Source organism: Orbicella franksi, chromosome 7 (genome assembly GCF_964199315.1).
Source record: "Orbicella franksi chromosome 7, jaOrbFran1.1, whole genome shotgun sequence".
Classification (NCBI taxonomy): Eukaryota; Metazoa; Cnidaria; class Anthozoa; order Scleractinia; family Merulinidae; genus Orbicella; species Orbicella franksi.
In genome coordinates this window covers 13,410,002-13,481,022 of record NC_138151.1, presented here as the reverse complement: position 1 = coordinate 13,481,022, position 71,021 = coordinate 13,410,002, and the positions used below count along the sequence as shown (strand labels likewise).

Here is a 71,021-nt window from a genome sequence, read left to right as displayed (position 1 = left end):
TACCTTCACCTGGTGAGTGCGGTGCCCTGCCCTCTGACGATGTTTGGGGTACAACGCACCTTGCATTACTCAGATGTCCTAGCAAACAATAGAAAAAAAGAAAAAGATATATTATTAGTGTAAATCTATTAGCGTTCTATCCCGAATACCGTTCTCTGATTCGCTCTCGATTTCTATGCGTAATAGTTGACTTGGGCTGCGCCCTCGTCAACTAATCTCTAGTTCATAATCTAATTGTTTAGTAGTCACGTAAAAAAGTCGCAGAGGTCAAATTTTAATCTTCTTGACAAGATGGGCCATTTACACCGAGGGACCTGTCCCCGAAACTTGTTGCACCTTGCACTGCTAGTAACAACTTGTCTCCCTCGTTTGTAACAAACACCATTTTGTACTTTTGGTTGTAACACGACTCGCCCGAGATTCTTGAATTTGCTTGAAGGAGAGAGGGCCAGAACAGGACCACGTGACAACCCCAAGACTGTTCGGAAGAAAGAAACCATGCACCGAGTTACAGGCTCGATTTTCGGCTGGTTGTCGAGCCAAATTGATTTAGTCACTGGGCGTTCCGAGTGATAAACACGATTTTGAATAAAAGCGTTTAAGCGTTAAGACGGCGCTTTGTACATATTGTACCTAGCGAGGTATCGCACATAGAGAATTTTGAGGGACAGGGACAATGAGTGCGTCATTATCGACATTTTAATTCAAAAAAATATATATATATACAACAACGAAATGAAACAAAACAAAACAAATCATACCTGGTTCGCAGAGACCCACCAACAGACTATTTGAGACGTCATTCTGTGAATGTTCAACTCCATTCAAGCACTCCGTAATATTATAACCTTGCGTCATGCAAACTGAAATCGAAACATAGCGAAACCGATTTATTTAAAACAGCATGATGTCACCAATTGTTCCACTTTCTCGTTACCACGGTTACTCAGTTATAACCTGACAAAAAAAACATACTCTTTCACTTTTGAGAAAACCTTTTTAACAGCTTGTTGCTATAGCTAATTATGTTCAAAACGATCGAAGGCTTTCCAAGCCGAGTGTGATCCGATGTAATCCAGAGAGTGAAATTAAGATTTATCTCAAGATTTCACTTAAAGTTACCTTGTCAAAATAGTTATTCGGCCTTACTGATTTGAATAAACATTACGTCAAATCTATGTGGGTTGCACTAATTATAGCTAAGAAATGTCGCAACATTCGCACTCTTTAGTGTAATATGTTTACCTGTTTGAGAATTATTGACAGAACTTTGGCGCAAAATACTATCCCTTTGATAACGCCACATCGGCTGGTTTTCCATAACAGCAGCAGCTTGCCTCCGAGGTAAATTTGCCTGTGAGTTTAGCTGTTGATGTGGCATTTCTTGATGTTCAGATTTATCTAGCAGAAAGTTCATTATCTGCGAAAGGGTCCACAGATATACAAACGTTATTACTGTAAAAGCAGGCTAATAAATCATGTCTCGCAAATTTATCAGGATTAATGTTTCAGATTTTTGTTAAAAGTCGTTTGCATGAAGTCAGTTAAGTCAGAATGTTTTTAAAAGTCAGTTAGCGCTAATAAATTTCGCCAGATAGAACTGTAAGTGACGAAAATCTAACTCTTGAATCACGACATCGGCAGGTTGAGATGATCCAAAATATGCGTAAAAAAATTCATTTGTGATACAGTGCATTCAGTTACTTGCGTTTCGGTTAATTGCAAACAAATATACTACAAATAAACTCACCCTTGTAAACTGGACATTAGATCCATCCATAATTTCATTTGTAAGCTAAAATCGGATGCATGCGAACGTAATTTATCAGCAGCGAACAAGCTAAAGTCTTTCGTTCATTTACTGAAACCAGCATCGCGTGATGTTATTTAATGGAGGCCCTTGAAGTGACGTCAAAACATCTATGACGTAAGAAAAAAATCAACTGTCACGGCATTCCACAACGTGCACTCGCCCAAACTACTTCAAAACCACCTGAGACGCGGGTAAACCGCAAAGAATACAACACGGCAACAAGGTGAATCAATTTTATTTGCAGGACATTTCATTTTATACCTTTTGAAACAAAACCTTTTAGTTCCCGTACAAACCCTTGCAATGGCGTCTTTGTACCACAACAACGCTCGTATAATTACTCCGGCCCAGGCCCTCAGGGCCAGGGCAGGAGTTGAAAATTCGGCTTGATCTGTAGTCGTCGCCAGAATTCTGCATTCTTGCGCAATAGTGTGACGTAGTCCCAGGGCGCTTTGCTGGCGAGCTTTTCCACGGACCTATCACGTGCTCAACGTGACAGGCCACGCTCGTAGAAAAACTTGTGGAAAAGTACTGGCGGAAAAGATCGGTGGAATACTGTTTACGGGCGAGCGAACACTTTTGTAGAGGTAAGCTCAAGTGTTGTGTTTTCTTTGTTATGATTTTGAGTTGTGCTGTAGCTTTTCTCAAACACTGCAACATTCTAGCCCTCATATCGGCCGAATACAAATAAAAGTTGAATGCCAGTGAGATACCTTGAATGCCACACTTATGAAAGTACACTGAATGCCTGCGCAAAAATCGATTGCACTAAAATGTACCACTCAGAACCTGAATGCCAGAATTCCTATGTAAACAAGTTAGAAGTGAATAATGACCGTAATTATTCTTGCTCAGAACTTGGCAAAGACAAGTCTATTTCAATAAAGGACTGTAGATCTCGATATGCTGAGTTTATTTATTATCATCGTGTTAAGGCTAGCTGCCATATAGTTCGATGTGATCGTGAACCAAGCAGAATTTCAGTGAAACGGCTTACTCGTGTTCTACAAAAAAGCAGGAAAGTAAGGAGGTTAATTAAAAAACACATTATCAGGAATGTACCACGGTCATCTCGAATTCATCTTTATACTACATTTAGAAGTGCTCGTTCAACTGTTGATTACAGTTATAACACCGTTCAATGCAGATCTTGTCATAAGGTTAAAGTAAGAAAAAAGCGAGTTTTCTCCGTGGGAATGAAATCTCATCTTGCTGTAGCATCACGCAGAGGAAATCGTAAGACTGCTAACCTGAAGTTTAAGCTGAAAGGAAACGGTAGATTTCCAAATGCATCAAGTAAAGATATTTCAACAGAATCACGGGTTTATAAGAATTTGAATCACAGAGTCAACTATTGCCAATCAAGCCTTTGTACGGATATAGAAAAAAATCCAGGGCCAGTTTCAGTTGTTCCTTCTCAAACACTCCATGCACCATATTGTCAAGGTAATGTTGCAGTGTTTGGTCAAAATGCTGGACAGCAATGTGTAGCCATGTCTTTATGTAGTCTAATGTAGTCTGATATTGTTATTCCAATAAGTACCCCCTTCCAAGATGATTTATTACCATACACTGACTGTCACCAGATTATGATATATAACAAGAACCATTTCAGTTCATTTCTCAATCCCAACATTTTATTAATTTTCAGGTCATTCAGCATCTCTTTAATTGGCAAACTCCCAAAATAAAGCCCACAGAGCAAGATGTCATCAACCTTCTCAATACAAAGTACATCTTATGACTGGATCTGGACAGAAAAGTAATTGAACATGCTACACCAGCTAAAGAAACACAAGGTGATTCCCAAGAACAAGAGTCACCATCAAAGAAAGTAAAAACACAGTAAAAGACTTGGAGTGACAAGACACTTAGTGGCCTCATAAACTCTTTATTGTTGTCTTAAGTGATACAACCTTCACAAAAATGACAAAATCACTTTGAAAAATTGTTGCAAAAACAAAGTACTACCGTGTTCTAGTTAATGTTTTACCATGTTTTAGTTCTTGCTGTGTCAGAAATTTTAAACTCTGATGGTGGAACCTTCACACAGTCACAAGATCACTTTGAAAAGTACCACCATGTTGTAGTTAATGTTTAGCATGCTTTAGATAATATTGGACCACACATTATGACATTTACAATACTGGTCTTAATAATTGTTGTTCCAAATACACAGTCACAAAATCATTTTCAAACATTGCCAAAACACAGTACTACCATGTACTAGTTAGTGTTTTAATATTAATATTTTGGTGAATGCTTGACTACGTTTTATCATGTTTTAGTTAATGTTGTACAAGAGATTTACAGTGGAAAATAAGCCCATTTTATTTTCACCATACAAGAACAATATTAGCCTTCCTAATATTATTCTTATTATACCGTTCTTAGTTTTCGTAGAATCTGTTTCGTTGTTGTTCCCGGACAATTTTACATAGTTTCCTGCCTTCTACTTATCACCATGTTAACTTATTTTCTATAGGGAAAATAAAACTGTTAGTTAATAATAAGAAAACATTTGTATTTTATTAGGGGAATGCAGGGAAAGAAACACTAACAATTATGCAGCTTTTGTAATTACCTTCACAACCTAAACCTAAAACAGAGTGGTTCATGGTTCAGCGCATGTGCACCCTCATTAGATTTATGGATTGAAAAACCCCTAGTCAGATGTACTTCAGTAATCACATATTATAATTAGTCCAAACCAAACATTTCCTTTACCATATTGAAAACTCAAAATGCAATTATACGTGTATCATAAAGCCAGCACTTTGCTCAGCTATCTGTACCACACCAGTTCATCACAGGTAAACCCCCGCCCCACCCACCCATTTATAATCCAGAACAGGAAGAGCCAAATATAAGAGCCCAACAAGAAAAAAAAAGTTATCTTCCAATTCCAACCCAAATCCTAAAATAGCCCAACTGAATGCCCAACAGCCCATTGTTTATTCTAAAGCATACATACATATCATTTTGGCATAAATCAACCCCCCAACATCGATCTCAAACGCGAAACCTACATACCCCTAAAATGGCCGGAGTGTACGCCCAACAGGCGTCTTGTTGAAGTTACGTTCGGGTTTACTTCGAATTCGTGTCGTGGGCTTAGGCCACCTAAATGAGCACGATGGTCTACATCCAACAATCGTAACGATTACTGGAGAGTAATTTCCATGTGATTGCAACAATCGTTGAACATTTTTACAGCCATCGTAGCCATTACAAAAACACAAAAGCGAGAGGACGTGACTCAACATCCACGTGCACGTCTGCATGTACGCCGCAAACTCGCTGACGTCAGTGAGACTTCATCATAATTTGGGGGCCATCTTGATAGGTAGGCAATAACGTCAGAAATTAGTGTGTGTGTGGCAATCCGATGGCAGATAATTTTCTTAAAAATCAAATTCTGAACAATTTATGAATAGCAAAGTAAAGATAAAAAAGTGTACACGAAAATCATGTACCGAGTGGTTAGGGCGCCGGACTTGAAATCCGGAGTTCGCGGGTTCAAGTCCCGCTCTGACCACTTAGCTACATGGAGTTGTTTCTCGGTAGACCCTAGTTCAGCTCCTCGGATATGCTTGTATATAGCAAACTGGTCTGCCTCCCTCCGGTTGGGATTTTTAAGTCTGTTACGTTTAGTTGATATATTTGTTTCCTTCATTTCAAGTGGCATGCCTGTGAACTAGAAGAATACAAAAGCAAAAACCGACACAACGTAGAATGATTTTTTGAAGGTGTACTATATTTCGGCTGGCCAAACCAGCTTTCTTCAGGTACCCGAAGAAGGCTGGTTTGGCCAGCCGAAATATAGTACACCTTCAAAAAATCATTCTACGTTGTGTCGGTTTTTGCTTTTGTATTCTTCATTTTATATGTAAAGCCGATTAGATCACTATTGATCCAACGTATACCAGCAGGATCATCGTTCCGGTTGCTTGCTTAAACATTTTATAGTCACTGTGAACTAGCTAGGTGTAGCTAAGCGCATTGACCACTATAAACAACATTTGACATTTTTGACATTGACATTTGACAATCAAAGAAGGATGACATCCACCCGCTTCCCCGCCTTGTAACCCCCCCCCCCCCCCCCCCCCGCGTGATTAATTTGTTTGTTTAAATTTTTTTCTGGTTTTTTTTTTTTTTTTTTTGATTGATCTGAATGTGGCTCTAGACCGGTCTTAGCGCTCATACTCTGAGGCACCCCTTCTTCTCCGTTTGGCTGATTAACCTGACGACTGAATTCCGGGACCTGGACTAATCATGCCTGCAAATGTGAAATTAAAGTTTATAAATCGAAATCGTAAATCGAAGTTTATTTGTGTATCATAAAGAATAATAATATTATTGATATCTATACTAACTGCCTGACTGTTTTCTTTTTTCTTTGTTGTTTACAAGGGACTGATCATAATCTCGTAGTTTTAACATGTTGGGTAATCCACTTCAGTTAGCTCAGTTCACGTCTAAGCTTCCACCAAGTCGATGTTATGATTTTTACGATAACGAAAGAAAGATTTTCATTGCGCTCTATTCATAATACACACTTTGATTGGATCGCATGGGAATCCCGGTTAATACGCTTGCGAAGCGCGAATCCTGAAATGGCCCCATCTTCATGAATTGTTTGCGTGTGTGATAGCCGTTTCTACGTACGCGACATTGTCGAAAGGTATTAGGGGGACTGAAATATTCTCTGTTCTAGCTTGATCCTAGCTCATGGTCAGCTAAGTGTAATCGGAGGCCAATGTATCGCGATCAATGGCTTCTGCGTCGATCTAGACTACGAGTAGGCTCTCTTTCGCTTAGTCCGTCGTGCGTGACGGGAAAGAAAACTGTGGGAAAGAAATGGCCGCGCGAAGTCCTCACCCCCAGGATTTCGCGCAGCCATTTCTTTCTCGTGGTTTTCTTTCGCGTCACGCACGACGGACTGAGCGAAAGAGGGACTACTCGTAGCCTAGCGTCGATACGCTGTGTTCAAATGCTATGACCTTTGATCAGGCAATAGTGAACTACAGCTATCTATAATACATGCATTTCGATACTGTCGCGTAAGAGTTTACGTTTCGGTATTAGGGACTTTAAGCAGCGGGAACGCGGACGGCGACGGGGACGCCAAAACCTGTGAGAAGGCTGGGGAGAGAACGCCGTTGTCGCGGGAATTCACAAACAGGCGGTTTCCGCACTGAAAGCTTATTGACATTATCGATATTCGTCCTCTGTTTATCAGGATGAACTAGGATCACTTTATTGAAAGAAGTTCGCAATCAACTCTTGATAATCCACGATGAAGGTGTGTTAAACGATCACGAACTTCTACTCTTGTACGATTTAAACCGGTCGAATGATCTCGACCAACCTTATGATTCCTTTCCTGATTTTAACTTCGATGGTTTGAAGACGACGAGTGCCGGTCTGAATTTCGCTTCCACAAACGCAACTTGCCCCTTCTCGGTGAGTTGTACAATGAAGTAAACGAACTTGTTATCAGCAGATGTTTAATCAGACTGGCGCGACAAAACAGTGTGCTGACTGATAAAGATCTAAGTAAACCACTGATCTTACGACTGAAAATGGCAACAGCTACGCAAGTTTTAATGGTGTCTACCCTTTTAAATGTGTTAGAATTTCACCATCATGAGCCATTTGACATTTGAATACTTCTCGAAAGGAAAAATTTCGATTGAAATTCATGTAAGTTGTCTTTATTTACATTAGCTTTCAAAAAGATATTTCACGGTACTCACATGTTCGCCGACTGGCTTGAGTTCGCTTCAGATTTCCCGACGTTTCTTTAAAATGAAATATCTCACATAACAAGAGAAAACAAGCATTAAAGTTCCTCGAAATTAGTAACACGGGTTATTTAGCGTTGACACAGCAGAAGAAACGAAAGCGAAAACTCACGTTTTCAGACAACGCGAAATGAGCTTCACTCACGTCGGGCCCGAACGCAGAACGTCAACTTGTTTCCCGCCAGTCATGCGCAGTGGACCTTTTGGCTTTTCCCTGATCTTATGGCGTTCCCGTCGGCGTCCGCGTTGTCTTTGCTTAAAGTCCCTATTATTAGTGGACAACTTTGTCGGAAACAGACGTAACAGAAATGACCAGTATCAGTTTTGGGTATTCTATGGTATAGTTTCCTCAACAGAGGCAAAATCCTGAACAGTACCACTCTAGCACAGACACTCAAGAAACCCTTTGCAGCATTCGTCTTACGACCATATTTAATCATTAATAAAACTTGATTACTACATATTTACATCAAATTATTGTGCAGTAAAATACTGATAAATCTAGCTTTCTCCTGAAATCTTTTAAAGCCGGTCTGCAGAAGTAATGGATTTCTTTTGTTCCACAACCAAGTTTGCAAGACTTCCAATTCACAAGTCTCTGAAGTAAAGATTAGGAAGAGAGCAGACAGTCCATTCTTCCACTGGATGTGCTTGTAGAAAACGACCGAATTGACAGGCTTCCTGTTTTAGTTTTAACGCGGCCAGGTCTGTTTCACAGTCAGAACTCTGCCTGTGAAGGCTTATCTCATTGTTTTGAAGAAGTCTGTAAAGGAACAAAGACGAAAAAGGATTAGGCTAGCATATTTTGACTGAACAGGTTTGCGTTGCTGGGGAATAAGGTTACGAACAGACTGCGTGGTCGTCATCTTCTAGCCCAATTTTCTCTCTTCTTCGTTTGTCAATCATAGCACTGCTTCAGCAGGGATGGATGTTTTTGGAGGGGAGGGGGGTAAATTTGGTGGCTAACCACCCACCCCCTTAGTAAAGCAAAAAATGAAAAAGATTGTGAATATTTCGGAAAAAAATAGAGGCAAAACTCAGGACAGGCTCCTCATTACAATTTCTAGTTTGTGTCATTGCTAGTACTTCTGGTAAGAGATTTTTAAATTAGGTTTCAATAGGCGATTTTCATGATGGAGTCATTTGACTACAACTATCCTTCACTTTTTCGTTTTTCGTATCTTATGTTAATTAGGGCAACTATTATTTAAACCTCACTGGGAATTCAAAATTTAAATAATAAAGAATAAAACGAAAAGAATAGGGTAGCGCTATTTCCGAGTTACCTTGTGCCTTTGTTTCATTCAGAACGAGTCCGCGTGCAAAACCTTTCATATGACAATGTGTTTGATTTGCATGAAAATGGACCTCAGGTGGAGCACATTGTCATATGAATGGCTTCGCACGAAGACTCAAGCAAAAGGCAACTCGAAAATAGCCTCTTCCGGTAGTCGTAGTCAAATAACGACAACGCGCAAATCTGCTATTCTCAAATTGCAACGTTTTGGAGTCATGCTCCATTGATTCTGCAACCCAAAAGTACTAGTCACTCCCCCCACCCTCTAAATATCCTGGATACGCCCTGTTCAGTCTTTTAATGTATTAATTAATGGATCAAAGGGTAGGGATTCAGAATATCACGTGACCCAGAATATATAACCCATCACATCAGCTCGGAGCCGTCAATTCACTAAGAGCTATATAGAGTTTTACCTGAAGTTCCTATCTAGAAAATCACAGCGCTCGTCTGTAACATTAATTGCAATTTTCTCAAGGAAAAGCTTTCGCTCTAATGCTTGAACCTCCTCCTCCATTTCAGCCACCGCGCAATCTGCATCATGGGCTGTTACAGTATCCGGCATTGATCCGGTGAGGTGGCAGCTTTGATTGAGTAACCTACAGAAACGTGAAAAAAGAGAACCTCCATTGAATTTCTTAGCCATACAACTGTCATTCACACTTCTAAGAGAAAGGATTATTGCTTCAATTTCAGGCGCCCAGTTGCCGGCAAAATCATTTATCTGAGTTAAGGTGATCATTGTCTAAATCCATTACACTCTTTATTTTTTATAAGAATATGTTTTATTTAACAAATTGACGTCAGTTTTTTATGCGTCTGTCCTCTTATTGATGATAAATTGCGTCACAACATTGTCAAAGTGGCTATGGAACCACGAGCCGCAGGCGAGTGGTTTCGCAGTAAACTTTGACAATGTTATGACGAAATTTATCACCAATAAGAGGAAAGACGCATAAAAAACTGACGTTAATTTGTTTTTTACAATTACAAGACCTCAAAATGGTCAAATGCCGGGAATAAATGAGGGGAAAAGACGCCATAAACTTGCGTGAAGTGTATGTTATTCAAAATGACGCGGGCATTGTCAATAGCTTTTCTCACTTTTTGATTGGCTACTTAAAAAAGTCCATAAAATCTCATTGGTTAAAAAGTTGACAGCTTGACAGTTGAAAGTTGACCTTGAAAGCTTACATAAATTAAATTTTATCCGTCTGTACTCTTATTGATGATAAAAATGAGCCAATCAGCGCGTCCGACAAATTAGACAGTTATTGTAAAAAAGAATATCGAGGCTTAAATTTGCGAAATTTTAAAATGATACTTTTAGAATAAACCCGAGGCTGAGATTCTGAAAAGAATATTAATTGTGTTAAAAATTTGTAAATACAACACAATTATATACCTTTTTAACTAAACCGTATAAAATTCTTCCTTTCTCTAAATGGCAAAACTAGCCAAAAAGTGACAAAAACAGCGCTTTAACTCTACAAGAAGTTATCAGTGTGCGTGATACTTCCTGCAGGCTGGTTCCAAAATTACTTCAACATCAACCAGACACCAAATACATTCGAAAACAATTTTGTCATAGGGTATAACCTAAGGATATTCACAAGAATATTTTCAGCCTATAATCGACGGAAAAATAAGAATATTCAGCCTCGACCGGAAAAACAATATTCTTATAAAAAATAAAGAGTGTAAAAGCTAAAATACAGTGAAGAGCTTTCACTTCATTACTCTTTCCATTGTTGTGTAGCACATCCAAGCATCGGTGGCCGGTCCCATCATTGGCTGGGACTAGGCACTAGTACTTATGCTTTCTCAGCTAACAAACTATTTATTCTCGTAATAGAAACATGAAAGGAAAAACAAAAATATGTCCTTCATTTTAAGGTTAAAATTGTAGCGCTGTAGAGTTCATATGGTGACACACGTTTAGAAAACTCACCCATTTTCGAGCTGCAGTTGTTCCTGGAGACGAGCAATACATTCATCTGCTTCTTTTAATTCCTTTTTTAGCTTCCTGATCGATAGCAAACCAAGAGGTACTCTATTCAGGGTTGAAATCTTAAAAAAATTTCTATCTAATAAAATAGTTCTATGCCTACAAAGGGGTAAAAAAAATTAAAATAAGCAAAGCGAAAAAAGAAACCCGCTTAAAGAGATTTAATTAACTTTTTTTGTAATCCGATCTATGATTTTTCTTTACTGAATTTTCGGTGGCCTCAGTCCATCTTCATCAGAGTTGTAAAAGTTCGTTATTGCCACCAAAAACTTCAGTCGGTAAAGAAAAATAATAGATTCGATTACAAAGAGAGAGAGAGAGAGAGAGAGAGAGAGAGAGAGAGAGAGAGAGAGAGAGAGGGTGTCTATTACAGATGGCAATACTGGAAGCAGTATTTTCAGTGAAAAACAGATATGATAGCTAATTCAGTGTGAACGATTCGTTTACTTATTTTCCAAACTCTGCATGTGTTGTTATAACCGAAGTCAATTGTGCTACCAGTAAACATTGAATTCCAGGTCTAATCAAGTTTGAAGGAAAACTGACCAAGAAATTTGTATGGGCGTAATAGAGTTTCCCTTAAATTGAGGCTTTATGCGCCCCATGCATGCCGCACAAGGATTGATAATAAATAGAATTTCACTTACCTTTCATAATCTTTTTTCTCTTTTCTCTTCAACTTATAAGAGCTCCAGGTTAGACCCATCTCAACTGTTTACGTCGTTGTATGTCGTTGTTTTATAACAAGATTTAAGAGTTTCAAAAGGCACGGCTAATCAGGCGCTTGTCTCTTTGTGAACGAACTGTTTTGCTTTGTGACATAACCGAAGGAGAGTAAACGCGCGCGCTGTTTTAAACCAATCAGATTCAGTTTCATCGAGAGACCATTTAAAGACCATGACCTAGATGTCTATTAGTGTGCAAACACTCCTTTAATACTAAAATTGCAGTCAGGGATGGGAATCACTACCATACTTTTGACCGCTGTGTTTGCAGACAGCACACTAATCCGTTACTAGCTACTTTAGCTGACTGTAGCTACAGCACAAAAGCTGCGCGTGATCCTTGATACTAAAAGCAGCGCGCGCTACAGGAACAACCTTACACGCGCAAAATATCGTGCATGTTTATCACATGGTGATTTTAGCTGATTTATGCTCAATTACTATAGTCAGTGTAGTCTTAAGAGTACTATTTTAGTTGTTGGAAGTCTCAGAAAATTCAAAGCCTCAGAACATTCTCTTGCGAATAAAATTAAACGTTGTTATGTAATGTTATGGTATTTTTTTTTTCAGGCCTTCCTGTTTACTCGCGATCTATCCACTTTGCGCTTAATAGGCCACTTCCGAGTTGTCTTTTGTGTGTCTCAAAACGAATCTCTGAGTGAACCATTCATATCAGGGAAATATGTGCTTCAATTTCAAGCAAATCAAACTCATCTTCATAAGAAAGGTTTTGCACGAAGACTCCTTTTGAAACAGAGGCACATGGTAACTTGGAAATGGTCTATTTGTCGTTGTAGGTGCCTTGGTTTATTAAATGGCATAGTGGGGGCGGAGGTGGGGTTGGGAGATTTCAAAGTTTAAGCCGCCAACTCACCGGATTGCAATTTTTTACAACAATGACTAATCCGAAAGAAAAGACGGGGCGATTTGAAAACGCTGTTCGGAGTCAGTAATTTAAGAACACCGTTTTGCTGTTGCTGTGGGAAACAGATTCCTTTCGACAAGGTTTTTTTTTTTTTTTAAAGTATTCAAACTCAGCGCATGCTCGTCCGACGTTACGCGTTTTCAGGTGGTGTTTAGCGTTATAGTGTGGAATGGCTATGTTATTGCTAATACATTGTACGGGTCCCCTGTGGTGTGGACAAGAATATGTGGAGAAATTGCCAGAGATGCTTTTTAGTGCGAAACTCCGAGGGACGGAGAACTCTTAGAATATTGAGCGCGGTAGTTCAAGTAAGCTAAATGTTAACGTTAGCTGTATAGTTCCTTGTCTAAAACACGCGCATCAAATGTCAACTTGTCATCTGTTGGACAAAATATGAAGATGGCTGTAAAGGAAAAATGATAAGGTGGTCCGATAGACTAAACAACGACGACGTTCAGGAAAAATGCCCTTTTTTTTAAAAAAAATATATAAGATTTAAAGCCCTTGAACACTTGTAAAAAGCATTTTGAAACGATCTTGCAGAATTTGCTTCTAGATGAGTGTGAAATTCAAGGAAAGTACACAGTGGTATAATTACGTAGCAACGGCCATAGCGACGGTTGTTTACAGTCAGAAAGTCACCACAGATATAGATCAGTGTTCAACAAAAATGAACAACAGTTTATAGAAACGCTATTAAGACATGTACAACTCGATGATTGTAATTACCTGCATGTGAAAAGCGGTGCCTGAATCACCATCACAGGCTCATTCATTTCCCTTATAAAAAGTGATATTTCCTACAACTGCGGTAACTTTTTACAAAATGCAACAACCATTACACTCCCCCCGATATGCAGCCTGCAACCCTCCCCAATCCATCGTGTAAGAAACTTTAAGTGCATTTTCCCCAAACGTCTACTTTTGTACTAACTGTCTTCACGCCAACATTTCTACTTTGGAAAGTATTTAAGAGGAATTCTTGAAACTTGGGGTACTCAAAGTCTAATAGTGTCGTGATGCAATCAACAAAAAAATCGAAACATTTTAGCATCTGTCACGTGACACTAGATAATTTGTTCGCTGGGCTTGGTGCAAAACAAGGTTATTTCGAAATAAAGCTTGTAAAAAGCACTGAAAACAGCTTTGGTTGATTGCACAGAACGAAACAGAAACTTACAAGATGTGCTTGTTTGAAAGTCAGATCAAATGCTTATAAATTAAAAGAGCAGGAACTGTTGGCGTCAATGCTATAAATTAAAACCTCAAAAGGGTGTGGTGGTTGCCATAGCAACCATTTTAAGTAAGACCTTCAAAATTTATTTTCTTGAAGAAGCCACATCGACAGGGGGCCTGAGAACGACTTTCTACAAAACAAAGATGGAGCCAGTTTTGGTTTCCAATTTGAACCATCCATCTTCGGACATGAATTGTTTAGTTTGCAATCAGAGATTGGTTTGGCCATATATGGAATTGAAAATCCGGATTTGGCTTGGTTGAAAGGAACGCTACCTGAGCCTGAATTGCCTCTGTCCTTCTCTCCGGTGTTACAAGGGCTCTATCGTGTTTGTAATTTGCATATTCGACGGGGTACGTATTTGGATCGCAGCGTCTCAAAACAAAGATGGCGTCGTATGCCACGGTTTCATGACGGTAAATTTCCGTACTAACTTCCAAGTAGAAGCGCGAAGGCAATTTTAATGAGTTCGAAATATGGAAAGGAATAAACGTAAAGAAGACTCGACCGATGAGAAGGAGGGTAAATAAATAATATAGAAGCAATGATATCCGTCCTCTTCCGGGTTTATTACACAGCGTTTCAGTCGCAAGAAACTTTTAAAGTCTGAAATCAAAGGTCTCCCTGAAAAAACCACCGTACTACTGATCATCATGGACAACCAGTATTAAATGTACTTTCACGTTTATAGTATGGATATACCGCTGTTTCAGCCAAATTTATCGCTTATTAAATTAAAATTCTGGTCTAGAGGCATTGTTTTGGTGCAACTTTTGCGATTTCAAACTTGGATAGCACAATTGAATATAAGCTTATTTTGGGAGTAGGCTTATTGAATAGGTATGTGACAATTTTTCATGGAAACGATATCTGATATGTTGGTAACCCAGTTACTTTATTACCCTTATCGAGCAGTGTATAACTGAAGCTTGATAATTTCACGCTTTTCCCGTTCGGAACCGCTCCGTTCTTTCGATACCGGAAGATTTCATTTTACATGTTAACGAAAAACATATAAGGTGAAGAGTGGACAGCGGCTGAGATGAGGGGATATGCAACTGAACTAAAACGTGTACATAGATTTGTCTGTGTTTCGATAAAATTCGACTTTGTTTCGAGCTGAAAATGATTAAGCTGCATCACGTTTTGAGGAAAATAATAAATTTTAAAAATAGCCAAAAAAAAAAAAAAAAAAAAAAAAAAAATGGCAAAACGATATATATATATATATTGATGACGCCACTACTGCTCGTTAACGTTGAAATACAGTATAGCGCTCTACAGTAAGATGAGTCACGATTTTTGACAGTCGATTCGGATATAAAATTACCGTCGTTGAAGTGCTTTCATGATTCCACCTGTGTGTCGATATCATTTGTCAAGACCCACGCCAAGGCAAAACATTGTTTACATTAGCCCTCCGCACTCATGTGACTGCGTGGATTTGTCTGGGAAGGAGAGGGGAGGCCAAGTGCAGGGTCAGGAGTGTCTCTGCAATCTGTTCATGATTAATTTTCGTTTCAGTTTCACAAGATAAAACGGGGGAATTGTGATAAGTATACTCTGGAATAAAATAATGTATTCGGAGCTCTGAATTATTTTTTCTGAGTTACATTCGGGTCTGTCTAATTCTCAAAACATAAGAACCTACAAGCCGCCTAGAATAATTACTACCCTCTCTTGCCCCCCACCCCCCCCCCCCCAACAAAATGACGCTCACGGACATTGAAACAGACACCAGGTGAACGAAAAATGTTGGTCTGATGCCGAGTGCGAGAGACATATCAAAGTAATTACGGTCAGTGTTTATAAATACAATCCAGGTTGTTTATCATTCACATCACGTACGCAGCATTCTTGGAAGAGGAAGTTGTTTGCCCTGCATTAATATTTAAATACGTTTTCGGTTTCGCCTTTCTGTGAAGCACCGGGCTATTTTTAGCCATTCTGAGAACACTAAAAAATATTACCGCGAAAAAGTTGGAATTCTTAGAGAGTCCATCTGACCAGTTCGTTGTTTTTGGTAATTTTCATCGCCGGCTTCAACGGGCATTATAATTTGTCTGAGCCGGGACACAACAGCAAAATGTTCCTGAATTTGGAGGACAAGATTTACAATGCTAAAACTTTGAAATAAAGACTGTCGTGTGACGTTCATGACAGGGCTGTATAGCTTTCGTACTGAGCGATATAAAATTAGTCTTGACCCTTTTCCAACAGATAACTCTCAAATTGTATTAATTTTAGAGTGGTTTATGTGGCATGACTGATATAATTTTCGTGCGCAAAAGTTTCACGCTTTTGTTTTGCCCGTTCTATTTTCTGAGAAAAGGGCACAAAGGGCTTCATCCATCGTTCTTAGAACTGTCAATCATTGTTGGAAAGCGAAAGCATGCGTAGTGGGTCATTATACCGAGAATTGTCTGACCGAGAGGACTTTGCATTTACGTGCTCCAAGCCGAAATTATCTCCTAGAGACTGCTCCTGATTGGTCAATGAGACAATGCTATTTCCCCCGCGCCCATTCTTACGTCAATGATCTCTGACCTGCATTACGTATTTGAAGAACTAACCAATCAACAACCAGGATCGACATTATTTTTAGCAAAGGGAAAGTCCCTGTCAAAACGATTGAAAAATGCTCAAAACGCCCTCGCAAAGCACAAACTCATCCAGTTTACATCGTGTTGTTGAATAAGTAGGAAAGTCCTTGTTGTACCCCAGAGACGAGCAAATTTTGACCTGAGAACGTTTTCACACGGTTAAATTTTCATCACTTCGAATTGCAAGGTAAATGGAGTTTCTTGCAGAGAAATCTTATGCGAATTCGTTGTGCTTTAGCCGTTGTTTTGCAGCCATCAGTTCGAAGTAATCTTCCAACTTCCTCTTTCGAAAACGTGCTTCGGCAAGCACCCACCTCTGTCGTTTTCAAAGGTTTTGATCGATTTTAAAGGTTTAGATCGTCGAAAAACGTTTATTAATGATGACGTTGGCTTCTTTCCTTCTAGATACTTTTGATAAAAGATGGCAAACATGGTTGGAAGCACGCCGCTACTCGATCAGTTGGAGGTAAGTGTTAATCTTGTGTTTGTCGCTTCAGCGCGATAAGATTTTTTTCACCCAGGGTGTCTAAATGAACTCGTTTTCGTACTAGAGTACAGTTTCTACAGTGTACATCGAAATTTAACAAATTCTGATTGCTTTGAATCGAAAACAAGACCTCAGACTTTAGGCCTACGTGTCGATTGCGATCGCGTGCCCCAACATTTCACATCACACCCACGTTCGCGGAAACGTTTCAGGCAGGGAACCTTATCTTCATGGCGTCGTTTTGTTTTTGGTTTCTTTCAGGTATTCCAGTATCTTAGAACGTTCCAACTGAATCACTTGACGCAGATGAACCAGTGGAACATTCTGCACGCCAATCAGCCAAGCGTACCAGAAGCCACGCCAGCTCCAGGATTTGAACGACTCGTGCCTGCTCAACGAGCAGACCAGCTTGTTCCCTCATCGACTGCTCAAGGTAAAGGACGTAAACCCGTCATAAATTTGTAGAAACGTACAAGGTTTCAATTGCGGCACACCCGAAGTTGTTGACGATCGTTATCGAAAGCGGAAAAAATGCCATGTCTTCTTAGAAATCTTATCTCGTTTCATTTTGTCTTTCAGCAGTGGACGGCGTTCCTCACATGTCTTACATGGAACACTTGACGAACGAAGAGGACGAATTTGATAACATTTTCAATGGTGCGCCAAACCTTCCAGACTACGCTGTTTTCAATTTCGATTTGGAAAACGGTGAGCGCCGGATTTCTTGTCTATTTTTCCCGTTTTGATAAGCACTCTTTAGACACCCCACCGTTCTAAAGTGAAACCACTCATTATGCAGATTCGGTTTCGAAACCCATCTTGTGACTTACATAATTGACACCTGTCAACCACTGGCTATTGTTCACTTAAATGGGTTTTGTGTGGGAGGTAAGAGTATATTCACCCCTCTGGGCAAAAAAAAAAAAAAAAAAAAAAAAGATGTGAAATATTGTGCATTTAATTTGTGTGTCTTATTCCTGCAGATATTGATCAGCCGCCTGACCTGTCAGTTTTTGACAAGTTCCAGGACCAGGATGAAGTAGCCAATGAAGTACCAAGGGAACAATATCCACTCACAGTGATACCCACAGTGCTCCCAGTGCAGATGAAGATAGAGGCAAGATCTCCGAGTTGCTGTAATTCAGAGTGTAGTTATCCATCTGCCAGCCCACCCCACAGCCCGTCCTTCAGTGAAGCTGGTTCAAATGCATACAGCACTGACGAGGGTATTGTGGAAGACATGAGCGACCTTAGCGACCTTGAAGGTGAGTCAGAAATTGCAAGGAACATAATTTTGATGAGAATCTTTACTAATGTGGCTTCCAGACTTCTTTTTAGGTGTTTCACACATGCTCAATTGTTTATTTTCCTTTTTCTTTACAGAAATCTTGAGCAATTTAGGTTCCCCACATTCAGTACACGAAGATGCTGAAAAACAGCCCCAAGCTGATGTTAAAGAAGGTAAGAACTATCTTGCTGCTTGAATGTAGCTCAGCTGTCTGGCAAATTTGTGGAAGAACTGCTGTTGTTGGTGTTTAATCTCGGGTTTTAATTATCTTTGTTATTTCCCTCAGAACCAGCTGTGCCTGTCACTCCACCAAAGGGAAGAAGAAAGCGTGGACCCAAACCACCAGTCAAATATCGAGGTGAATAAATAATACAATGTACAGTGTTATGCTGTTTTGTTTTCAATTGGATGTGAAGCCCATGTGTGGTGTCTAGATTTCTGGTTTATATATTTATTATTCTTTTAACCTGTATCTCAGGTGATGGTCCCATCCAGCTCTGGCAGTTTCTTCTTGAGCTTCTTATCAACATTGAATGCACGAATTTGATCAAGTGGACCCAGGAAGAGGATTATGAGTTCAAAATCCTTCAGCCTGCGACAGTGGCAAAGATGTGGGGTAAGAAAAAGAACAAGCCTACCATGAACTATGAGAAGCTGAGCCGTGGCCTTCGCTACTATTATGGCAAGAATGTCATTGAAAAGGTCCATGGCAAAAGATATGTCTACCAGTTCATGTGCAATATCCCCAAGATCCTTGGCTACGATCCCATGGTTAACAAGTGTGAAGATTTCGTGGAGGACTCGGTCTGTGGAGAACCAGTGATGTCACCTGAAGTTGAAGATCTACTTGTTTCCTCTTCAGTTGAAGAGGGCAAACTTGCAGGATCTCTCGACTTTAGTCTTCTGTTCTAGTTTTCCCTTTTTTGTTGTTGATAACCCAAACGTGTTTTACTTCGGTAATAGCTTTTGTAGCTTGTATCAAGCACTAAATAGGCAGTTAGCCTCTTTTTTATGAATCGTATCGATTCGTCCCCCAACCAAAATTCTGAACAGCAAATTGTATAACTGAGCTTAAAGTTGTATCTAGTGAAACAGATATTTATAGGGTCATATAATTTGCTTGTCACAATTTTCATATTATGCATACTGTGTATGCTCAGATTCTCCATGTTAAGAAAGAAGAAATAAATACCAAAAAAAAAAAGATTTAGTAGGTTCCCGTAAGATGTCCTAGTTCATAATGGTCCAAGAAAGCTTTAAGTTGTTTATAAAACCACAGTTGTGAGGTTGTTTTAAGAATTTTGCAGTTATTAACGTAGGTGTTTCCAATGTTAAAAACAAAGTGGCCAAAAAAGGCCAAAAAAGTTTGCAGTTAATTATAGTTAACAAGTTTCTCAGGTTGGAAGTGATAGGTGTTGCTTCTGCTAATGAGGAATCTTTCATAAAAGGAATCAATGAATTTGTTAAAAGGAAGTATTTTCCAGTTTATTCCATGAGTGTTGATATTTTAAAAGTAAGTTGTGTACATTTGCTCTAAAAGATACAAAACAATTATTAAAAACAGTAGTTGTAAGTTCTCATATGTATACATGTTATGTTATGCATGCAAAAGAGATTTTTAATTCAAGTTGTATTTTTACCTGTTTTCCCCTCTCTTATTGCTACTGGGTAGCTTGTATATGTCAGTAAAAATACAGTAAAATTAAGGTCAAGTTAAGGATGTAAAATAAAAACATATATAAAGTAAATAATTTGTGTTGACTTTTCAATCCAATTAGAAGCTTCTTAAATCTTGCATGGGGGTTGCCACGCTCTTACAGTTTTCAGAGAGTTTGAAAAAAAAAAAAAAAAGATATTGAATAGCCCTTGCCGGGTGGGGGTTTCCCCCATAAGGGACTGGACAGGTCGCTTCGCCCACGAGTTAAAGTACAGAAAAAAGCACGGGGAAGGGCTTTTCCAAATGTATCTTACAAGTATGAGGGGTTGCAGAGGCCTATTTGGGGGTTTGCAATTACAGATTTCAGAATTTTTTAAAGAATAAAGTTTTTTGTTGAGTGAAACGATTTCTGCGGGACTTACTTTCAGGGCCGGTTAAAGCGTATTGGAATGGATATGTGGGAAAGCTTTTCTGTCAAAAATGGAAGGAGTTATGGTTCTCAGGGCGGGGCGAGCATCCCATAAGCACCCCCCTCTCCCCGCCACAGGAAGCCAATTAACACCAAGAGGTGAGAAAAAGACACCCGGTTCATTTGAAAACAGAGATACAGAAACAATGTAAAATCGAAAAAGGTATATATGGAAAATAAATAAATGGCTTTACTCACATGATCACACAAAAATTCGCTCCGGTATTCGAGCCTCCTAGTTCCCCTCCCCGACTCGAAATTAATATTGCACAGGCCCGAGTTGTTATTGGGCATCCACTAGGCATCAGTTTTCCGCTATTAAAAAAGGATATTTTTAGGCATGAAAATTTTTATGACTGCGGGGTACTGGGGGAGAGTCAGTCTGACGTGAAACCAGCCTCGTTCCCAGAGATCTCTTTGGGAACGAGGCTGATGTGAATGAGGAAGTTGGTGTGACGTCACATCCAGTTTAGGGCCAGGTGTAGCACCTTGCTCTTCAAACTTTTTACGTGGGAAGGAAATCTTCAGAAAAGTGACCGACTAGTTTGTTGTTGTATATGAAATCACGCGTTAGTCATATGAGCAGTTCATTCTGTGCAGTCTGGTTCGAAGAGAAGGGTCGATTTCAAGGAGAATTTGAGGCAGCAGAAGTGTTTCCGGCGGAAGACTCGATGAGTCAGGTAAGATCGCGAGGCAAAGCGTCTCATTTTGTCGAGCGGAAATCGCCTTCTTCGCCGATTTCTGTTCTGTTTTTGACACTGAAACGCCAATCCAGCGAACAGAGGTACAACGAGGCATTGTCTTGCTTCGTCTGTGATGGTTTGTTGTGCTTTTGCAGCGGTTTTGAAGCCATATTATTGTAGAGAACATGACACAGTGAGCCATAGTCCAAGGAAATAATCACATCTTTGTAAAAAAAGTCAATGGGAATGTCGCTCTCTCCCCTCCTTCCCAGTTTATTCTTGAATCGAAGCCTTGTCACTCTCTACCCTCCCCTCCCTCCCAGTCTAGTCTTTAATCACGAGAGTTATAATAAGGCCCTGTTGGCTCTAAGACAAAACTTATCATTTGGCGACAAATGTGTCAATTACGATGGCCTGAGGAAGGATGAATGTCAAGAAACAAATGAAGGACTTTCTTGCCTGTTAAAAAAAATCACTGCCTCCAAAGCTAGTCAATGACATCTTTGAAGTTTGGTGGCACTTGTAAAAAAATTTGTGGGTGAAAAAATAGTTTGCACAAACACTCTTTAAAATAGCCTCCCACCCCCAGAGGGGGCAGGGGTACTTTGGGAATTTCTGGGTGGGGATGTGTCGCTGGGACCCTGAAACCCTTAGCCTATACCAGAACTAGTTCAGCTGAATTTTGCTACCCTATACTAGAGTAGACTCCCCAAATCCCCCCATCTATCGACACTGTTGAGGCTGATTTGCGTAAATTTAAACTTGCCGATTTAATTTTTTTATATTTTGAGTGGTAATTCCTGGTTTCCTTAGCCTAGATAAAATCTTCAACCAACTAGTCAGTTGCGTGAAAAATGATACCCTATTCTAGGCCCAAATGCTCTGATTTGTATACCCATCCTAGAGTAAACTGCTTGAAAAACATACCCTTCACAGCGGCACATACCTACATAGCCCATATATGGCAGTGCCCCCCCTGGGCTCCCGCCCCTTCCCCACTCAATATTTGATGTAAAAATCTAAGATCTGATTATGTTGTTAACAAGTACTATCCAGTCTTCTTCAAAATATTTGCAAATGTACATATAGCTTATATAAGCGGCATGTAAAGAAAGTCATTTCTGATAGTCCTGGGCTACATGTAGTTGATTCTGTATTGTCTCTAAATCCTCCTCTAATACTTCAGGTAAGAAGACACATAGTCAATCTGGAAATGACCTCCAGCCACTGTTGGCTCAGTGAAAGTGTGCGATGTGTGATGGCTAAACCAATCAGATTGCAGCATTTGCATTATTATAATATTTTATTACATGTACTGTATGCTTAGCCCAGAGGAATTGACTACTACATAATGTACATTATACATGTAATATACATGTACATGTACAATGTACTTAAACTTAATGGGCATCCACTGACATCCACTTGTTTTGTTTAATAGTTCAGACATGAATTCAAAGTTATTATATTCTTCAAAATGATGCATCTTGTCTTTTGATTTTGTCAAGGTTTATTCTTCTGACTTATGGCAGCATCTAGTGATGATATGGCATCTGAGGGTGGTACCCAGGGGAATGTCACTCTGCAATTGCAGTGTAGTGCTTCAAGCTCTGCTGAAGATGTTAGAAAGCTATTGGAAGAGAAACTAGACCGGCAGCTTACTGGTTATGTGGTTGTGTTTAATGGCATTGAGGTAACAAAATCAGATTTTAAACCAATATTTTACAGTTTGTTACAGTGTAAGGTGTTAAGAGTGCCCTGGAAACCAACAAAAGCATACATGTACAGTACTTAATCAAGTACATGTAAATTTATTCACTGTGTTATGAATTTACAAAATGTCCTACTGTACAATGGGGGAATGATCAAGACTTCTGATAGGTTGTGGAAGAAAGACAAATTTCGCGGGACTTTTTGACTCAAATTTTGCAGAAAAAACTGCCAATTTCATGAGAATTTTGTGGGAATTTTCTGGGCGAATCTTGCCTGAAAAATATTTTTAACGAAAAAAAGATGGCAATTTTACTATTTTTGGGGGAAAGTGATGGGCCTTTGCAATAACAACTGCAGCAACGGAAACACTGACTCATACTTGTAAATGTTGCCTTTCTAGAATGGGTGTTTTTGCAGGAAAATTTGAGTAACTTGTCTTATGTGTTTGCTATTAGTTTGGCCACAAGGTTCTTTTTTAAGGCTACTGTATACCTTCAGATCGGCAATTTTCTTTAAATTTGGATTTTTGGGTCAAAGTAATGGTCGAAGAGTAATCTCTAATTTCTGAAAAAAAAAAATTGAAAAAAAACCACTAAATATTGGCAGAGAAATGGAGGGTTTAGGTTTTGACTGGAAATAAAAGTTCCCGCTTGATTGACAGCCCTTTAACGTGTATGCAATCAACTGAGATGACTTTCGCAGAAATATTACCCAGTTGATCAGCTTTGCTATCCAAGCATTTTTCGTATTAGATGTAATTCTGTTATTATAAGTTATAAGTAAACATGGTCCACAGAAAACTTTGTGGACCAGTTTGAAAAAGCAAAAACAGTGAAGAATGAATGAAAATACATCTCGGGGTGAAGAAGCCAAAGTTGGCCTCATGGCTGAAGCTATAGCTATCGTATCAAGCGGGCAAAAAGATCGAGTCAAGAGAAGAAAAAGGTTCTGTAAAAATTTGGGAACTTAACAGCGATAACAGCAATGTTTACAGTGACTCTTCTGTTGAGTACAATACTGATGAATCATTGTACTCATTGAGACCCATTGGAATATTATCCCTGCACAGTTGCTCCACCGTGCTTTCTATTGTTTGTTTTCTTTACCCTGCCACTCTAGCGTTCATATCCTTTTTCGTCTTCCCCATTTTGCCAGACCAGCTTCAAGAAAAACCGAGCTACAGAAAAATGATCTCTCCGGCTTGAGCGCATTGCAAAACACAGGGGTATTTGAGAGATTTACGTGTAAATTTCACTGCGAGGGTAATGGTAGTGAAATTTCCAAGGGCTGATTGGCTCGGTGATCTGAGAACCCAGTTGAACGCATTTGTGGGCAGAGTTTGTTTGTGGAGCAAGAACATTTTGTTTGTGCTATTTTCTCGAATAAATTTTTTCCCCTTGAAGCAGACACTTAAAAGAGTTACAACTCAAAGGGAATTTCTTTGGTTACCCTCAAATTTGGACAGTAGCTAGATTAACATATCAAAAACAAAAACATGTCTGCTAATTGTTTATTTCAAAATATTTTTTTCTCCGAGAGTGATTTTTGTACGATCACTTCACATTTTATAAATCCTATTTCGAAAATGTTCTGTAACTTTTTACTGCAATTGAATATGGCAAAGCAAAGACACGCTTTTTTGACGCTTTTTGTTCTGAAACCGAGGAAAAAAAATAAATTGGGAAAAAAACAAAATTTGCTTTGACTTGTAGCTTCCAAAAGGTGATTAGGGCACTTGCATTTAGTGTTCATGGAAAAATCGGCAATTCATTTTATTTCAAAATTCGTGGTATAGTTTGATACATGTTGCCAGTTCTATAAGCTTCAATTTGATATAGGGGTTTAGGTATCTACAGCTTAACCCAGACGCGCTTCATCGCTTGGATGCAAGACACCCCTGAAGGTATATGGTAACCCTTAAAGAGATGTTCATTTGCTGTTTCAACAACAGTGCACTTGAGAAATGCACCAATGGCAAAGCTTTTTGCATGATGGCCACTGCTCAGTTTTGGGATGTTGTTTGGGATGGTGAAGTTTTGGGATAAATTTGCAAGTTTACGGCAAGTAAACCGCCCCAGCAGCTACATGTATCAACCCTTGAAATAACGGCCAGATTTACTCAAAAAGTGCTGTTTTTTTGCCATTAACTTGGGTTTTTGGCTGCCATGACCCTGAATTGGTCTCAACTTTGTTGAAAAAGTGATTTAATATTATCAAGGGGGAAGATTTCCCCGAGATTTGGTACCAAAATGTACAATTGATGAATTAATTTTACTTTGGAGCATGCACATAAGCCAAAAAATTGGACTTTTTTCGCTGGCCTGATCCAATTTTTTTTCTTGGCCTTTGCCTTTCCTTTTTCTTGCCCATTTTACACTTGCTAACTTTTGCTCTTCATATCCTTTCTGCCAGCCGTAAAAAGTTTGTTGTTGAACCTTGATTGATTTTAAGTGTAATGGGCCATTTTACAACCAATTTTGCAGCAAAAAATGCTCACAGTTTGTTTTTCAGTTAGCTACGTGTATGTCGCAATGCAGCTGATATCCAAAACGGACAGCTGTGCAGATAGATCTATCCTACTGTAGCTCTATTAGCTGCTAATCAAGAATATCTGTTGACGCCTAAATTAATGACGTCACAAGTGGTACAAAGTGCATGACCCCGCAGCGTATGAAAATGTATGATTGGCCCTTAAAGGCTTAAAGATAACTTTCGTATATGTTGTGCCGACATATCTTTGGTAAGATTTCTAGTGAATTTTACAGTATTTTGTGTGTGTTTGAGAATTTTGCGGATTTACTTGAAATTCGCAGCCATGTGACCACGCAGAATTTCAGAAGTCCAGTGTTTAATGTGTACATGCACCTGCACTGTGCATCCTGTAGCATCATACTTGTAAAAAAGGAAATTAATACAGTAGAACCCCGGTAACTCAAACTCGGATAACTTGAACTCCCCCGCTAACTTGAACTGAGTCTCAATTCCCTCGGATTTGACCCAACTTTTCAGTCATTCTACTCACTCAGTTAACTCAAACTCGAATAACTCGAAATTCCCGCAAACTTGAACTGAATTTCATTTCCCTTGATCAAAATTTACCCTGATAACTCAAATTTCTGGTTCTCATAACTCTCCACGGGTGCCCATTGGGATATCCCATTAGCTTTTCTTATCGTGTGATCAAATTCTAACACTAGAACAAAGACTGGAGCAATTTGATTTTAATCAGTGCAACGATCAGATCACTGCAAGCGAAGTCAGATCCGCAATTGATGCTGGTGAACAAGGATGCAGAGGAAATCAGAAGCCATGTACAGCAAATAGAGGCATTAGCAGAAAGAATCTTCAGGAGCTCCCTACGACAGCAGACGCTGCATTCATTTTTTGTGCCTAAGCAATAAGAACTTTACGGATATGATAGGACAACCCCAACGCAAAAGGGAACATATATTGAGTGTATTAAATAAACTAAGTTACATTCACAGTATTGCATTGTCATAAGAATGTATAATTGTCACAGTTATCACAAATGTATTAGTTTCTTGTGAAATAACTTTAATTTACACTGCATTGTATATATACCAAAGTGCTGAAAATCAATAAACTATTAATTATTTAGAAAACTGAATATTTTAATCGATCCCAATAACTCGAAACCTCGCTAACTCGAACAGTTTTTTGTTTTCCCTTCAGAGTTCGTGTTACCGGGGTTCTACTGTACTCGTACAGGCCGGTGTATGTACATGTAGGTCTAACTTGTTTCACTAATTTCCCTTGATGTGTGCAGCTACATGCACATGTACATTGTACATGTACTATTATACACTGTACAGCATACAATGTGCTTGGATTACACTGCATGGTTGTACATATAAATAGTCGAAATAATTCTTCTGGATTTACTTTTTTAATATACTGTAGCTTACTACTGTTCAAAGCATTTTGAAAGACCAAGCTCTTGGCGATGGAGACCCGGACCAGATGCTTACTGTGCTTGCAGTTTTAAGTGGTAAGTTGCCAAATTTCTGTTTTAAATTTAAAGACCTTGTGTTGATCACTAGGAACTGTAAGAAATCGTCCATTTATCTTATACATTGCACGCATTGCACATGTACATGTTTGTTAGGATCGGTAGGGAACATTACCTGGCAGTTGATTATTAATTTGAATTTTATCTCTCGTTCGGATTTTGCTTTGACAGAGAAGCTGAAAAAGTCACTGACTTAGCTGTTTATATGTACTATCAGTGGTATTTTGATTACCTTTGTCAATGTCAAGTTGATAATCAACAAAGTGTTTCATCAGTGTTCTCAGTAAATGTTTTGATTGGTCAATTCTCTTCCAAGTTCCCTTTTTCAAATTTTTAATATGCTAGTACTAATAAAACCTCTTTAAAAAAAACAATAAAATGCATGTACAGTAATGAAAACTACATGTATTGGTGTGAACCTACAATTATTTTGTCTAATAATTATAAATGTTGTATTTGTTATTATAGAACCTTCACTCACCTAGTTTGTTTGTTTTTTTTCTCAGAGGAGAACCTCAGAATAGAAATCACCAGTATTCAAACTGCTTCTGAAGGTTTGCACTGTACATATATAATTATTTTGAAAGATAATGGCCTCACTCACAACAGACAAGTTCTCTTATTATAATCAAAGTTGCCAACTGAAGGTGGTTTTGGCCTAAAGCCATGTGTTGCTTATTTGCGATTGTGGGACAGTTACAATAAAGAGGGAATTTCTCCTTTAGTGAAAATCTTTTTTGATTACTGGACCTTTCACTAACTGCATGCAAACTCAGAAATTCACGAAACTAATGACTGCACTTTTGCCTGCCGTTCATCATAATTATGGCAGCAACTGTCAACAAAACCTTTATAAAACAAACAAAAATAATGATTTCAAATCCACTAATCACAGCCATTACCAATAGTCATGTTTGAAGTGAATCTCTGTTTCCTGAGAGGTCAGCTTAGAAGTATATTGACAGCAGCGGAATGCAAAACTATTAATTGAGCAGAGCTCACATGTTGTTATAAGGGTTGATGGGAGAGGTAATGTACACCGTATGCAAAAAAGGTTATCAAAGGATGCCTGATAAACTGATAGTCAATTTGCTTTCAAAGTCACCTTGTGTTTACTCAATGAAAAAGAGGAGAATAATGATGCATTGCATGGGATCAAAACTCACTGAAAATCTTTTGACAGGCTGGTCACTACAGCAGTTGGCTCTTCTTGTGTTCTTACAAGTGAAGAACTTTGATTTCAAGCAATGCGTAAAATGCATGTGCAGTTACAAATGTACATGTACACTAAGCAAGGCGATCTATGTGTAACTGCTAAGTGATCTACATGTAGCTGCTATGAATTGTACAGGTAACATTTATAAATTGTGAAGGGATTGTGAAGTGTTGTTGACCATTTTGTTGTTTCTCTGCAGTTGACATGCTTCCTCTTCCGGTTGTGGAACCCGAAGTGAAAATGAACAGTATTGAAATTCAAGTTGTGTTTGCAGCAGTGGTTGCTGAAGAACCTCCAATGAAACGAAGAAGATCTTCTGGCTCTGCCCCAGGAAAAGGTACATTTTGTAATTTTACTCAGAAATTACATACACAGTGAGTGTATTACACATCTAAAGTATACTTGATGGGCAGTGCATATTGATCAGCATTTAACAATTATTGGACGAGGTTGAGCAAAATATCCTGATCTGCAAGACACTGACAAATCACCATATTTTGAGAACACTTTTTCTCAGGGAGGGGGGAGGGGGGCGAGCAGCGAGGCCTGGAACTGAGTTTCTATGATCACCCCGGTTAAGAAATTTGGCAGAGTGAGACTAAGTACTGGTTTGTGGAAAGCAAACATGGCGGACTTCCTTGAGCGGAAGGCATTTGTAAAGTTTTGTAAACGTCGTGTATATTTCACGTTCAAACGTCTAAGAAAAAGTTCCAGTTGCCCTACGTCTAAATCTGGGACATTTTGATCGAGGCATCGGGGATACATGTAAATGTTCCAATGTAAACGTGCGAGCGGGAACTCCACAGTGTGAGCCAGATTGCAGGCATGAATTTAATATTTCATTCGAGCATTTTTTGTAGCCTAAGCGGTGCCCTATCAACGGGATAAACTGAAGTATTTCTATATTTCCGGACTCCCTGATGTAAGGGTTTCTTTTTTGAACAGCTTAACAGCTTCGTGACCTTTTTTGTTTGCATTTAACCAACAGGGTTAAAGCAGGTTTCATAGTGAGTGCAATGGGTACGGCGCTTTTCTGTTACTACAAGAGGTCTGTTTCAGTTTCAGGCAAAGTATCTGGCATTATTTATGAAAGTGAATACTGGATAGGTCCCTCGGCAGAATTGAGAATTCATCACCACCTCTTTGGTTACAACACAATAGTTGTGTCGTTGATTGTTTTTGTTTCTTCATGATCATCCTTAGACTTAAGTTTTGATATTCTTGACTTAACGGCTTAAACAATGGGTCCAATCAAGCCGTTGAGATGGAGAGTGTGCAAGAAGTTTGACTTTACCACCTCATTTTGTTGCTCTTTCTTTAGCCCTTTCCCTGGCACTGATTTTTTTTTGCCACGTCTCAATCAGTTTTCAAAGGGTTCATGCTCCTCTCTTGCACTAAGAATTGCCATTTGAGAAAAGTGCTAATTAAAGACTTCATTCATCTGACTTTATATTAGTCTTACAGGAGCAAGCCACTGATAATCAACACTTTAGGCCAAATTTGATATATTAACATCCTTACTCATCTCTAATTGCCTTAGAGGAATAAAACAAACCTGATCCTTTGGTTACTGCTCATTTGATTAGCTATTAGCCAGTTAGCCCCCAACCACAAGTTGAAGAAGAACGAGGAATATACAGGGTTTTTTTTTATTTCTGGTTGGGGGCTAATCGACTTCTTGTTGGGGTTTAAATGGTTAAGGGCTAATAGACTTGGGGGCTAAATGACTGTTACCGATCCCTGTACTTGATGTCTTTTCTTGTTATTCTCGAAAGCTTTAAAGCCAAGTCTCAAAATTGGCGTATTTCAAATGTTGTGGAGGTTCTGTTGACTCAGGTTTGCCCAAGTTAAAGTTAGTTGTCTGGATGAATGACCATTTTACCTGGCTGCCTCATTACTAGCACTCGACTACAGGTAACATAGCTCATTTGCCTTCCCTGGGTCTATTTCATAAATTATCTCCCTCAGCAGATGAGTATATATGGCAGCTCTAAATATTTTGATATCCAGAAGTTTTACTGAGCCTTTTCCCACCGCACAAATAAAACTCATGCTTATCACCAGTACAAATTACAGTGCAGCTCAGATATAAGCGAACTACGCATACGCGTATCATACGAGCGTATTTTGCGTATACGCGTATGTCAATACGCGCACATATACGCGTATATACGCGCACATATACGCGTATATACGCGCACATATACGCGTATATACGCGCACATATACGCGTATATACGCGCACATATACGCGTATATATGCGCACATATACGCGTATATACGCGCGTATATGTCTCTTTGTTATGCATTCCCACAAGTTTCTTTATGTGAAGCATTGTTAGTCAAACAAAGGACAATATGTTTCTTGAGAATGAAAATGGCTTCAAAGCGAAATTTGCATATTGTTAAAACGTCAGCCGGTCAATAAAAGCTATCATATTTCGATCACTTCGCAAATTCACCGACAAACTACCGTTTATCAACACTTGATCTTAAGCTACTAAAAATGGGAAGAAAATTGATACAGTCGCTTGAACTCCCTATTTTAACACGTGAACTTTATGTTCTTACAAGTAAAGATCTGTGTTTCGGCACGTGTCGGCAAGTCGTTTGCGAAATGTTTATTGTCTGAATTAGCGTTCTGAAGATCCTAGTCGAAAAAATGATATCTCCGCTTATATTTGATACAGATCATGCATTCAAATGGTAAAATACTCTTTCCTTGACGAAAAAATTGTTTATCAAAGTTTCTATGGTGCGCCGCTCACGTTTAGTTATTTTTTCTTCAAGGAAAAGTTGTGTGTTTCGGCACACGTTTCAGACCGTGTTCAGACTTTGTTTCGAGAAGATGTTATCTTTCGGTTGTGATGTTTGCTCCATGAAGATGGGATTGTTGAAGCGTGTATCCCCGGTTCTATTTGACAAAAAAAAAATAGTAAATTTTTGATTTAACGACAAAATACTCTCTCTTTTAATCAATATTCAGTCAGTTAATTTCCAGTCAAGTGCCCAATTGCAAAATGTTAGTTTCAGCTAACATTTTGCTTAGTCTGTAGGCATACGCGCGTATACTGTGTACGCGTATTCAAAATAAAGAAAACTCTTTCTCGCTCTGTGGCAAGCTGTCAAGCCATTGAAAACAACAATGACCTGATAAGAAAAGAAGAAACAATAGGTCAGCTCATACATACTAATCAGGCATACGCGTATATGCTGTATACGCGTATGTGCGTATATGCATACGCGTATGTGCATATACGCATACGCGTATACGCGTATTGGGCTGACGCGCAATACGCGTATATTTTGGTTCGGATATATCTGAGCTGCACTGTATGCCAAAGCATGTGAGCAGAAACTGCTTTCTTTATTTTCGTGGATCAATAACTTGTAAATGAAATACCTCAACCTATTAAAGGTTCACATTGAGTCTGTGCCTAGCAAATAGTCCATTTTGGACATTTCCATATACAGAAGCATTTGCGAGTTCACATTGGTACTGAACAGTAAGGGATGGAGGTTTCAAAACCTCTATAATTTATCACTGTATTATCAAGACATGCAAACTGGTAGCTATTTTCAATGTTGTTGACTGATCTGCAACTGCCTTCAAGTTTCAGGATTTAAATTACTTGAAAGAAAGTCTTCAGACTCAACATCACAGGAAAATCATAAAGTAAATGCAGTCGTTCATAAGAAAGTAAGTTAAGACGGAAAAACTTTAGACAGAAAAGCCTGTTTAATGTAAGCTCAAGTTTAAATGTACAACTCTGAACAGTCGAGAAATATTTTAAAGACTTACACTCGGAGGCTTTGCGATATAAAATGGCGGATATAAAACAGTTTGACATCGCTATTTTCCGTAGACATTAGAGAAGAAGAATTTGTCAGTGTGAAGATGGAAGGTAATGAACCTTGAAATTTCCACAGCAAAGTAAAAACTTCAGTTTTGTTTTTTTCCTGAGACGGGGAAACCTCTCCAGGCAACCAAGAATGCAACCACGCTCACCAGGAAAATAGCACAAAGCTGGTCCTTCATTCCCTTAGTCCTGATTGTTTCAGAGCTGTCGTTAAAAATTGCTAACAGCCAATTACAAATTTATCGAATCAAAGGCAAATCCTGAACAAAAATGGCGACAAAACATGTTTCGGTTTCCTCGGGTTATTTTCACATTATGCGCATGCTCGTTATGGTTCTCAAATGATTGACAGATTTCTTTACTGGGGTGATCATAGAAACTAGAAAAGCGGCAAGATCAGAGGTAGCTACCAGCCCCACCCCCTCCCTGCTTTTTTCCCTGTGACATTTGAGTCAAGTTTAGGTGAACTCACCTGTGGCTCTTGCTTCCACTGTATTATTTTTCTGGTTCTCTCAAACTTCCACTCGTTTTTCTATTTAACAAATTAGATGTAAGCTTGAGATTTTATCTGCACCTTTGTCAACTATCTCGTTTTAATATAAATCAACTAATATAAGTCAACTATTTCTTTTCAGTATAAATGTACTACTCGTTCAAAACTTTATCTTAATCCTCTTCACAGACACCTTGAAAATGCGAAGAGGCAGCCGTCATTTTGTTCACAACTGCACACTGCTACACTACTCATTATCTGTGACAACAATAGATAGTGAAAACCATAGCCAATCAGAGAATGCATTCGTGTTAGCACACCAGTGGATTTATACTAAAACTTGGTAGAAACACAGAAAATGTTTTCTATTTCTTTAATAGTGAACAAATGTGACTTCATTTTCAGGCAATGCTAAGCCTGTTCAATCACCCTCCACAGCATCACAGCAGGTGCCAGTTGTCAGCTGTGCCAATTCTGAAAGTGAGCAGCCACAGTGTTTTATTCTAGTTGTAAAATAATAATCCTGCAGGAAAGTATACATATACTACCCCCTCCTCAAGGAAAGTTCAGTCTTATAGCTTGTTGCTGAGGAAATTCCTGGTTATCAGGAGTTGTACATGTATTTTTAGTTTTGGATTCCAAACATTCAAAATCACCAGAATGTCTCACAACATTGATCTCTGGTAATCATCAGACACCTTTCAAAGCCTTAGAGTCTTGTATAGATGTATCTCACAGAGCTACATGTAATGAACACCGTAGAAAAAACGTTGTCAGACCTGTATATACAGTGTAATTTAGTTTTGAACTGTTCTATGCCATGATTACGGCACAAAAGTAAATATCAATGTAGCTCAGACATTGAATTATAATGTGTGTGCACTACAGGTACATGCATTTACAGCAGTACCTTGTTTCTGTTTTAGACAATATGCAAGGACAACAAATTTCAGTTATAAAGAATGGTAAGTATTTTGTTTTGCCATGACATGCTTAATTAAAGGTATGACTTCAGGAAGCCAGGCCCAAAATGCACTGTACAATGTAGGATAGAAATATTAGCTTCTTGAATTAATTGCCACTTTTAGGCTCCAGTTCTCAACTGCAAAGAATAGTCATTTCAGGCTTCAAAAAGATCAGCTTAGATCACAGGAATAGTTTCAGGGATGAAGGGACCCCATTTTGTTTTTTCAATCTGTCTGGTTGTTTGTTGTTTTTTTCTCCCCCCCCCCCCCCCCTCTCTTTTCTTTACCATATGTTCATTATTACAATCAGATGACAAACTACATGTAGAAGTACTACATAGTTGACTGGTGTAATCAGTCTCTTCTACAGTATTATTGGAAGAGGGGCTCTAATTACTGTAAAAAAAAAAAAAAAGAAAAGAAAAAAAAAAAAGAAAGAAAAAAGAAAAATGACACATGAGGGAGTGCTTAGTATTTAAATTAGGAAGGGTGTGCTTATTGGATGAGGGATGTTACATGTAAAACAAATCATTACGGTTAAAGAATCTTCAGCCATGGGGCTAATATAAAACTGTACATGTACAATGTACGGTCAAACCTCTCCACAACGGCCACCTCGGGGACAGAGAAAAGTGTACATTGTTTACAGGTAGCAGTTATGGGGAAGTAGGTGTTTAATATGACAACTTTTTTTTTTAGGAGGGTGCAACATCTTTTTCAAAAGATGTTTATTTATGCATATATAAATCAAAATGTCTCAATAAAACAGAAACTTGTCAGAAACAGAGACCAACCGCGCATGGTACAGATCAAGTTTGGTGACCTTTAAGTTTTACATTTAAAAAGTGGGGTTTTGTATACACTGTTTATCAGCCGTTGATTAACTGGCTGTTGTTGAGACGTTATTCTGGCAGTTGGGACCAGTGTCAGTGGCTGTTGCCATTGTGGAGACATGGGTCACGGCCATTTTAGAGAGGCTAAAATAAGAGTGAATATGGCCATTGTAGAGAGTGGCTGTTACTGGAGTTCCATTGTAATTTAATGATTTTGCACCATTAGTTGCTATTAGCATTATAGTAGTGACATGCAGCAGTGATACGCTGCAGTAACAGCAGTGTTAACAAGCTTCTTTTTACTACTGATTTAATCCTTTAGGCTTGGAAAATTCTGCCACTAAAGACGAATCTGCAATGATAGATATCAATCCAGCACAGACATCGTTCTCTTTAAAAGGTAACCTTGCACACAGGTTATTTATATGTGAATTTGATGAAAAGATGTTCTTCTGGTGTGATTGCCTGGGTGAGGATGCACGTATTGCCCAGAAAAGGACTATTGTTGATAACTGATGGTTGGGCAGCCTGAGCACACACAGTCCACCAATTCAAATGAAATTTGTTCGACAGACAATGGTTTTGTCTCTGGTCACCCTCGAGAATAAAGTGTATGCTGACCCTCATACTGTAATTCATTTTTAAGTTAAATAACTTCTTGATGTAAAAAAGGTGTTTTTGTCCATTTTTAGCACCTTGTTCTGGTCTTCAATGAGGATAAGATAGTAACAATTCAGAGAATTTTGTCAGGAATTTTGATGGTTATTTCAGATTGTTATCATCATACATAATGGCTATGAAAATGTTTCTTTGATCTTTTTCTTATCAATGAAAACTGCTTCATGCACATGTATCTGAGTGAGTTATTTATTTATTTTTTTTTAAGTAAGGGGCAACTCTTTGTAGTGTACATAGAAATGATACAATCAATGTGCAGTTGTACACACGAGCATTTGAGATAGATCATGAATTGCATTGGTTGCTCATGGTTTTAATTATTTTTTATAATTACATGCAGCACTAATATGGACATTTACCATTTTCAGGCTTAGCAGGCATTCCCTCTGATACCCCCGCATTAATTATTCATGCATCACCGCAGAACAGCCCTGGAGAAGTCAAATCACCATCAGCAGGTAAGAAAACCCTACTGTTATAGCGTATAATGTATAATGTATAATGTACAATTAACAGATAGATTATGAAATCGAATTTTTCTATGAGGTGATAGTGAACCAGGCCAAAGGCCGAATTTTAAAAGTATCACCTCATAGAAATTGAGAGCGAATAATTAGCAATCATGGATAAAAGTCCTATGGAACACTGTTTTATCACAACGATTACGGTAATGAATCTTGAGCCATGGGACTAATACGAAACAATGTACATGTATATGTATGTACAATGTACAGTCGAACCTCTCCACAACGGCCACCTTGGGGACAGAGAAAAGTGGCCATTGTACAGAGGTGGCCGTTATGTGGAGGTCGGTGTGTAATATGGCAATTTTTTTTTTTTTTTTGAGGGTGCAACATCTTTTTCAAAAAATGTTTATTTATGCATATATTAATATATAAAACAGAAACTTATCAGAAACAGAGACCAACTGCGCATGGTACAGATCAGGTTTGGCGACCTTTAAGTTTTACATTTAAAAGGTGGGGTTTTGTATACACTGTTCATCAATCGTTGATTAACTGGCTGTTGTTGAGACGTTATTCTGGCAGTTGGGACCAGTGTTAGTGGCTGTTGCCATTGTGGAAACATGGGTCACGGCCGTTTTAGAGAGGTTAAAATGAGAGTGAATATGGCCATTGTGGAGAGTGGCTGTTACTGGAGTTCGATTGTAATTTAACGATTTTGCATCATTAGTTGCTATTAGCATTATAGTAGTGACATGCAGCAGTGATACACTGCAGTAACAGCAGTGTACAAGCTTCTTTTTACTACTGATTTAATCCTTTAAGCTTGGAAAATTCTGCCACTAAAGATGAATCTGCAGTGATAGATATCAATCCAACACAGACATCGTTCTCTTTAAAAGGTAACCTCGCACACAGGTTATTTACATGTGAATTTGATGAAAAGATGTTCTTCTGGTGTGATTGCCTGGGTGAGGATGCACGTATTGCCCAGAAAAGGACTATTGTTGATAACTGATGGTTGGGCAGCCTGAGTAGACATAGTCCACCAATTCAAATGAAATTAGTTTGACAGGCAATGGTTTTGTCTCTGGTCACCCTCGAGAATAAAGTGTATGCTGACCCTCATACTGTAATTCTTTTTTAAGTTAAGGTGGCTGAACACAGTTTTCGCACGCGCTTTTGCTGATGCTATTCAGCGCGCGCACAAGTATTGCAAAAAACAAACATGCCGTCAATAGAGCGATCATTTGATTTACTCAACACTCGCACTATTTGTGCTATTTTTCTCTATAATTGAACGCAGTGTATTGATGGCTTTAGTCTATTATTACAAAGATATGTTAGAAAAGGTAACGACGCAAGGAACCCAGCAATTCTCAGCTTTTTCCTTGTTACCAAAAGAACCCAGTTAAATGCAGCGCATGTGTAGTAAGTCAAAAAATTGCGATTGAATGAAAAACTGCACTCTTGGAAATACGCCTATTTCTCGAGAACTGCTCATTAGAATTTCACGAAATTTTGCACAAAAATACTTTAGGAAATAAGTAACTAGAGTATTGAAAATAATTGCACTTTAACGAAGGAAATTCTAGCTATTCCAGTGAACTTTCAACAAGGGATAATTAAAGATCTTTCTGTTAAATTATTAGCAAAATGGTGTAAACTTTTGAGAATCGTTTCAAGCTTGTTGCATGCAAATTATAAAGAAAATCTAATGACTAGATTTTCTACAAATAAACAAAACCGATTTTAAAGGCCTGTTTATATTTATTCATGTTGCCATGGCAACGGCACATACGTCATCTTAACCATCAAAAAGCCAAAGTTTGTGTCGTTTACTTGCTTGCTGCCAGTTTTGGCGACCGAGGGATCAAGGGGTTTGGAGAAAAAGGTGAATGAAACACAGGTATCAAAACTGTGTTTAGCCACCTTAAATAACTTCTTGATCCAAAAGAGGTGTTTTTGTCCATTTTTAGCACCTTGTTCTTGTCTTCAATGAGGACTAGATAGTAACAATTTACAGAATTTTGTCAGGAATTTTGATGGATATTTCAGATTGTTATCATAATATGTATAATGGCTATGAAAATGTTTCTTTGATCTTTTTCTACAAAAGAAATCATCGAAATTGAATGCATGACTTAGGTACCTTTTATTTGATGATCTTATCAATGAAAACTGCTTTGTGTACATGTATCTGAGTGAGTTATTCATTTTTTTTTTAAGTAAGGGGCAAATATGGACATTTACCATTTTCAGGCTTAGCAGGCATTCCCTCTGATACCCCCGCATTAATTGTTCATGCATCACTGCAGAACAGTCCTGGAGAAGTCAAATCACCATCAGCTGGTAAGAAAACCTTACTGTTATAATGTATAATGTATAATGTATAATGTATAGTGTAGAGTGTAGAGTGTAGAGTGTAGAGTGTAGAGTGTAGAGTGTAGAGTGTAGAGTGTAGAGTGTAGAGTGTAGAGTGTAGAGTGTAGAGTGTAGAGTGTAGAGTGTAGAGTGTAGAGTGTAGAGTGTAGAGTGTAGAGTGTAGAGTGTAGAGTGTAGAGTGTAGAGTGTAGAGTGTAGAGTGTAGAGTGTAGAGTGTAGAGTGTAGAGTGTAGAGTGTAGAGTGTAGAGTGTAGAGTGTAGAGTGTAGAGTGTAGAGTGTAGAGTGTAGAGTGTAGAGTGTAGAGTGTAGAGTGTAGAGTGTGTAGTGTGTAGTGTATAGTGTATAATGTATAATGTATAATTAACAGATAGATTATGAAATCGAATTTTTCTATGAGGTTATAGTGAACCAGGCCAAAGGCCGAATTTTAAAAGTATCACCTCATAGAAATCGAGAGCGAATAATTAGCAATCATGGATAAAAGTCCTTTGGAACACTGTTTTATCACAACGATTACGGTTATGAATCTTCAGCCATGGGACTAATACAAAACATTGTACATGTATATGTATGTACAATGTACAGTCGAACCTCTCCACAACGACCACCTTGGGGACAGAGAAAAGTGGCCATTGTACAGAGGTGGCCGTTATGTGGAGGTCGGTGTGTAATATGACAATTTTTTTTTTTTTGAGGGTGCAACATCTTTTTCAAAAAATGTTTATTTATGCATATATACTGTAAATATATAAAACAGAAACTTATCAGAAACAGAGACCAACTGCACATGGTCCAGATCAGGTTTGGTGACCTTAAAGTTGTAAGTGGGATTTTGTATACACTGTTCATCAGTCGTTGATTAACTGGCTGTTGTTGAGACGTCATTCTGGAAGTCAGGACCAATGTTAGTGGCTGTTACCGTTGTGGAGACATGGGTCACGGCCGTTTTAGAGATGTTAAAATAAGAGTGAATATGGCCATTGTAGAGAGTGGCTTTTAGTGGAGTTCGATTGTAATTTAATGATTTTGCACCATTAGTTGCTATTAGCATTATAGTAGTGACATGCAGCAGTGATACGCTGCAGTAACAGCAGTGTACAAGCTTCTTTTTACTACTGATTTAATCCTTTAGACTTGGAAAATTCTGCCACTAAAGACGAATCTGCAATGATAGATATCAATCCAGCACAGACATCGTTATCGTTCTCTTTAAAAGGTAACCTCGCAGACAGGTTATTTACATGTGCATTTGATGAAAAGGTGTTTTTCTGGTGTAATTGCCTGGGTTAGGGTGCACTTGTTGTCCAGAAAAGGACTGTTGTTGATAACTGATGGTTGGGCAGCCTGAGCACACACAGTCCGCCAATTCAAATGAAATTTGTTTGACAGGTTATGGTTTTGTCTCTGGTCACCCTCGAGAATAAAGTGGATGCTGACCCTCATACTGCAATTCATTTTTAAGTTAAATAACTTCTTGATGTAAAAAAGGTGTTTTTGTCCATTTTTAGCACCTTGTTCTTGTCTTCAATGAGGATTAGATAGTAACAATTCAGAGAATTTTGTCAGGAATTTTGATGGTTATTTCAGATTGTTATCATCATATGTATAATGGCTATGAAAATGTTTCTTTGATCTTTTTCTGCAAAAGAAATCAACGAAGTTGAATGCATGAATGAGGTACCTTTTATTTGATGATCTTATCAATGAAAACTGCTTCATGCACATGTATCTGAGTGAGTTATTTATTTATTTTTTTTTAAGTAAGGGGCAACTCTTTGTAGTGTACATAAAAATGATGCAATCAATGTGCAGTTGTACACACGAGCATAGACCATGAATTGCATTAGTTGCTCATTGTTTTAATTATTTTTTATAATTACATGCATTACTAATATGGACATTTACCATTTTCAGGCTTAGCAGGCATTCCCTCTGATACCCCCGCATTAATTGTTCATGCATCACTGCAGAACAGCCCTGGAGAAGTCAAATCACCATCAGCTAGTAAGGAAACCCTACTGTTATAATGTATAATGTATAATGTATAACGTGTAACGTGTAACGTGTAACGTGTAACGTGTAACGTGTAACGTGTAACGTGTAACGTGTAACGTGTAACGTGTAATGTCTAATGTATAATGTATAATTAACAGATAGATTATGAGCTCGAAATTTTCTATGAGCTGATAGTTAACCAGGCCAAAGGCCGAATTTTAAGAGTATCACCTCAGAGAAATTGAGAGCGAGTAATTAGCAATCATGGATAAAAGTCGTTGGGACACTGTTTTATCGCAAGGAATTATCTATGTTTTACAAATGAAGTTTGAATAAGCACTGCTAGCCCCTAAAGAACGTGTTGCTGTAACCCCCTCCCTGCCCAATAGAATGTTGAAACTCAGACGAAATTGCAGGTTCTAGTTTTCAACATTGTATGTGGGGTGGGGGAGAGGCCAGGCAGGTAAGGTTGTATTCGCGTCAGGCGTGTGTTCAATGCGCCAGAAGTGCAAAATTTTAGTCCGTGATTGTACTTGTCAAGTAGAACTTGATGCAGTCAGAGCAGCTTAAAGAAAATGGCAATCTTTTATTCACACTCAACTTTCTCTACTTCACAACCCTGCTAAGTCTCTTCTCCCCTTCTTCACTTTGATTTGGACAGTAAATTTCTCCGTTGCCTGGCTAGGATTTTTAAATCTCATCATTTCTAGGAATCACTTTACGAAAGAGATTTGCTTTACACAACAGAATTCGCAAATGCATCGCAATTAACTTGCTTGTTGTAGATGCTGTTAGCGGTGACGATGAAGATAAAACAAAAAGTATTGACGGAAAGGCTTGTCCAGGAAACAGATCAGGTATTCAGTTGACCATTGGTCAAAACTATCGCTTGCAATGTAATGTTTCGAGAGGTGTTGCAATGAGTGTTTGGAATTTTACAATCTACAATATAACCCACCTGTTAATTTTGGTGCAATTTTATTGGCTACTTCACATCACGTGGTGAAAACTCACAGGACAGTTATCATGCAATAACCCCCGCATTCGTCGATATTTGTCCTCCGATTGCTTCCGTCGAAGAGAAACACAGTCAGCACAAGAGTTTCAAATTTTCCTTTCTCTTATTTTACATGGAAGGAGACAAAACTCGCTTTGTTGAGTCTGATGTATATATTTATTATTCTTTTAACCTGTATCTCAGGTGATGGTCCCATCCAGCTCTGGCAGTTCCTTCTTGAGCTTCTTATCAACGTTGAATGCACGAATTTGATCAAGTGAACCCAGGAAGAGGATTATGAGTTCAAAATCCTTCAGCCTGCGACAGTGGCAAAGATGTGGGGTAAGAAAAAGAACAAGCCTACCATGAACTATGACAAGCTAAGCCGTGGCCTTCGCTACTATTATGGCAAGAATGTCATTGAGAAGGTCCACGGCAAAAGATATGTCTACCAGTTCATGTGCAATATCCCCAAGATCCTTGGCTACGATCCCATGGTTAACAAGTGCGAAGATTTCGTGGAGGACTCGGTCTGTGGAGGACCAGCGATGTCGCCTGAAGTTGAAGATCTGCTTGTTTCCTCTTCAGTTGAAGACGGTAAACTTGCGGGATCTCTCGACTTTAGTCGTCTGTTCTAGTTTTCCCTTTTTTTTGTTGATAACCCAAACGTGTCTTACTTCGGTAATAGTTTTTGTAGCTTGTATCAAGCGCTAAATAGGCAGTTAGCCTCATATTAGTGCAGAGTGCACTATTGGGATGGTTTCAGGGTTGACGTCGGTAAAGCACTATGGCACTATGGCACTATGGCACTATGGCACTATGGCACTATGGCACTGTGGCACTATGGTACTATGGCCATAAGGTGTAAACTTTAATGTTTGTTTAATTAATTAATTTCAATTAATTTATTAGCATCGTTGTTAAGGGGACCGTGGGGTTGGTACCTCTGTTTTCTACGTAAAACATATCATTCTTACGTTACTTCCCGGATAACATCACAAACCTATATATGTTTTCACAAATCTCTTGCTATCCTAGTGGTGTTATTCTCTTAAGAACAAAATCAATTTGCTCGAAACATATGCGCAGATAACTTAGCCTTCAGTGTCCAATTCTGGTCCTCTCTCTGTCACGCAACGCTACCGTTGCGTTGCTTGACACAGAGAGGGCCAGAACTTGACTATTTTGACCGGGGATAGCAGCTGTATTTCAGGTAATGTCAGTTCTCCCTTTTGTAGTGTAAATAACGTTACTGTAACTGCGTATCATCTGGAATCACACCTTAGCTCGATTCAAGAAATTTCGTCTGCTGTTTTATAACTATTGCGTGTTTGCCACGGTTCAAATAAAGAATGCTTCTCCTTAGCGGCTTGTCTATTTCCACTTCTATGAAGGGAGCAAAAAGTTCATATTCAGCCAAACTTTCCCACGTTAGTAACATATAAAACTAATAAATTTGTGACACAAGAAATTTCGGAAATATTGCCGCAGACTCCGTGGCACTTAATGAAACCGCCAATTAATTTCATCAGTCTTTGAGGTGACTCTTTCACCGATGTACGATATAATTTCGCCCAAGTAACGATCTCTACCTTCAGTACTTCTCGTTGAAACGCTCCTCAGTTGTATTAATCGATAGCATTGTATTTTAGTTTGACGTGAATAAGAACCAACTATTCCGTGACTGGATGTGACTATTTGATAATTAGATTAGTTGTTTTCTGTGAACTGAAAGTTTGCGTTTAGAGTAAAACAAAATCGTTCCTCTTCGATTTTTCATGAGATATTTAGCTTTATTACATTTATCTCCAGCAGTAAGTAAAAAAATACACATCTTTCTTATATTTTTGAGGAAACAAGGGTCTCATGTTGCATAGCTCGGCGAGGAAAACAAAAGTATCAAGTTACATATGTTGAAGTGAAAAATAAAATTGTCATATTTGCCGCTTCTGTGTATTATTGAAGTTAAAATGACTGAAACTCAGCGTAAAACATCACAATGAAATTCAAAGTCGTCTTGACAAACGGTAATTGTAAGTTATTTTTGGACTTTCAAAGAAATTACAAACATGAAACTTACACAATGCTAAGATTACGTCTTAACGTGTTTTCGTCCGCTCATCTTAGTTGACTACAAAGGGAGAGAACGGCATGGGTAAGGACCTATGTGACCACTGTATCAGAGCTGTAAATTGCATTCTGCACTATCGGAGATTGTCTCACTAGTTATGAATCGTATCGATTTGTCCCCCAACCAAAATTCTGAACAGCAAATTGTATAACTGTGCTTAAAGTTGTATTTAGTGAAACAGATATATATAGGGTCATATAATTTGCTTGTCACAATTTTCATATTATGCATACTGTGTATGCTCAGATTCTCCATGTCAAGAAAGAAGAAATAAATAACAAAAAAAAAGGTTTAGTAGGTTCCCGTAAGATGTCCTAGTTCATAATGGTACAAGAAAGCTTTTAGTTGTTTATAAAACCACAGTTGTGAGGTTGTTTTAAGAATTTTACAGTTATTAATGTAGATGTTTCCAGTGTTGGAAACAAAGTGGCCAAAAAAAGGCCAAAAAAGTTTGCAGTTAATTATAGTTAACAAGTTTCTCAGGTTGGAAGTGATAGGTGTTGCTTCTGCTAATGAGGAATCTTTCATAAAAGGAATCAATGAATTTGTAAAAGGAAGTATTTTCCAGTTTATTCCATAAGTGTTGGTCTTTTAAAAGGAAGTTGTGTGCATTTGCTCTAAAAGATACAAAAAAAATAGTAAAAACAGTAGTTGTAAGTTCTCATATGCATACATGTTATGTTATGCATGCAAAAGAGATTTTTAATTCAAGTTGTATTTTTACTTGTTTTCCCCTTGTCTTATTGCTACCGGGTAGCTTGTATATGTCAGTAAAAATACAGTTGTAAAATTAAGGTCAAATTAAGGATGTAAAATAAAAACATATATAAAGTAAATAATTTGTGTCGACTTTTCAATCCGATTAGAAGCTTCTTACATCTTGCATGGGGTTGCCACGCTCTTACAGTTTTCAGAGAGTTTGAAAAAAAAAAAAAAAAGATATTAAATAGCCCTTGCCGGGTGGGGGTTTCCCCCATAAGGGACTGGACAGGTCGCTTCGCCCACGAGTTAAAGTACAGAAAAAAGTAAGGGGAAGGGCTTTTCCAAATCTCTCTTACAAGTATGAGGGGTTGCAGAGGCCTATTTGGGGGTTTGAAATTACAGATTTCAGAATTTTTTAAAGAATAAATTTAGGTGAGTGGAACGATTTCTGCGGGACTTGTCAGGGCCGGTTAAAGCGTATTAGAATGGATATGTAGGAAAGCTTTTCTGTCAAAAATGGAAGGAGTTATGATTCTCGGGGCGGGGCGAGCATCCCATAAGAACCCCCCTCTCCCCGCCACAGGAAGCCGATTAGCACCAAGAGATGAAAAGAAGACAACCGGTTCATTTGAAAACATAAATACAGAAACAATATAAAATTAAAAAAAGGTATATATGGAAAATAAATAAATGGTTTCACTCACACGATCACACTCAAAAGTTCGCTCCGGTATTCGAGCCTCCTAGTTCCCCTCCCCGACTCGAAATTAATATTGCACAGGCTCGAGTTTTTATCAAGCATCCGCTAGGCATCAGTTTTCCGCTATTAGAAAAAATATTGTAGGCATAAAAATTTTTATGACTGCGGGGTACTGGGAGAAAGTCAGTCTGACTTGAAACCAGCCTCGTTGCCAGATTTCTCTTTGGGAACGAGGCTGATTTGAAAGAGGAAGTTGGTGTGACGTCACATCCAGTTTAGGGCCAGGTGTAGCACGTTGCTCTTCAAACTTTTTACGTGGGAAGGAAATCTTCACAAAAGTGACCGACTAGTTTGTTGTTGTATATGAAATCACGCGTTAGTCATATGAGCAGTTCATTCTGTGCAGTCTGGTTCGAAGAGAAGGGTCGATTTCGAGGAGAATTTGAGGCAGTAGAGGTGTTTCCGGCGGAAGACTCGATGATTCAGGTAAGATCGCGAGGCAACGCGTCTCATTTTGTCGAGCGGAAATCGCCTTCTTCGCCGATTTCTGTTCTGTTTTTGATACTGAAACGCCAATCCAGCGAACAGAAGTACAACGAGGCAATGTCTTGCTTCGTCTGTGATGGTTTGTTGTGCTTTTGCAGCGGTTTTGAAGCCTCCTCGAGCAACAAAGGAAGTTGTGTATCCTACGCGTTCGCGACGTAAACAGGAAAGGTGGTAGGGGTGACACGGTTAGTTGATATATAAAGTAGCAGGTATTGAGAGTATCTTTTACTGATTACTGTAACAGGCTAGGTTTTTCTGTTTTCAGCATGTAAGCCTTTCTCTTTCGTGTCGTAAAAATCCAGTCGTTTCACTTAAGTTTTACTTGAGCTGCAAATTGCCACTTTAATTTTACTTTGTAATACAATGACTGGAGAAGTTCAGATTGAAAATTTCGAAGTTCGAACCTACTATGGCGGGAAAACATGTTGTTCCATTGGTCTGATCTTCATACTCACTGGAATGACACTTCAACAGTGTTGCTTTTTTCGCGACTTTAGCGATTTTTTTCGGAGTAGGCCAGGGAAAGCTAACATAAACGTACATTAAAACTACACTGTATATTAACATGAGTTAGCAATTTCTTTGGTGATCTTCTCCCGTGTGAGTTCATGCACGATTTTAACTGTCGAAAATTACATATCAGCTTTATACTTCTAGAGTTGCTTTCGACCAAAGAAGAAAATTTGTTGTCGAATTACGATTACTCTGTAGTATTGGCACAAAAATCCGTCCTCGCCTTTGCGTTCCAGTCTTTGCATCAATAATTTGTCTTGTTGAACTCAATACAAAAATCTGTGATCAAACATGCCAGCCGTATTTTTTTTTGTATGCATACTACACCATGTAAGCTTATAGCATGCTCCAGTTCAGAGAACGTGTCAACTGTTTATTAAGCCTTTATGTGGAAGTAATAGAATTTTTTCGGTCATTTTGTTTTTTCAGTTTCATAACTTGGTTTCAATGAAATATTGTGTTTATTATGCCGAAAAAAGTAATTACTTGTATTTTTCATAACCAAGCATTGTATGTTTAATATAGAGTTAACAGTGTTTTGTTTCATAATAAAATGATATGTCAAAATCTCTCTCTCGCCCAACCTTTTGTTTTGTTGGATCAATATTTTCATCCCATGTTATTGTACAGAACATGACACATTGAGCCATAGTCCAAGGAAATAATTACTTCTTTGTAAAAAAAAAAGTCAATGGGAATGTCACTCTCTCCCCTCAATCCCAGTCTATAATTTCTTGAATCAAGGCCTTGTCACTCTCTACTCTCCGCTCCCTCCCAGTCTAGTCTTTAATCACAAGAGTTACTTTTATAATAAGGCCCTGTTAGCTCTAAGACAAAACTTTGGTGAAAAATATGTCAATTACAATGACCTGAGGAAGGATCAATGTCAAGAAACAAATGAAGGATTTTCTTGCCTGTCAAAAAAAATCACTGCCTCCAAAGCTAGTCGATGACATCTTTAAAGTTTGGTGGCACTTGTAAAAAAATTTTGTGTGTGAAAAATTAGTTTCCACTAAAAATGACTTCTTTGCAAAACAAACACTCTTTAAAATAACCTCCCGCCCCTTTCCTGCTCAATATCTGATGTAAAAATCTAAGATCTGATTATGTTGTTAACAAGTACTATCGAGTCTTCTTCAAAATATTTGCAAATGTACATATAGCTTATATAAGTAGCACGTAAAGAAAGTCATTTCTGATAGTCCTGGGCTACATGTAGTTGATTCTGTATTATTTCTAAATCCTCCTCTAATACTTCAGGTAACAAGAAACGTAGTCACTCTGGAAATGACCTCCAGTCACTGTTGGCTCAGTGTGTGATGTGCAATGGCTAAGCCAATCAGATTGCAGCATTTGCATCATAATAATATTTTTTTACATGTATGCCTAGCCCAGAGGAATTGACTACTACATAATGTATATTACACGTTATGCAGTAAAGCATGCATGTACATGTAATATACATGTACATGTACAACGTACCTAAGGTCATTCCCCAGTATTGCATTGCACATCCCTACTGCGTATAATTTCACGCGTGATTAGCGCGCATGCATTAAAAAATGGCGGCTTTTTCTTTACGGCTGGACCTTGCCATAGACGTAAATAGTCACTTTCTCGCAAACGAGTATGGTGACCTATCATTTTTTCTGTTGTTTTGAATTGAGTAATAAATTTCTCTGTGTAAAATAAATATGGACTAATTCTCAGTGTAGAACAAAAAGCAATCGTCGGAAACGTGAATTTAGCAAGCAATTGTAACTACAATCATGGTGCTATCATAAGGATTTATAAAGGTACAAACAAGGTGCTTTTGCTCCTAAATGAACATGGGGACCCCTCATTTTTATTTCAAAATTTAAGTTCCTATAATATAAGCAATCGATAGGCAAAGTTTCACAAAAATCTCAGTGCAGGTTCTATTTCAGCAGAATTGCCTTAAACTTAATGGGCATCCACTGATCTTGAGACTTTGTTTAATACATGTAGTTCAGACATGGATTCAAAGTTATTTTATTCTGCAAACTAAGTGTGTCTTTTCTTTTGATTTTGTCAAGGTTTAATCTTCTGATTTTTGGCAGCATCTGGTGATGATATGGCATCTGAGGGTGGTACCCAGGGGAATGTCACTCTGCAATTGCAGTGTAGTGCTTCAAGCTCTGCTGAAGATGTTAAAAAGCTATCGGAAGAGAAACTAGACCGGCAGCTTACTGGTTATGTGGTTGTGTTCAATGGCACTGAGGTAACGAAATCAGATTTTAAACCAATATTTTACAGTTTGTTACAGTGTAAAGTGTTAAGAGTGCCCTGCAAACCAACAAAAGCATACGTGTACAGTACTCAATCAAGTACATATAAATTTATCCATTGTGTTATGAATTTACAAGATATCCTACTGTGCACTTACAATGGGGAATAATCAAGACTTCTGATAGTTTGCTGAAAAAAATCAAATTTCCCAGGATATTCCGACTCCAATTTTGCGGGAAAAACTGTCAATTTTGCGAGAATTTTGTGGGAATTTTCTGGGCAAATCTCACCTGAAAAATGTTTTCAACGAAAAAAAGATGGCAATTTTACTATTTTGGGGGGGAAATGATGAGCCTTTGCAACAACAACTGCAGCAACAGAAACAAATAATTTTTTTTTGCTTGAAGCAGACACTTACTCAAAGGGAATTTCTTCGATTGCCCTCAAATTTGGACAGTAGCTAGATTAACATATAAAAAACAAAAATGTGTCACTCTGCTTAAATTGTTTACAGTGTATTTCAAAATATTTTCTCTCAGAGGGCGATTTTTGTACAATCACTCCACATGTTTTAAATCCTGTTTCAAATATGTTCTATAACTTTTTACTGCAATTGTATATGGTAAAATACAGACACACTTTTTAAGCGCTTTTTGTGCTGAAACTGAGGGAAAAAATAAATTGGCGAGAAACAAAATTTGCTTTGACTTGTACACTGTAGCTTCCAAAAGGTGATTAGGGCGCTTGCATTTAGTGGTCATGAGAAAATCGGCAATTCATTTTATTTCAAAATTCTTGGTATAGTTTAATACCTGTAGCCAGTTCCATAAGCTTTAATTTGATAAAGGGGTTTAGGTATCTACAGCTTAACCCAGACACGAGACACCCCTGAAGGTATACGGTAACCTTAAGGAGATGTTCATTTGCTGTTTCAACAACAGTACCGGTACGCTTGAGAAATGCACCAATGGCAAAGCTTTTTGATAGCCACTGCTCAGTTTTGGTATATTATTTGGGATGGTGAAGTTCCAGGGTAAATTTGCAAGTTTACGGCAAGTAAACAGCCCCAACAGCTAGGCGACTATTAACCTTTAAAATAACGGCCAGATTTACTCAAAAAGTGCTGTTTTTTGCCATTAACTTGGTTTTTGGCTGCCACGACCCTGAATTGGCCTCAACTTTGTTGAAAAAGCAATTTCTTACCAAGGAGGAAGATTTCCCTGAGGATTTGGTACCAAAATGTACAATTGATGTATTTACTTTAGAGCATGCACATACATTGTAAGCCAAAAAATTGGACTTTTTTGGACTTTTTTTTGCTGGCCTGATCCAATTTTTTTTTCTTGGCCTTTGCCTTTCCTTTTTCTTGTCCCTTTTACTCTTGCTAGCTTTTGCTCTTCATATCCTTTCTGCCAGCTGTAAAAGTTTGGTGTTGAACCTTGATTGATTTTAAGTGAAATGGGCCATTTTACAACCAATTTTGCACCAAAAGATGCTCGCATTTTGTTTTTCAATTAACTGCATGTATGTCAGAATGCAGGTGATATCCAAAATAGACAGCTGTGCAGATAGATCTATCCTAGCTCTATAACCTGCCAATCAAGAATATCTGTTGATGCCTAAATTGATGACATCACAAGTGGTACAAAGTGCATGACCCCGCAGGGTACAAAAATGTACTATGATTGGCTCTTAAAGGGTTAAAGATAAGGGTCATATTTGTTGTACCGACATGTATTTGATGAGATTTCTAGTGAATTTTACAGTATTTTGTGTGGTTTTGAGAATTTCACAGGATTCTGCAGTCTTACTTGAAATTCGTAGCTCCGTGACCACGTGAAATTTCAGAAACCCAGTGTTATATGTACATGTACTGTACATCCTGTAGCATTGTGTAAAAGAGTAATTAAAATTAATATTTGCACAGGTGTATGTTATTGTACATGTTGGTCTAACTTGTTTGACCACTTTCCCTTGATGTGTGCAGCTACATACACTGTACATATACACTGTACAGCATACAATGTACTTGGATTACACTGTTTTCTTCTTGTAGATAGCTGGAATAATTTTTCTTGAATTTTTTTTTAATATACTGTAGCTTACTACTGTTCAAAGCATTTTAAAAGACCAAGCTCTTGGCAATGGAGACCTGGACCAGATGCTTACTGTGCTTGCAGTTTTAAATGGTAAGTTGCAAAATTTTTGTTTTAAATTTCAAGGCCTTGTGTTGATCAATAGGAACTGTAAGAAACTGTCCGTTTATCTTATACATTGCATGCATCGCACATGTACATGTTTGTTAGGATTGGAAGGGAACATTACCCGGAAATTGATTATTAATTTGAATTTTGTCACTTGTTCAGATTTTGCTTTGACAAAGAAGCTGAAAAAGTCACTGACCTGTGTAAATGTATTGTCAGTGGTGTTTCGATTACCTTTGTCAGTGTCAAGTTGATTATCAACAAAGTGTTTCATCAGTGTTCTCAGTAAATATGTTTTGAGTGGTCAATTCCCTTCCAAGTTCCCCTTTTCAAATACTAGTTAATATGCTAGTTAGAATGCAAATTAAAAATGTGTTAGTACTAATAAAACCTTTAAAAAAAATAGTAAAAGGCATGTACACTATTAATGAAAACTACATGTATTGGTGTAAACCTACAATTATTTTGTCTAATAATTATAAATGTTCTTTTTATTATTATAGAACTTTTACTCACCTAGTTTGTTTGTTTTTCTTCTCAGAGGAGAACCTCAGAATAGAAATCACCAGTATTCAAACTGCTTCTGAAGGTTTGCACTGAACATATATTTTGAAAGATAAAGGCTTCACTCACGACAGATAATTTCTCTCATTATCATCAAAGTTGCCAACTGAAGGTGGTTTTGGCCTAAAGCCATGCGTGTCTTATTTGCGATTGTGGGACAGATACAATAAAGAGGGAATTTTTCCTTTCATGAGAATCTTTTTTGATTACTGGACCTTTCACTAACTACATGCAAACTCTGAAATTCATGAAACTGATGATTGCGCTTTTGCCTGCCGTTCCTCATAATTACCATGGCAACTGTCAAGAAAACCTTTATAAAACAAACAAAATGATTTGAAATCCACCAACCACAGCCATTACCAATAGTCATGTTTGAAGTAAATCTCTGTTTCCTGAGAGGTCAGCTTAGAAGTATATTGACAGCAGCAGAATGTGAAACTATTAATTGAGTGGAGCTTACATGTTATGAAAAGGATTGGTGGGAGAGGTACACAGTACATAGAAAAAATTCTCAAGGTCACCTTGTGTTTACTCAATTAAAAAGAGGAAAATAATGATACATTGCATGGGATCAAAATTCACTGAAAACCTTTTGACAGGCTTGTCTCTACATGTGAATTTCTTGTTCTACAGCAGTTGGCTCCTCTTGTGTCCTTACAAGTTTAAGCAATGCGTAAAATGCATGAACAGTTGTACACTTAAGCAAGGTGATCTAGCTGCTATTTTATGAATTGTACAGCTAACATTTATAAATTGTGAAGGGATTTTAAAGCTTTGTTGATCATTTTGCTGTTCTCTGCAGTTGACATACTTCCTCTTCCAGTTGTGGAACCGGAAGTGAAAATGAACAGTGTTGAAATTCAAGCTGTGTTTCCAGCAGTGGTTGCTGAAGAACCTCCAAAGAAACGAAGAAGATCTTCTGGCTCTGCCCCAGGAAAAGGTACATTTTGTAATTTTACTCAGAAATTACATACACAGTGAGTGTATTACACAGATAGATCTACAGTATAATGGATGAGCAGTGCATATTGATCAGTATGAAACAATTATTGGACAAGGTTGAGCAAAATATTGTGATCTACGAGACACTGACAAATCACTGTCAAATCATGCGATAACCGAGTTCAATAATTGTTTTATCATTCGAGCGCCAAGTTTGTTTTCATATTTAAATCATTCTCTGACAGCTCAGGGAAGCAATCTGCCATTTTTCACACAAGAGCATGGTTTCAATTACGCATGAGCAACATATGTGTAATATTATTATTACACATTTCGACGGTACCGCGCATGAGCAGACTATTATTTGTAGGCATTTATTTGCGAGTCACGTGGTGGGCTCTCAGCCAATGAAAAGGAACGAAAAAATGCCTCGAATGAAAATGACAATTAATCCTCAAGTCCATGTTGGATATGAGATGATACAATTAGCCAACAAGACGCATAGTCTGAGTTGGCTGTAGCCATCTCATATCCAACAAATGAAAATAAAAACACCCCAAAGATTGTGTATGTTCATCATATTTGTAGAGCATGGTATAATGGCTCACATACACTGTACCCTGATGCATAAGCCAGTGAAACCTCTTGAATTGCATTCATTTATCCAGACCAATGATTCACTTAATTGTTCAATATGTGGAATGTTCAGTGCACAAGTAAAGAGAAGTAGAAATAATAAATCTTTCAATCCATTTCTAAGAGAAATAGAAAACTTTTTCCCTGTGACATTAGAGTCAAGTTTGGGTGAACTCAAAAAAAGCTACACAAACTTCCACTCGAGACTCCTGGTCAACTATCTCGTTTTAATAGTATGAATGTACTAGTCGTGCAAAACTTTATCTTATTCCCCTTGACAGCCACCTTGAAAACACAAAGAAGCGGCTGTCATTTTGTTCACAACTGCACACTGCTACGCTACTGACTATCTGTGGCAACAGAATAGAGAGTGAAAACCATAGCCAATCAGAGAATGGCATTTGGGTTGAAACACCAGTAGATTTATACTTAAACTTGGTAGAAACACAGAAAATGTTTTCTATTTCTTTAATAGTGAATAAATGTGACTTCATTTTCAGGGAATGCTAAGCCTGTTCAATCACCGTCCACAGCATCGCAACAGGTGCCAGTTATCAGCTGTGCTAATTCTGAAAGTGAGCAGCCAGAGTAGTTGTAAATAATCCTGTAGGAAAGTATACATACATGTATACTGTATACATGTACACTGTACCACCTCCTCCTCCTTCTCAAGGAAAGTTCAGTCTTGTAGCTTGTTGCTGAGGAAATTCCTGGTTATCAGGAGTTGTACATGTATTTTTAGTTTTGGATTCCAAACATTCAAAATCACCAGAATGTCTCACAATGTTAATCTCTGGTGATCATCAGACACCTTTCAAAGTCTTAGAGTCTTGTATACATGTATCTAACACAGCTAATGTCACTGGAGAAAATAGTTGTCAGACCTGTATACAGTGTAATCCAGTAGTGAACTCTTCTATGCCATGATTACAGCACAAAAGTAAATATCAATGTAGCTTAATAGACATTGAATTAGAATGTGTGTGCATGACAGGTACTTGTATTTACAGCAGTACGTTTTTTCTGTGTTAGGCAATATGCAAGGACAACAAATTTCAGTCATAAAGAATGGTAAGTATTTTGTTTTGTCATAACATGCTTAATTAAAGGTATGACTTCAGGAACCCGGGCCCAAAACACACTGTATAATGTAGGATGGAAATATTAGCTTCTTGAATTAATTGCCACTTTTAGGCTCCAGTTCTCAACTGCAAAGAATAGTCATTTCAGGCTTCAAAAAGATCAGTTATAGATCACAGGAATAGTTTCAGGGTTCAAGGGACCTCATTTTGTTTTTTCAGTCTGTTTGTTTGTTGTTGTTTTTTCTCCCTCCCTCTCTCTTTTTATTTTTTTCCATATGTTCATTATTACAATCCGATGACAAACTACATGTAGAAGTACTACATAGTTGACTAGTGTAATCAGTCTCTTCTACAGTATTATTGGAAGAGGGGCTCTAATTGCTGTAAAAACAAGGAAAAAGAAAAATGTCACATGAGGGAGTGCTTAGTATTTAAATTAGGATGGGTGTGCTTGTTGGATGAGGGGTGCTAAATCGAATTATTACGGTAAAGAATCTTCAGCCATGGGGCTAATACAAAACAGTGTACAGTCGAACCTCTCCACAATGGCCACCTTATGGACAGAGAAAAGTGGACATTGTACAGTGGTGGCCGTCATGGGGAGGTCGGTGTGTACTATGACAACTGTTTTGTTTTGTTTTGTTTTTTTTTTTGAGGGGGCAACATCGTTTTCAAAAAGTGCTTATTTATGCACATATAAATCAAAATGTATCAATAACACAGAAACTTATCAGAAACAGAGACCAACGGCGCGTGGTACAGATCAGGTTTGGCGACCTTGTATACACTGTTCATCAGTCGTTGATTAACTGGCTGTTGTTGAGACGTTATTCTGGCAGTTGGGACCAGTGTTAGTGGCTGTTTCCATTGTGGAGAGGTGGCCGTTTCAGAGAGGTTAAAATAAGAGTGAATGTATGGACTGTCCGCCAGTACCAAAAAGTGGCCATTGCAGAGAGCTGGCCGCGAGTGGAATTTCGATTGTAATTTAATGTCGTCACACCGTTAGTCGCTATTAGCATTATAGCAGTGACATGCTGCAGTAATTGCAGTAACAGCAGTGTACAAGCTTCTTTCTGCTACTGATTCAATCCTTTAGGTTTGGAAAATTCTGCCACCAAAGACGAATCTGCAATGATAGATCTCAATCCAGCACAGACATCGTTCTCTTTAAAAGGTAACCTTGCAGACAGGTTATTTTTATTTGTTGAAAAGATGTTCTTCTGGTGTGATTGCCTGGGAGAGGGTGCAAATTGTCTAGTAAGGGACTATTGTAGATATCTGACGGTTGAACAGCGTGAGCAGACATTGTCCACCAAGTTAAATGGAATTTGTTCAACAAACATTGGTTTTGTCTTTGGTCACTAAAACTTATTGTTCAGTTTTACCGTGATTTTATCGACTCTTGAGAGCAACCCTCGAGAATAAAGTGAACGCTGACCCTCATACCGTAATTCATTTTTAAGTTAAATAACTTCTTGATGTAAAAGAAATGTTTGGCCATTTTTAGCACCTTGTTCTTGTCTTCAATGAAGATTAGATAGTAACAATTCAGAAAATTTTGTCAGGAATTTTAATGTTATTTCAGATTGTGATCATCATACATGTATGTATAATGGCTATGAAAATGTTTCTATGATCTTTTTCTAAAAAGAAATCAACGAAGTTGAATGCATTAATTAGGTAACTTTTATTTGATGATCTTATCAATGAAAACTGCTTTATGTACATGTACATCTATCTGACTATTTATTTAGTTGGGGTGGAGGGATGAGCAACTCTTTGTAGTTTACACCAAAATGATGCACCCAATGTGCAGTTGTACAGACGAGCATATGAATTGCATTGGTTGCTCATGGGTTTAATTTTTTTATAATTGCATGCAGTATTTAACAAATAAAGAAGCCCCGACTGTGCTCTGTTCTGTTGTAAAGCACGCAGGAAGCGGTAGAGCACGAAAGAAGTGTAGGGGAAAACACGAGACGTAGTCGAGTGTTTTTTACCACTTCTTGAGTGCTCTACCGCTTCCTAAGTGCTTTACAAAAGAACAGAGCACAGTCGAGGCTTCTTTATTTGTTTTATGATAAAGAATCAGATAATTTCCCCACGCATTCGGCTGAATTTTCAAATCAAACTTTATTTTCCAAACGAGCAAAAGTGGCGTCAGCCGTGCACTATTCTCTGATAAAGCACGCTAAAATAAGCCAATCACAATCCTTGTTAGAATTGTTCAAATAATTTGATTGGCTAACGAAGTGACAGCTGTCAATCACAAACTGGACTTCAGCTAAGCTTTCAGTTTCGAGAAGTTTGAGCGGCTTTCGAGAGAAGAACGATACCTTCAAAGTTCGCTTGTAAGTTAATTTTTAAATACGGATCTCAAGGCAGGTAAAGGTTTATAGTCCAGAGGAATCCGGCCGTATTGTGACCCATGAAAACGAGCACTTTTCCAGTGGAAATTACGAAACGCGGAGCTCAAAGCTTGTGGATGAAAATGCGAAATGCCGGGTTGAATTTGAAAGGAACTACAGTTATTTACGGCTTGTAGCCGCATGCAGCAAGATTGCCCGAACTAGCGTAAAAGTTAGAAAGACTTAACGGCTCCCACTGGTTCTACTTCGAGCACAGAAGAGAATATCAGAACAAGTTTTGCACTGACCACTCGTCGGTTTACTTCGCTGAGATGACCGGAGAACGAGCGTTACTACACTGCATGTAAGTGTTGTTTGAGCAAATGAGCATTTTTAATTGTAAATTTACAAAAATAAAGCCTCTCATCATAAACAGAGACAGTTCAATTGTTTTCTGTCGTTGTTTTACTTCTTAGTATAATTTCTGCCTTCGTAACAAAATTAATGTCTTTATCGAAGCACTGTTTAGGTTGAGAATTTGTGTATTTCGCTACAGCTGTACATGTTTTGTCGGCGGGAATCTAGCAAAACTTGTTATTTTAGTACAGTTTTAACACTACTGTTGCTAACAATGGTCTCTGTGAGCCATATTTACTGCAGAAAAATAGCTCGCTTCCCGTGCGTTTGTCTGAGTCACAGGGGATGTTTAATTTGGGTCAAATTTGTCAAAATTCCGAAGCAAAAATTTGGAAGCCAACTTACCGTCATCAACCCGTGCTCTGTTCTCTGATAAAGCACGCTGTTTCAGCCAATCAGAGCGCGCGTTATATGGAAACTCTATTATAATAATATGTATCATAAACACTTTCAGGCTTAGCAGGCATTCCCTCCGATAGCCCTGCATTAATTATTCATGCATCACCGCAGAACAGCCCTGGAGAAGTCAAATCACCATCAGCTGGTAAGAAAACCGTACTGTTGCAAGTAAAGTATAATTAACAGATAGATTATGAACTCGAGATTTTCTATGAGGTGATTGTTGACCAGGCCGAAGGCCGAATTAAGTGTCACCTCATAGAAATCGAGAGCGAGTAATCAGCAATCATGGATAAAAGTCCTTGGGACACTACTGTAACGCAAAGAATTATCTGTGGTTTACAAATGAAGTTTGACAAAACACTGCTAGCCCTTAAAAACGTGTTGCTGTAACCCCCTCCCCGCCCAATAGAATGTTGAAACTCAGGAGAAATTGCAGGTTCTAGTTTTCAACTTTGTATGTGGGGTGGGGGAAAGGCCAGGCAGGTAAGGTTGTATTCGCGTCAGGCGTGTGTGCAAAAGTGCCAGAAGTGCAAGACTTTAGTCCGTGATTGTACTTGTCAAGTAGAACTTGATCCAGTCAGAGCAGCTGAAAGAAAACGGCAATCTGCATTCTGCTATTCACACGCAACTTTCTCTACTTCACAACCCTGCCAAGTCTCTTCTTCCCTTCTTCACTTTGACTTGGAGAGTAAATCTCTCCGTTGCCTGGCTAGGATTTTTAAATCTCATCATTTCTAGGAACCACTTTACCAAAGAGATTTGCTTTACACAACAGAATTCGCAAATGCATTGCAATTAACTTGCTTGTTGTAGATGCTGTTAGCGGTGACGATGAAGACAAAACAAAAAGTATTGACGGAAAGGCTTGTCCAGGAAACAGATCAGGTATTCAGTTGACCACTGGTCAAAACTATGACGTGCCATGTAATGTTTCGAAAGGTTTTGCAATGAGTGTTTGGAATTTTACAATCTACAATAGAAACCGACTTCTGACTAACATTAACAGTTCGCGAGAGATAAATCGGTTTACTATATATAAGATTGAGAGGTATACCGAGTATTAGCTAATCAATAAAAACGCTATCCCACATATAAACAATAGCCGCCATTTGGCGTGGAAATATGCTCGGATATTTGTCCGCGGACATTATCTGTTCCGAGAAACGAACAGTTTTCCGAGAGCTTCATCATCATCATCATCATTTGTTTGCCACGTAAATAATAGCAAAAGATATTGACAATACTCAAAAGCGGCGAGGAGACCTCCAAAAGAAACCACCAGGCTTATAACGGCTTATAGCATTGAGGAACAGATGTAGTCCAAGGATCCAAGGGCAAATATCCCAGCATACTTTCGCGCCAAATGGAGGTTCGTGTTGAAAATATTTCACTCGTTCACTGCGCTCACTCGTGAAATATTTTCAACAATCGAAGAGAAATTTCCTTTCTCCGCGCGGCCATGCAATACCCTCTCTTTCTCGCAACCTAATTTTCTCGCTATCTTTGGACCAATCGTACCTTTTCGTACCTTTTTGAGTCGCTTTGTGGGCACATCAGCGATGCGCTTCCTCGCCATTTTCTTCGTAGCCATTTTGCTTCGTAGCCATTTTCCTTACCCTATTTAAGACCTCTGACCCCTAAATCAATACCCTGTTTCAGACTTGCCCTATGATTAGTTCCCTAGTCCAGACCAACGTTAAAGGCAATGTTGATATGCTTTTATTGGGTAGGATAGCTTCTTATTAACAAATTGTTAACAAACTGTAGTTGTAATAATGCAATGTTTTGTCTGCCAGGCAACAACGGCCAGATTCAGTTGTGGCAGTTCCTGCTGGAGCTGCTAACAGACAGAGGCAGTCGGCATCTTATCATGTGGGTGGGCGAGAATGGTGAGTTCAAACTGAACGATCCCGAGCAAGTAGCCGCGCAGTGGGGTAGACGAAAAAACAAACCAGCCATGAACTACGAAAAGCTGAGCCGAGCACTGCGGTATTACTATGATGGAGACATGATTCACAAAGTTCATGGAAAGAGGTTTGTGAAGAGAAATTGCGTTGATAGTGAATGGTTTAAATCTAGGAGTATCAGTATCAGTAGTTCGTACTGTAGTTTGTACGGACCAGACTTAAAACACCATTGACTAACAAAAATTATTCACTTGACTCTGAAGAAGACTTCCGCACAGGTTGTCGAAACGTCAGTCATCAACAACAGTTATTTTCAGAACTACCCTCGGGGTTGAGTAAACTTGAGGCTTAATGTTGCCCTGTAAGTGCTGGTGAAATTAGAAAGACAAATAGGGATCATTCTGAGTAACAAATTATAAAAACGCGTAGGTAAAGTCTGCACACGAGCCAAGTGGCCCATCAGTCCGGAGCTTATCCCGGTTTCTGTAGCATGAAGCGACTGGCAGTATTTATTTCCCCCCCCCCCCCCCGGATGGGATGCCAGTTGATCGCGGGGCTACACCCAGCATTAAGTTCGTCGGTACCCATTTATACACCTGGGTGGAGAGAGGCACTGTGAGAGTAAAGTGTCTTGCCCAAGAGCACAACGCAATGTCCCCGGCCAGGGGCCCGTTTCTCGAAGGTCCCGAAAAGTTTTCGCACCCGGAAAGCCTTAGCAAAATCTCAAACCTTATGATTACTGAGCTGTTTTATTCACATATTTTTAATAAGAACAGAGGTTTTCTTCATACAAGCAGTCTCAGGTGGATACACTTCTCTGTTTTTAGATACAGATGAACTAAAAATGGCTTTACGGGCCCGAAAAGTTTCCGGGGCTTTCGTGAAACGGGCGCTAGGGCTCGAACCGGGACTGCTTGATCCGGAGACGAGCGCACTAACCATGAGGCGACTGCGCCTCCCACATGTAACGCGTAACACTTGTGAAAATTAATTAGTGTTACTGCTGCTTTCATTGTTTTTGTATTTGGGTTTAAGGTGCTTTAGTAGAAATTTCCAACCGTCAGTCTGCCACGTGCTCGTTCAAGAAATTGTTTACTCTGTACGATTGATCAAATTCGATATGATGGTGTTGTTCCCCCAGGACTCTTTTGCCAAAATGTGAAAATATCTCCCCGCAATTTCCTAAGAGACCAATGAGAAGAGGGAAGTTGGTAAAAGGTCGCTTCGCCTGATAGCAGTCCGCTCGAACTGAAAGTTCAAAAAAGGATGTGTTAAATTCTTTCTTTTAACTGAACGAGTGAAAAAGACAACATTGTGGGCAAATTAATCCACTGACCACGAGACTCACAGTCCGGGCGAACTGGGATCGGGCAAACTCGCTTTCGGACGAAACGAGCACAATTCGGGAAGATAAACTGCCAAAAACAAGCCGTGATTCTCGGGAAACTTTCGGGAACCCGAGACGACGAGTGTCCCAATTTTTTATGGCGAAATTGCGAGATGGCCGTTCGTGTTTGAAACACGATGAACAGAACAGTATGTTTTGTGACTGATGTGTCCTGTTCGCGAGTGAAAACTTATCCGGGCAGTTGCATTTGGAGAGTTACTCGCCCGAATGGGTAATACTCTGTAAATCCAGTTTCAAACGCTGGATTAGGAAAAGCGTCCCTTACTGCGGTTCATCACTAACTGATAACTATTTCGTTAATCTCAGATTTGTTTACAAGTTTGTGTGCGACCTGAAAAACCTGCTGGGTTATAGTGCAGGGGAACTGAGCAGACTCGTTCTGGAGGCCGAGGAGGCAGCTGCCGACGCGGAGCCTGGGACAAATGGGGGACATTAATGTATTTAAAAATATATTATATATTTACCAGAATGATGTATGCAGTGCATTTGTAGGTAGCTGTAAATAATTTTTAACTAGTAACGATGGTCTCCACCTGACGGTACAGGTTTATGCGTACGCCATGTCTGTAAGTGTGGCCATTGTGGGACTTCTTCACAAGAAGAAGGCTCCACCTGTTGTAATCATTTCTTAGGTTCTAGGTTAGGCTCTGTTACTTTGACTATCACACAACACAGGTCTCTTGGGCGTCACGCAATGATTCATGTGACAATACATACAACTGAATAGCTTCAGACGGACTAGTGTAAGACATGGATACTCATTGTGTTCTACAAGCCTGATTAGTATTGTATGGGACGGACCGTTATTCTTTTTTTGAGGAAAGGGGGGGGGGGGTGGGTACTCTCCAACAAAAATTCCTGCACAGCGAAAATGGCTAATAAAAAAGATCGTGCGAGGGGGGCCATGAGGAAAAAATCCGGCAAGTGCTTTCTACTCTCCAGGTCCTGTGTTTGACTGTGTTCTTGCACGAGCTATTGCCCACCAAAAAAGAAAACATCATGCCCAATTAAAAGGTGAGAAAAAAAATTCATTCCTAAGAAAATTGCCTAACCCTCTCCCCCACCCCCAAAAAAGTAATGGTTCGTCCCTAATCGTTTATTATTCGCCGATAGACCACGCGTATTGTCCTTGAAAGCCGAGACTATTCTTAATTTTAGGTATCAAAATTTGATTCTCTTTATTGTCTACTAAGATAAGTAGACTAGTCACCCTTGTTTACCATTAACAATGTTCAAACCAGAGTCTATCTGATCTATTGTTTAAAAGCAAATACTGACGGTGCTATGAGTGAATATATGTAACTGGAGATGAGGTTGGAGATTGTTATGTTATGTTATTTTTTATTGATAACCAACGAGACTGGGCAGCCTCTTCGTAGCAGAGAGCAGCTAGAAGACCGTACTGGTTTTAATTGTCATTTCTGAGAACTTAGAGCGTCTGTGTGGGTCTTTACTTTATGAAGCCCCGACTGGGAATATCAAGAACCGCTGGTCAGGCTCAACAAATCGAAAATCCTGATACTTTGGCCGAAGAACACTTTTACAGAACTATTTTCGACTATTACCATTGTAACTTTCTAATAATTTTTAGTAGAATTCTACTAGTATACTAATGTAAATGCAGTAATCTGATTGGTTGAGCCATTGCACACTATCAGCCATTAGTGTGCAGTGGCTTGGTGTGCCGGCAAAATTTAAACGTTTTTTCGCTTACCCGAAGTTTTGAAAGAACATTTAGAAACAAATGAAGAATTAGGTTCCTGAGACGACTAAAAGAAGGACATTCGTTGTTTTTTTGAATTAAAGAAACTTGAAAGAAACTGATTAGCGCGCGCACACAACGGGAAATGTTAAATTGACAATTCAGTCCGCGCGAATTCTCTAAAGCGTGAAGTTTAATACTAAGAGAAGAAAGATTTGGAATGGTTATTTGAAACAAATTTCATTTGGAATTCTACTGAAACAATTAAATTATTCGCTCTCGATTTCTATGTGGTCGATAGTTGATGAGGCCGAAGGTCGAATCAACTATCACCTCATAGAAATCTCGAGCTCATAATCTAATTGTTAATTAGTAGCCACTCAGCTGTGTTCTATTGGAAATCCGTTAAACTGATCGGTTCTCTCATCGTTTTTTATATGCTGATAGACAACGATCCCGCGCTGCTTTTTAGAGTCAAAAATACATCAAATTGTAGATTTTGTGCTGTTATCCTTTAGAGTGTCTACCAAAACAATTAGACTTCTCGCCCTCGTTTTCTATGAGCGGTGATCAACTTAGGGTTAAGCAATACGTGAAATTTCAAAACTTTACTGTTTTTGGTGCTTAAAATGCATCTTTTTGGGTTGCATTGGAAGATAGTTTTTTAATTAAGGCGATCTTCAATCAAAGTAATTTGTCGAGCCTGGACTCCTAAAACTTCGTCGATGTTCTTTTCATAATTTGGGTGTCGAAAGCGCATCACCATAGACAGTTTACATCCGCGTTACGCTGCTGGGGGAGGGTGGCACAATGAATGACGAGGAAATAAATCTGAACAGTTCATTTTGTGTGGCCTCCGAGACGTATTTCGTTCGCCTTGAGCTGATGTACTCTCCTAAGAGAATGATGAGCTCACTTTCATCTCTCATTCCGCCATTAACTTTAAAAGCGTCCCGGGCATATCCCGCCTGCCGTAGAGGACAATTTATTATATAGACACGAGTGTTTTACTGGAAAATAAACCACTCGTAAAATTCATACGAAACCACATCCGGGACTCGAGTGGCGTATTTTCCATATCCTCACTAGTGAAGTTATCGATGGTTTCACTGATATCAAGTTTGTCTCTTAAATTGTACTTAAATTCGTTGATGTATTATCGAAACATCTTCTGGTCTTCCTCGAAAGTCCTCGGCAATCTTCAGAAATCTTCGGATATTTTCGGAAAATGTTCGGCAACGATCGTATGACCTTTGGACAAGTTTTGGAGAATCTTCGGAAAGCGGTCGAAAATCTTCAGAAAATCGTCGAAAACGCCGTCATCAGTATGTTTATATAGTTAAAAGAACATTACACGTTAGTTCGAAGATATGAATTTTATGTTCTCGTGGCGAGAACAATATCTCACTCGTTCGCTGCGCTTACTCGTGAGATATTCCTCTTGCCACTCGAAAATAAAATTCATATCTTCTCGCCACCGTGTAATATCCTCTATCTACGTTTCCAGTAAGGTATTTTCATCCCGTATCCTGCTATTAAATCAAAATCGTCTGGCATACCTCCAAACGCATGCGTGATATAAACATCTGTCTTCTTGGAACTTCGGCCGGGAAACACCCAAAGGTCTCGCAGTTTTCACTTTTCAAAGAGAACTCTTCTTTCGTCAATGACTAATCTTGTATTGTTTGCCCTGTCAGTGGAGACTAATATATAGTTGGGATATTCATAAAATCACAAAGCATGATTACTCGCCAATGGTCTCTCCCGTCCTCAGAACGGGAAAGAAAAAGAATGACAGACCGAGCAAGATCAATTCTTGTAAAATTTTCCTCATTTGTTTTTAAAGCACGACAATTTTTTTATGACAGGGAACTGAAAATCGAGTTCAAAAAAATAAAGAAAAAGTCGGCAAAAAGAAGACTCCTTAGGAGAATTTTTTCCCCCTAGTTGATTACATGTAGCACAAATCTATTTAAATTCGCAAAGATTGAGCTAGTGTCGTAAACTCCCTTGTGAAAAGATCAAGTGCAGACAGAATCTTCACTCTTAAGTTTCTGCTTCGCACGTCAGAGGCTGTGAGACTGGATTGGTTTTAATGCATGGAAAATTTATGCGAGGAATTATCAACAGTAACACACCGACGCCCCAGTTTTTCTCGAGGAGAGCGCACGGCACTTGATCCTTCCACATGTTAGTTTACTACATGAGGGCAATTACAGGCTACTGCGCAACAGTAAGTTGCTACTTTTTTTACAACGATAATTGCTTTACGATTTCGCCGTCTTATGATATAACTTACCACATCCATCTTGCTTAGTGAGATCACCCCAAAACCTCCAAAAAGACTGATTCCACTCAAGTTCGGGCGATAAGTGCAAAAAATATTCAAAGACATCCAAATATTCTATTCATACTAGCCTTACTGTATTGACGAAAACTGTTACAGTGTTGGGATCTTTAGCACAAGCATGTACCAATCAACCCGGAGTTCAGTCGTATAGATGTTGCTTGTCTTAACTCCGGTATAACCTCGTTCTATTTTGTTCGTTTGATAACCCGGGTGTCAACTGTACATCAAACTGGGCAATTTAAACCCACACGTATCGCCTTGCCTTGCTGGGGTGGGCGAGAGAGGGCGTGTATTTATATCAGTTAAGCGAACAATATGCCAGTTTTATTTTCGTGGCCTCCCATTTTCTCAGAATTTCAGGAAAGAAGTCGAGTGTTTGGTAGTTTTCACTTTTGACCATTCTCGATGCAAAGTTAACAAAACCTATCTTGTATTTTGTGGCCTTATATAAACTTAACCGTTGAGAATAAAATGAAGTTGAGAGTAAAAGCAAACTCGAACCTTTTCAGGACATGTTACTATGGAAATGAGGAATTATCGATGAAATTGTGCAAACTGCAATAGGTAGTGACTGACGCAAACAGTTCGTGGGGGTGAAATTGTCATTTAACACTTTGAAGTTTAAAGTCTAGGCAGATTAACAAAGTATCAAACAGTATCCCTCGTGCAGTCTAGCTGTTTTTATTTACCTGTGAACATATAGAGAAGGTCACAAAATCCCTCATGCAAAGAAACCTTGTAGACGGTAATTTCTTTTTTTTTTCTTTGTTTCCGCTTGGCACGTCAGATGCTTTGAAACTGAAATAGTTTTAATGCATGGATAATTTATGCGAGGAACACAATTATTAACAGTAACACACCGACGCCCCTCTTCAGTTTTTCTTAATGCTTGAGGAGAGCGGACGGCTGTACACAGACTACTTCGCTACGGTAAGTTAGTCGTTATTTTCTTTTCATATGTACAATTTCGGCCTTTACTGATACAACTTAGGATATCCATCTTGCCCACTCAAGTTATCATGAAAACCTGATCAATAAAATTGTGTGGCCTAGCGGTAAAGGCGTGAAAGTCCTGAATCAAATTTCTCTCCCAGCGCGCCATAACCTTCTATCGCAATCCATCGGTGACTTGTTTTAGCAAATGTTACATGTCTCTTTTGACGGGTTATCAGAATTCCCCACATTCAGGCTTGAGAATACTCGGTAAGAAACCAAGAGCATCCAAATGTTATATGCATACTAGCCTTACGTTTACTGCAGCTACGAAAAGGGAAACAGTTCTTTGGATCTTGTATACAAGCAACTTAACGTGCTAATCAGCTTCGACTTCAATCGTTCGGACACAGCCTAATTAAGCCCCAATGTCCTTCGTTCAATTCTGTTCGATTTAACCCCAATAAAACTTTGGTATTTCGCCCGTTCGAAAGAATAACTTGGGTGTCAATGGCACTTCAAACTAGACGATTTACACGCGCATGTATTGCATTTCCGGGATTGCATTACCCTACTGGGGAAGCGAAGCAAAGTGTTCTGTGGATAACGAGTAATGAAATCAAGATTAGAGAATACCTCGTGGCCTGTCAAGGCCTATTTTGTGCTCCTCGAGCTTATTTCCGCATCCTAGTGAACATTTTTAGTAAAACTGTGGAGTTCACTGAAAATTCGGGATTGGCTGTTTTCGTTCCGCATCCCACCATTAACTTTAAAAGCGTACCGCTTCTCACATCCCGATTAGATTTCTACCAAGGTATTTTCATCTCATATCCCGCTATATTGTAAACCCCTCCCGCATACCGCCAGATGCATCCGTGATATGATCATCTGTTTTCTTGGAATTTCGGGAAACACCACTTTCCAAAGCCGGGAACTCGACCGTGGTTAGTGACTAATCTTGTATTGTTCGCCCTCCCTATGATATGAGAATGTTTTATACAGTTGCGATATTCATTTAGTCACAAAGCGAAGATCAGTCGCAAACTTCAAGCTGTTTGGTTTCGCCTACTTTCACGATCTGTTACAACGGAAATAAGGAGGAACTGATCATCGATCAAATAGTGCAAACTACTTATTTAGCGTAAAAAGTATCACACACAAACATTAGATTCACGGTCTCTCGTTTTATGAGAATGGGAATTAAGACTTGTGGACTGAGAATTATCAGCTCTTCTGTTGAAAGTTGGTCATTGTGTTAAAATATTTAGACAACAAAACGACAAAACTAAATTGGAGAAAAGATTATAGTATTTCGACTATATACCATCAGTAGACTGTAGACTATGATATGCTTACAAGGCAGGTTTTAAATAGAGTATTAATAACAGAGAAGAGACGAAACAGAATGGAATACTCACAAAATAAGGTAACGTTCTCTCTGAATTTCGGTTCATTGTTGGGCGAAGATGCTTGGCGTCTGATACAATATGCCTCTTTCTAAAGAATGGATGGGTGGATGGATGGATGGATGGATGGATGGATGGATGGATGGATAATCTTTATTTATCCACGGTAAAATTTCAGAGAAGATTTCAATTGTAGTCGCAGTCTAATACCGGGCTGTTTTTGCGGACTTACTGTGTGATAAATTCTTCTTTACGAGGAAGATCAGGTGGAAAGTTATAAGAATTTTTAAGGCATGCGGAAGATTACACAAATTGTGTAGGAAAATGAAATGTTCATTAGTGCGCATTTTTGTTTCTATTAGGCTCTCCTTTTCAAAGATTGCATGCCTTCATGTTTTCGATAAGACCATCAACAAAAGCCCTTTACAATGCCTTTAACATTGGTCTGAACTTGGGACCTAATTATAAGCAGGGGGCCGGGTGTCCAAAATATAGGGCATTGATTTAACAATAAACCACGAACTTGAAAAACTAAGGCTAAACTTTTCAAGATGCGCAAACCGTGACGTAGCTATTGGAAGGTAAAATCAGAGTGGACCGTATTCCGGTTTGCGTAGCATTAAGCGACTAGTAAAGTCGCTTGAAGCCAAGGTCTAATCTGAAGACTTACGATGATATAGAGCTAGAATGAAAACTTACAGCGAAAGCAGATTTGAACTGCAAAATCCACAAATCTTATTGAAAATGTCGCAAAAGTCAACTCAATTTCCTCATCAGAGCAGCCCTGTGAGTTGAATAACCTGGACGTTGCCTTGAATATTGCAGGAGTTGAAAAATACACTCGGAAAACGTTCGGTTGCGGTCAACACTGAAGGCCATTCGAAATGAAAGGAGCGTTGATAACGGTGAAAATTTGTGTCCTCTGTGGTTGGTGATTCTCAAATCAGTTTGATATAGTGTCGGAGACACCTTATAGCGGCGATACAGTTGGCCTTGAGCTGTAGTGAGCTATACTTTGTTCGCTGCTGTGCCCTGAAACGGACTGGAACATTCGCGTCGGAAAGCAAGATTTTTATTTTAACTGATTTTAAGATGTGATGTTTGATGCTTCATTCCTGACATCAATCTGTGTCAAAAATAATTTTGAGACTGAGAAAAGTTGAATTTTTTAAAGGAATTCATTTAATAAGCATTTTGTTTACTGGGTTTGTTAAATTCGAGACAAAGCAGTGGTTTCTTACCTCAAAGTAATTTCAAGACCAAATTTGTGTTTGCTTTAATTTAGTTTCGCTCGACTGTCGGCTGAGACTGCTGGAGTATTTTTTCTAAATCATTTCCTAAAAAAGAAACGGCTTTTATTTCTTCTTGCAGCTTCTCATACCTGTTCAATACCTCGACAAGACTTTTTTGTACCTTATCTTTCGCCCAGTCACGTAAAAAATAAAAAATTCTCAAAACTTTCCGAAATTTTAAAACACAGAGGGAAAAACTTTGTTCTGATGACGTCAATCGTGCGGCTATCCTCTAAACATCATAGGCGAAAATCAATCAAAACGTGAGAATTTTTGGGATTATTATGTAATGTATTGCATTGCATTGCATTGCATTGCATTGCATTGTATTGTTTAATCTGCCGGCACTCACCTGTACACCTAGTTGGAAAGAGTTACAAAAGTATGTTATTTTAAATAACCAAAAAACTTGATTTGTCAGATTATCTTTTTTCAGGGTTTATAGACGAGGAAGCTATGAACAACATAGAATACATTTTACAAGTCATCTGTATTGGCTTGGCTGTTGCTACTTTCCTTCTCAGCACTGGACGTAGTCTCAAAGCCATTGCGGTCTGCAAAGAATGTTTGAATTTCCTACTTAATGAAGTGTCGGGAAAGGAAGAACAAATTTTCAATTTCCTTAACATTGCTATATACAAAGCACTGTTCAAGGCGTACTTTCTTGTCAACGATTGTATGAATGCAACAAAATGCGGTTGGATACTTCTTGACATTTACCGCGAGTGTGGCGAAACTGCCAAAGTAGGGATTCTTATATTAATGCTGGCTAACATTTGTGAGCAGCAATTTAAATACAAAGAAGCAAGACAACTTTACAAGAAAGGTATAAATATCTTTATAGTAACAGGCGACAAAAAAGGAGAGGCCTATGCTTATGGGAAGTGTGGAGCCATGTCTCATCATTTCGGTGAACATGACAAAGCTAAAGAATATCTTGAGAAAGCCCTTGCCATCACATTAGAAATTAGTGACAGACAAGGAGAAGCAGGTTGTTGTGGAATCTTGGGGTCTCTGTCGAAATCTCTAGGTAAGTATGTCAAAGCTAAAGAATATTTTAAGAACGCACTTGCCATCAAAATAGAAATTGGTGACAGAAGAGAAGAGGCAAAAGGTTATGGAAACTTAGGAACTGTGTCGATATCTATCGGTGAATATGACAAAGCTTAAGAATATCTTGAGAAAGCACTTGCAATCATAATAGAAATTGGTGACAGCGCAGGAGAAGCAGTCTGTTACGCAAACCTCGGAACTCTGTTTCAATCGCTTGGTGAATATGAGATAGCTAAAGAATATCTTGAGAAAGCACTTGCAATCAAACTAGAAATTGGAGACAGAGCAGGAGAAGCAGTGTGTTACGCAAACCTCGGAACTCTGTTTCAATCTCTTGGTGAATATGAGAAAGCTAAAGAAAATCTTGAGAAGGCACTCGCGATCAGAATTAAAATTTGTGACAGAAGAGGAGAAGCAGCAGATTACAGAAACTTAGGAACCATATTTCAATCTCTTGGTGATTATATTATGACAGAGCCAAAGAATACATTGAGAAAGCACTTGCGATCAGGATAGAAATTGGTGACAGAGCCGGGGAAGCAGTGGATGAGTCGAACTTAGGAATGGTGTTTCAATCTCTCGGTGAATGTGACAAGGCTGAAGATTATCTTGAGAAGGGACTTCCAATAATTCAAGATATTGGAGACCTTGACAAAGAGACTAAATCTCTTTGTTACCTTCCAGTGGTGAAGTTATTGCAAGGGAAGTTCCAGGACGCGTTTGACTGTCTAGTCTTGAGTATGGACAAAAGCGAAAGTTTGCGTGGTTTTCTAAGAGACAACGATCAGTTTAAGATATCGTTTTAAGACGTTCACGATTTTCCCTACCGGAGTGTTAGCTTCATGTTTTGTTTATTTGAGAATCCCAACAATGCTCTTTATGTTCTAGAGCTGACACGAGCTAGAGCCTTTGCAGACTTGATGAAGACTCAGTACTCTGTTAAACTGCATATCTCAGCTAACCCGAAGACATGGTTTGGTATTGAGAATATTATGAAGAATGAAAGTGACTGTGCTTGCCTGTACATTTCGTATGTTGATCATTTTGTGTTTTTGTGGATTCTCCAAACGAGCGGCGTCACTCATTTTCGAACAATAAGAGTAGACGAGATCATTATTGGTGCAGGATCAGTTGGCATTTAAGATGAATTCTTTGCAACAGGCTTTCGAAGTTTTGGTATTTTACCCGGAGAGAATTACGAAGATCGATCGTTAAATACCTCTGAACCAGAACTAAGGTCACGCGAGGAAGAAGGTTTCGCTACGGCGGCTTTGCGACCTGAAGAAAATTATGTTGAAAGGAGTGTAAATTCCGAATCAAGCCTTTCTTTGTGTCACAGAATGCTCATCGGTCCTGTAGCTGACTTGCTTAAGGAGCGCGAAATTATCATTGTTCCTGATGGCTCCTTCAACCGCGTTCCGTTTGCGGCATTAACTGACGAAGATGGAAAGTATTTATCCGAGACTTTCAGGATTCGCATCGTTCCTTCTTTGACGACTCTCAAGCTCCTGCAGGACAGTCCTACAGACTATCACAACCAGACTGGTGCACTGATAGTGGGGGATCCAGATGTTGGTACGGTAAGTTACAAGGGAAGCAAAACGACGTTTTCCAGGTTACCCCATGCAGGAAATAAGGCAGCCATGATTGGGCGATTGCTGGGTGTTCAGCCTTTGATAGGACAATACGCAACAAAGCAGGTGGTACTTGAAGAGTTACATTCTGTGGCTTCGGTACACTTCGCTGCACATGGTAATGCCGAAAGAGGAGAAATTGCCCTTTCTCCCGTACGTTCTGCTAATAGGATTCCAAAAGAAGAAGATTACCTTTTGACGATACCCGACGTTACAAACGTTCAACTGCGAGTTAAACTGGTGGTAATTAGCTGCTGTCATAGTGCACGTGGGCAGATCAGAGCCGAGGGAGTTATAGGAATCGCTCGAGCGTTCTTAGGATCTGGTGCACGATCAGTACTGGTGGCGCTTTGGGCAATAAGCGATATTGCAACAGAGCAGCTGATGTGTCGTTTTTACGAGCATCTTGTTCGTGGGGAGAGTGCCAGTGAATCTCTTCACCAGACCATGAAATGGATGAGAAGTAACGGCTTTGTCAAGGTTTCCAATTGGGCACCATTTATGCTGATTGGAGATGACGTAACATTTGAGTTTGGAAAACAAGAAAAATAAAAGTAAGTTTCTTTGAATAAGTAAAGGAAAAAAGGAGATCCAAATCGTGGCAGCCCAGTTTTCAACTGGTCTTTCACCATTTAACAGTTAGACGGCCAGCTCGAGATTTCTATCGGCTGATTCTCCACTCGCCATGCACTTTCAAAGCTGTTAGAATCCGAGGGCCATCGAATTTTCTTCGAAGTAGCATAACTCACAGATCCAAATCGTGGCAGCCCAGTTTTCAACTGATCTTTCACCATTTAACAGTTAGACGGCCAGCTCGAGATTTCTATCGGCTGATTCTCCACTCGCCATGCACTCTCAAAGCTGTTAGAAACCGAGGACCATCGAATTTTCTTCGAAGTAACATAACTCACAGATCCAAATCGTGGCAGCCCAGTTTTCAACTGGTCTTTCACCATTTAACAGTTAGACGGCCAGCTCGAGATTTCTATCGGCTGATTCTCCACTCACCATGCAACTCTCAAAGCTGTTAAAAACCGAGGGCCAGCGAATTTTCTTCGAAGTAGCATAACTCACTGACTGACTTACTGAACAAGAAGACACTTTTCTATTTCAGAAACTTCAGGTTAACACGAAGTTGAAGGTTTTGTTTTCCAGATATAGACCAGCTCCGGGTGCATCTTTAATCGTTACACGGTTTCTTCGAAAAAGAGGACATTTAGACTACGAGTAGTCCCTCTTTCGCTTAGTCCGTCGTGCGTAACG

General features: G+C 38.9%; 4 protein-coding genes and 1 pseudogene across 10 annotated transcripts in view; 4 read left to right on the top strand and 1 right to left on the bottom strand.

The window, feature by feature from the left end:
- The window catches only part of LOC145492172 (uncharacterized), a 6,176-nt gene extending 4,032 nt beyond the window's left edge, over positions 1 to 2,144 (bottom strand). The window contains exons 1-4 of the mRNA XM_081471512.1: positions 1,751 to 2,144; positions 1,246 to 1,420; positions 762 to 863; positions 4 to 78 (exon numbers count right to left, since the gene is read on the bottom strand). Coding sequence (XP_081327638.1) covers positions 4 to 78; positions 762 to 863; positions 1,246 to 1,420; positions 1,751 to 1,780 — 382 coding nt within the window. The 5' untranslated portion in view covers positions 1,781 to 2,144. The remainder of the gene's footprint in view (positions 1 to 3; positions 79 to 761; positions 864 to 1,245; positions 1,421 to 1,750) is intronic.
- Positions 2,145 to 16,466: 14,322 nt separating this feature from the next.
- LOC145493793 (uncharacterized) lies at positions 16,467 to 19,911 on the top strand. 3 transcript variants are annotated; one of them, XM_081473262.1, is made up of 8 exons: positions 16,467 to 16,605; positions 16,824 to 16,884; positions 17,167 to 17,338; positions 17,488 to 17,613; positions 17,889 to 18,170; positions 18,289 to 18,366; positions 18,480 to 18,551; positions 18,672 to 19,911. In XM_081473262.1, the coding sequence occupies exons 2-8, from the start codon at positions 16,840 to 16,842 to the stop codon at positions 19,103 to 19,105; spliced, it is 1,209 nt and encodes a 402-aa protein (XP_081329388.1). In that variant the 5' UTR covers positions 16,467 to 16,605; positions 16,824 to 16,839; the 3' UTR covers positions 19,106 to 19,911. The 3 variants fall into 3 exon arrangements, with proteins under 3 accessions (XP_081329388.1, XP_081329386.1, XP_081329387.1); XM_081473260.1 differs by having other exon boundaries at positions 17,485 to 17,613; positions 18,672 to 19,909; XM_081473261.1 differs by having other exon boundaries at positions 16,467 to 16,884; positions 17,485 to 17,613; positions 18,672 to 19,910.
- Positions 19,912 to 20,664: 753 nt separating this feature from the next.
- On the top strand, positions 20,665 to 60,222 carry LOC145493790 (uncharacterized). 4 transcript variants are annotated; one of them, XM_081473257.1, is made up of 16 exons: positions 20,668 to 20,999; positions 22,511 to 22,695; positions 26,637 to 26,724; positions 27,252 to 27,299; positions 28,161 to 28,298; positions 32,754 to 32,795; positions 33,242 to 33,280; positions 34,436 to 34,513; positions 35,160 to 35,249; positions 37,518 to 37,607; positions 38,774 to 38,857; positions 39,556 to 39,645; positions 56,126 to 56,215; positions 56,887 to 56,958; positions 57,870 to 58,107; positions 59,695 to 60,222. In XM_081473257.1, the coding sequence occupies exons 2-16, from the start codon at positions 22,528 to 22,530 to the stop codon at positions 59,822 to 59,824; spliced, it is 1,485 nt and encodes a 494-aa protein (XP_081329383.1). In that variant the 5' UTR covers positions 20,668 to 20,999; positions 22,511 to 22,527; the 3' UTR covers positions 59,825 to 60,222. The 4 variants fall into 4 exon arrangements, with proteins under 4 accessions (XP_081329384.1, XP_081329383.1, XP_081329382.1 ...); XM_081473256.1 differs by having other exon boundaries at positions 20,671 to 20,999; positions 32,721 to 32,795; XM_081473258.1 differs by lacking the exon at positions 38,774 to 38,857 and having other exon boundaries at positions 20,665 to 20,999; positions 32,721 to 32,795.
- LOC145493802 (uncharacterized) lies at positions 40,921 to 53,683 on the top strand. Its single transcript, XM_081473280.1, has 8 exons — positions 40,921 to 44,652; positions 44,811 to 44,897; positions 47,283 to 47,467; positions 49,577 to 49,664; positions 50,221 to 50,268; positions 51,049 to 51,186; positions 52,325 to 52,399; positions 52,857 to 53,683. Exons 3-8 carry the CDS (start codon positions 47,321 to 47,323, stop codon positions 52,916 to 52,918), a joined length of 558 nt encoding a protein of 185 aa, XP_081329406.1. The 5' UTR covers positions 40,921 to 44,652; positions 44,811 to 44,897; positions 47,283 to 47,320; the 3' UTR covers positions 52,919 to 53,683.
- A 7,584-nt stretch (positions 60,223 to 67,806) lies between the features above and the next one.
- Positions 67,807 to 71,021, top strand: part of LOC145493792 (tetratricopeptide repeat protein 28-like) — a 23,608-nt pseudogene continuing 20,393 nt past the window's right edge. Inside the window, exon 1 of the transcript XR_014050165.1 lies at positions 67,807 to 70,312. The product of XR_014050165.1 is annotated as a tetratricopeptide repeat protein 28-like (transcript). The remainder of the gene's footprint in view (positions 70,313 to 71,021) is intronic.

Coding starts and splice junctions, on each gene's coding strand:
- LOC145493793 (XM_081473261.1), top strand. CDS start 16,840: ATGGCAAACATGGTTGGAAGCACGCCGCTACTCGATCAGTTGGAG. Junction 17,339..17,484: donor TCCCTCATCGACTGCTCAAG/GTAAAGGACGTA, acceptor TTTGTCTTTCAG/CAGTGGACGGCGTTCCTCAC. Junction 17,614..17,888: donor CAATTTCGATTTGGAAAACG/GTGAGCGCCGGA, acceptor TTATTCCTGCAG/ATATTGATCAGCCGCCTGAC.
- LOC145493802 (XM_081473280.1), top strand. CDS start 47,321: ATGGCATCTGAGGGTGGTACCCAGGGGAATGTCACTCTGCAATTGCAG. Junction 47,468..49,576: donor TTGTGTTCAATGGCACTGAG/GTAACGAAATCA, acceptor AATATACTGTAG/CTTACTACTGTTCAAAGCAT. Junction 51,187..52,324: donor TGGCTCTGCCCCAGGAAAAG/GTACATTTTGTA, acceptor CTTCATTTTCAG/GGAATGCTAAGCCTGTTCAA.
- LOC145493790 (XM_081473256.1), top strand. CDS start 22,528: ATGGCAGCATCTAGTGATGATATGGCATCTGAGGGTGGTACCCAGGGG. Junction 22,696..26,636: donor TTGTGTTTAATGGCATTGAG/GTAACAAAATCA, acceptor AATATACTGTAG/CTTACTACTGTTCAAAGCAT. Junction 26,725..27,251: donor TGTGCTTGCAGTTTTAAGTG/GTAAGTTGCCAA, acceptor TTTTTTTCTCAG/AGGAGAACCTCAGAATAGAA.